This window comes from Psittacula echo (genome assembly GCF_963264785.1).
Source record: "Psittacula echo genome assembly, chromosome: 1".
Classification (NCBI taxonomy): Eukaryota; Metazoa; Chordata; class Aves; order Psittaciformes; family Psittacidae; genus Psittacula; species Psittacula echo.
The window spans coordinates 116,748,775-116,820,375 of NC_137735.1; the positions used below are offsets into that span (position 1 = coordinate 116,748,775).

Consider the following 71,601-nt stretch of genomic DNA (forward strand, 5'->3'; position numbering starts at 1 on the left):
ATCAAAGAGGTGAGCTTTCACACTATACTTTCTTTACCTTCCAGCACAGTCCCCCACTTTCAGGCACATGGCTCTAGAATATGCTACTTATATTTTTCAGGAACGTTCATAATTTTTCAAAGAAAATAATCTCCAATTAACAGAAGTCCATAGGAAAATCTTATTGTGAATGGGGGCTTTGTTCTGTGAGGCTGTTTCTGAAAATGCCTGGCTCTCTGTTAGCCATTGCACAAAAGGCTGAAACATGAATTTATTCATATGCTTTTGTTTTCAGCGTGTTCATTCCTTCAACCCTTCCACCCCCTTTCTCCAAGAAATACACAAAGCTCCTTCTGGCAGGTGGGCTATATACTTTGTGGTGGCAAACCTGCAAAGGTATACCAATTTATAGCCCCCAACAGTGTGGTCCATTGCATGTATTTTTACTAGATCCATGTTTTTCCAATTTCCTCATGTTCTTTCAATGGCTTTTTTTCCCCTTTTCTATCCATCAGGGAGTGGAATCCTGTGTCTAGGGAATGTAAATAGCAGCTGTTTCCACTCAATTTGCATTTATATACTTAACACTTCAAAATAGATTATTTCTAGAAGCTTTCACAATCTAGTCAAAATTCCTACTTAGTCAGAAGGACTGGTGAGATGTTAATGAAATCCCTTTGGACTGGCTGATGGAAAAGATGCAGCAACAACGAAATTCCCCAAACAACACATCCATTGTGCTTCTGACAGTTATACTTCCAACAGTCAACTGGAGCCTATCGTCTAATCTGCATTTTCAGGATCAGTTCCTTGGGCTGTTCTAAGGGGGCGACAGTATGCCAGGTAAGGAGATGAACTGCTAAAAAATACGTGCTGAACTGCTAGTGTATTTCTAGCAAAATTAATTTAGGAGTATACCTGGAAAAAAAACCCAAAAGCAACACCTGGCAAGCTGTTGAAAGTCAACAACTTATTTGCCAGTGTCACAGATTTTTAAATAAATGAACCCCTTCTGTCCTGAAAGTAACTGAAAAAAAACCCCAGCTCTTTGGGTTTTATACCAGTATTTTCTTTTGTTGACATTTCGTTTAGTAATGCCTAAGTGAAGATTTCAAGGATTGTGTCCAATTATTGTTTGGGGTTTTTTTCTGCAGAAGCCTTTGAAGGCCTTTCACCTCATTATTTTTCCAAATGCCGTAACTTGAACCATTTCTTGAGATTTCTTTGAACCTCTGAAGGCTGAGAATTACAGAACATTAACATTTAGTGACCTTTGGTATGGTTCATTTACTCTGATGGGGACTGCTGAAGAAGATGCTGGCTCCTAAATCTGTATTTTGTTGGAAGTTACAAAAATGCATTTTCTTCTCTGAATATTTAATTTTGTTTATCCAGAAGAAAAATACTTTATTTTTACAGGAGTGTCAACTGGGGCATCTCTGAACTGGACTGGACAATCCTGATGACTCGGGTTGCTTACAGAACAGTTGTTATGCGTGTGACTTGCTAGTTTTGCATGTATCACTAAGTCTGTACCACGCTGATTCAGACTTAGTAGTCTGAACAGACAAACAGTCTGAGCTCAGGCTGTCTGTAAAAACGATGGTCCCAACTACCTGATTTCAGGAAGCATGCTTGTATTTCTAAATAAAAAAAGTCCCTGATGCCAAGAGGCTTGGCTTATATCCACACTAGCTAGGGCTGGTTCCCTCTAGAGCAGACTCCTCTACTCATATCCCACAGTACTCCTTGGACTCTTTCTGGATCCTAGACTCAACATATAATTGGGATTTTTTTGTTTTATCTTTCAGTTTGAAGCACCTGAAGTGATGTTAAACTGTACTGCAGGCAGTGAGACTGGTGCTTTCCTAGGATGAAGTGAGGGTATGTATTTCATGTTCTGGATGTGGTAACGTTTGAAGGTGCATGATCAGCTTGAGCAGTTTAGAAGAGCACGTAGGGTAAAGTCAGGCAAGATGTGACCTTGGGAGCAGTGCTTGGTGTGAACTCTCCCCACAGGGATGTGGAGCCATTGCTTTAAAGAGGGCTAGGTGGAACAGAGGGAAGTAACAGAGGTGTGAGGATTGAAAGCCGGAGCTTGCTCCTCAGCACACAGCAGTTAAGAGCATGCTCAGAGCGATTCCGAGTATCAGTCTGCTGCTGGGGACCACTTCTGACCAACATAAAGGGTAAACCACAGGTATTTTGATTACATGATTCACTCCTAAAGAAATATAAGGCTTCTCATATATCTTTTCCACAAAATCATGAGCTAAAATCTTGGTCATTGTCCTGAGTTCAGCTGTAACAGTTATTTTTCTTCCTAGTTAGCTGGTGGTGTGCTGTGCTTCAGCTTTAGTCTGACAACAGTGCTGGTAACACACCAATATTTTAGTTGCTGCTAAGTAGCGCTTACCTTGATCAAGGACTTTTTAGTCTCTCACGCCCTAACAGTGAGGAGGGACACAGGAAGCTGAGAGGAAGCAGAGATAGGACACCTGACCCAAACTAGCCAAAGGGGTATTCCAATACCACAGCATGTCATGCACCGCATATAAAGTGGGGGGAGTTACCTGGAAGGCCCAGATTGTTGTTCGGGTTGAGCTGAATATCAGTTGCCAGGTGGTGATCACTTGCATTGTGCATCACTTGTGTTTATTGTTGGTTGTTGGTTTTTTTCTCCTTTCCCTTTTTAGTTTAATATTCTGTCCCCTTATCATTACTATTATTACTAGTACTAGTAGTTTTATATTATACTTAAGTTACTGGACTGTTCTTATTTCAACCCATGGGCTTTACATTCTTTTGATTCTCCTCCTCATCCTGCCTGCAGTGGGGGTGGGGAGTGGGGAAAAGGGGTGTGTGGTTCCAAGTTAACCAGCTGGGCTTAAACCTCAACAGTCATATTGAACCAAAACACTCATCCAGTTCTGATGAGTACAGATTTTGTCCTCAGGCTAAGCAAGGACTGGCTAAGCACTGTGTAGGTACTAATCACAGCTGCTCTCAGTCAGGACCACCACTGCTCTTCTCATATGCCGTCATGTCACCTTTCAGCCTTTCTAGTGGTCTCTTTGGGCTCATTTCAAATCTTTTTCTTCAACAACTATGGCCATATAAAGTCAATAAATTGTAACCCATGCAGCCAACATACAGCATGTTTATTTTAGAGCTGAGCATACAAATATGTGCTCTAGAAAGGGAATTTCTGTGCTGATTTTCTTATCTGTTCTTATGGTGAACTTACCATGAATTCCAATTTTTTTTTCCTCTACTCTGGATAGGAAATCCTTTTTCTCAATCCAGTTCTAAAATTTGTGGAACTTGCTGCCAGTTTCCCCATCACTAATGCCAGGATTTTAACTGTATGAAAAAACAGTGTGAGGGAAAGGCAGTTTCATAAAGATATGAGATAATCTTGGAAAATAACAAGTGAACTTAAGCCAGTCAGGATTAAAAACTACAAAATAACAAAAAAATATGAAAAGGGATGTGGAGCCTTGTGCTACTGAATACCAATTGTTAACTAATTGGGGGTCAAGGAAAAATTCTTTCTGGCATTAGCATATGACTCAGTTGAAAACCTCACTGTGTCTTAACTAAAGCAGAAAGTGAAGATGACTGCTGCAGCACAGCTCTGGTCCAGTATAACTCCTACAGATGCTGACTTCAGAAAAATGCCACTTAGCTTATTATTTGTTTAAACAAATACAATGTACTTTTGAATAATAAAGACTAGCAATATTTAAGAAACACTAATCCTTACATGAAACTATAAAGCTCTGTTAACATTAGCTAGTAGGAAATAGATGTTTGTACAGTAAAGTCATGCTTTAAGAGTTTAATCTTTTACTTCAGTTAATTTTTATTCTACATGATAATGGCTTAATGTGGTAGCTTAGTTTAAGTCACTTTTTATCACTCATTTAAATATTCTGTGATACTTACGTGGTTAAACTTCTACTAGTTTTGGCAGAGGAGAAGCTAAAAAACAGCTCTTCCAGATTTTTTTTTCTTTTTTCCTGTGATACTTATATTTTGCTGGTAGGGAGATTCTTGTGCTGGGGAATTGTAAATTTTGGTAGCGGTCAAAACTGGCCATATTTAAAGCGGTAAACTGCTTCTGGCCCAAGACTGTTTTTCATCTTGACAAGCAGTAAAGCTGGATATAAGCACAACTGTTTTCCATATTCATTACTTACTTGATTTTTCAGAAGGACTAGCTGGCAAAGTTTGTCAGTTCCATTGGTCATGCCAACCTCCTGTGGTGCTTCGAGGTAATGAAAAACTCTGTGATACCTTGACTATCATTTCTCACCTACATCAAGACACTTAATAAAGTCGTACTCAGGGCTATAAACTTTGTCCTGGTTTAGCAGTAGCAGTCATTTTTTTCTCTTTCTTAGTAGCTGGTGTGGCGCTGTGTTTTTGACGTTCAGCCTGGGAACAGAGCTGGTAACACTGATGTTTAGCCTGACCAAGGACTTTGTGAGTCTCGTGCTCTGCCAGGGAGGAGGGGAAGCCGGGAGGAAGCAGAGACAGGACACTTGACCCAGGCTAGCCAAAGAGGTATTCCATACCACAGCATGTCATGCCCAGGATGTAGAACTGAAAGTTCCCGGGAGGGCTGGAATGCTGCGGGGTGGGGTCAAGGTATTGGTCGGTGAGGTGTTGTATTCTCTTCGCTTGTTATTTCCTTTATCATTATTGTTATTGGTGGTAGCAGTAGTGATTTGTGTTATACCTTAGTTATTAAACTGTTCTTATCTCAACCCGTGGGAATTGCGTTCTTTTGATTCTCCTCCCCGTCCCTCCAAGAGTGGAGGGAAGAAAGGTGGGGAGGGGGAAGTAGACTGCATGGTTCTAATTTACGGCCTGGGCTTAAGCCATGACAACTTCTACTTCTCTAGAAGCCATGCAATGCAAAATTGTTGACCAAACATGCTGTTCGATTCATGGGGCTCCCACATAGCTCCTGCCTTCTGATGTGCAGTATTCTAACAGCTGTATTTATATACAGTAATAGGCTGTGTAAACAGTAGTTAAATTTTCAGATAATTCTGTGCACGTTGCCCAGTACATTATCATTTATTGTGTTCACTTTTCTAGAAGTGCCTAGAGGTAACAGTTGTGATCATGAGCTCGTTAGAAGAGGTGCTGTTAAACACATAACTATCTTCTCTGACTACACACTGAATGAAACAAATAACATCTTAAGTATTATCTTTCAGCATTGGAGTGTTGATTAAATATAAAGAGGTGAGATTAAAATCCTATATACAATTTATTCGAAGTTACAAATTAAATGTGTGTGAATTGCTCTATGCAGTAAAAACATGTACTCTATGGAGAGAAAACAGAGTCCCTATGTACAGACTGCATGCTATTGAAGGCTAGCAGGAGCAGCATTGTTGCCTTTATCTTAAGCTCAATATTTTTCTTTTACATACATGATAAAAAAGTCAAACTGCTTTCATTGTTCTGATGCAGGTATCTCACCCTCAACTAAGTTTCATTCCCCCTTCATAGATGAGAAGGGGAAAGCACCTCCAGAGAATAATCTGTGTGACATTCTAGGTAATAAAATCTTAAAGATCAACTGCCCTGGGTAGGTATTTTATTTTCCCGTCAATTGACTATTAAGGGAGCCTACAAAGACTAACTCAGCCTTAGAGATCTAATTAGTAGCCGTCTCAATCTTACAGATGAATCCAACTTATATCTATGGTAGGCACACAATTTGTCTGACGTTTATTCTAGTGATTGGTGAGCTTGCTTTAAGCCAGTTTTATTATATTACAGCATTAAAACAAACCTCTATTACAGAAGAGGAATGCAGTCTACAGCTGTTTGCTCTCTTCATTATATAACTTTGTACTTCTTTTGAGGGTGGAATGAGCATGTCAAGTTACAGCTGAGCAGCTGCTAAAATTTGTAAAGACTGTGATAACTGAGAAATGCAGTGTTGGCTTTAAATATCAGTCATTACTGTGACCTGTAACAGAGCTGCAGCAGCAATTTGTTCTAGTGTACGAGAATTTAGACATGGCAGCTGAAATTCGGACCCACTACAACAGTACAGGGACAAGAAGGGAACTTTCCTATAGGACTGAGTAACCAGAGGGGTGGGAAGGGATGGATGGACCACTCCTCCCTCCATTAATCATCACAAGGAGCTGAAGCATAAAGACATGAAACTTGTCACACAGGTGTATTTGGCAGTTGGGTCCTGTTACTGCCCCACTGTTGGCTCATTGTTTTTAAAACTGGCAGGGTCGCCCTTTTTTTGTTTGAACATACATCTCTGCCACATGCTGCAGACATAACAGGTAAATCTCACAAAAGAACCCTTGACCCTTTGAATCCAACGACTTTCAGACTTGCTAGGGAGTTCCTTTTTCTTAAATACTTACAAATTTAAAGAACGGCTAATGTATGTCTCTTACAGCGTTAAATTTGATGACACACCTAAATCCCGTTTGGTTTCGGACAAATCCAGTTGAGTAACTGTGCAAGATTGCCTCCTGGTGGTAGTCCCAAGCATCTGCAGAACAACATAATTTGCATGTAGGAAAAAAGGCAAAAACCTGCTTTAAAAGCATGCTTCCTTTTTTAAATTCAAGTCTAACTAAAGAAAGTGAAAGACCTTTCTTTTCATTAGGATTGAACTGCAATTTTAATCGCCTGAATCGATATTATTAAAAAAAAAAACCCAAATCAGTAAGACATACTAAACTGTGTACTATCAACAGCAATGAGCCTAGTACAGGTCTGAAACACTCGGTAACTACTAGATACAAAACAAATGGCTAAGTGCCTAAAATTGGCTACAGAGACACCAAAGCAGACTGAACATTGAAAACCTTAGTTGCCTAGAATATACAATTAACTAACAAGTGCAACAGAAAACAGTCCAAACTAATTTTCAAATGGATTATCCTTTCACATAGAAGTGGGACAAGAATTAAATGGATGAATTTCTAATTCTGAGTTTTTAAGTGAACTGAAACAGATAAAGAGTTTTACATAGTTGTTCAATATCTAGAAAAACAGGAGGACAGCTTGGAATTACTGTGAGAGCTGGATTTTTATTAGGTCATGCTTCAGATGACCCAGGAGAAGGATTAGTGGAAGAGAACATAGAAAGATTTAGAGTGGCAGCATAAGAAAGGGAAAGATTTTGAATTATCAATTTTATGAATTAATGTAGTAACAAAGTGGCAGAGGGTACATGTAGTGAAAGTGTTTTAGAATCTGTCTGCAGTAACTGGTCAGAAGAGGAAGTACTTTAAAATAGCAGCCCAGCACATCATAGGTTTTTAGCCCTCAAAATACCTGAAAAGCATCCAGAATGTTTGGGAAACACTGGGAAATCCAACATTTCTACAGTGATTGTGGATGTTTGATCATAAACAGGGTCTGACAGGCAAGAACAGACATGTGATAACAGGAGGTTTCTGTAAAGCAAAATGTCTTAATAGTATTACACAGCACTAAGTATCAGAGAGAAGATGGGGGAAAAATGATTCAAAGTTTAAATTAGTCCAAGCATATCTTTTTCTTATGCTGGAGTAAAGTCAAGTCGTGACAAATCAGGTCTCAGCTTCCCAAAAATAAAGGGGGCTTGATTTTATACAGTGGGACATAAAACAATGAGATGGAAGCTGCTCACATATGGACCAATGTCAGTACCAGGTACCAAGAACTGATCAAAATACTAAAATCTGTTGTACTACAAATTACTAAAAACTATTTTAAAAGTTATATTTTAAGCAGAAAAAAAATAAGTATTTTGACATGTCTGAACTTGCAGAGTAAGCAGTGATCCTTCTCACAGACACAACAGACATTCCTTCATGATAGCATGTTTGTTATCATGTGAGCAACACATCGTATAACACAGAGCCAAAATTGCTTGGCTGAGGGAGGCTTAAACATGGATTCGGATATCTTACAAACATAACAAAGAATATGCAAAACTATTTCATGCTTTGCCATCATAAACCCCTATCAGCTAAACTGTCACTTGGATTTAAAAATGCATTTTTAAAAATAATACCAACATAACAACTTAGACTAGCTTCACGTACAGTTTTCCAGAAGCAATTAAAGGGAGGCTTTTACACACACCCAACATTGCCTTCTCTCATCCCCCCCAGCTACAGGAAATTCAGGGAAAAAAGGTTATTCAGTAGTAACTTTAGGAAGTAAGTGTTCTTTATAGTAACAATGACCAAGATGAAAGACTATATGGTACTCAGCTTGTAGCAGAACCTGCAGACAACACATGCTGGTAAAATGACACTAGACTAAAGCAAAGAAACAAGAACCTTCCTAGATTATCCAGGGTGCTTTGGAAAGGAAATACAATAAAAATGTATGACATACATGGGATAATTATTTTCTGATTATTTATAAGCATCTTCTTATAAATAATGTTCCAAGCTGACCCATCTGAAGGCTGATGCCTAAAACTGTAGACCAGAGTAAAGAATTTCATTTTCCTGAAGAACATAAAAGGCTAGATGACAAAATATTATAATAGCAGAAGCTTTTAAGCACTACAAATTGCTAAAGCTATGAAGTAGAATAAAACAAAAATTTCTTTAATTTAAAGCATTTTATGTCATAAAAGGCAAATCCTTCCCGCTAGGTCTGCGAGAAAGAGCTGGGAGTCTTCACTGATTACCTTGCTGAGGCAAAGAACTTTTCCTCCCCTGAGCTACAGCTATTCTGATTTACATAGGAACACAGCACCGTCACTGAATGGTAAATGGGGTGGGGTATAAAACACAAACCGAGCAACTCCCTGCCCCGAACTATGAATACACACACAAGTTCTCTCAGCTATTTGGGATTGCTGGGTGATTTAGAAAGGCGAGTTGTTATGCCTTGGATGCTAAAATGTAACCAAATTGGCCAGTTTTCAGTACCTGACAATAAGCCTTAAATACAATCACTTGGCTGATATTAAATATTATATTTATGATATATTATGATATATTATGATATATTATTATATATTTAATATGATATATTAAACATGGAATCAGGTATCTTACAAGTGTAATAGAAGCAGCAAACCTATTTCACTCGTTTCATAAATACCTCATATAATATTTTTTATCAATACTCTGTAAGACCTCAGTGTTCAAGCTCACCTGCATTTCAGTTACTAGATTTCTAAAAACATAACTATCCTCCCAGAGTAACACCAAACCCTAACATGTCCAGTTCTGGACCTCCCATTCTGACACAAGGCTTCTATGCATTCACTTTACCAATGATAAGCCTCTGACCAAGTTTAATCAGAACACTCCAACACCTGCGGTATCCAGCTCTAAGACCAGGTCATTGGCTGACCATGCTCGTACAACAGCTGTCACTGAACCCTTGCTTCATTAGTGCCATTTTGTCATTTTTCTGTCAACTTGCTGAAGTAGAAGAATAAGAATCAAATTTAGCTAAGCATGTTTTTGTTATAGCACTCGCACAGAACTGCCAAACATCTCACTTTCCGTAATTTTTATTTCCAGTAAAGATTACTGGTAATGTGCTGATGAACAAGAAGTTATCCCAATTATCGGTCTTTGGGAGGATTAGGATTCCTGCGTCTTCTATGATACCTAGAAGAAAAAAAGGCTGCAGTGAATGAAAGCTTTGGACAGTCTTGGATTTACCTCATGCTTTCACCCCCAGCAAGTGATCTCAGGTTAGACAAGTAAAACACAAGTTACACAAGCACAGCCTATCCACCACTCCGATGTCATCTCTGTTGTTTGTGGAGTTACATAATGCTGATCATTTCTGTTGCTACGTCTGCTACAAGAATGCAATAATTCAGTCAGTTCTACAGCTGAGTAGGTACAAAGACTGCTGTTTATTCTTAACCCTTTGTCTGAAGTCAATTTTATTATTACATGGTGCTTTTCCTCTGGCTAAAGTGATTGCTACAGAACAAAGAGACTTGATGCTTAAAGGAGTGGTGCCAGATTGTACATTAAATAGTGTAATATTTTGCTGACAAACTAAAAAAACAAATTCTGACAACAAAAAAAATGATCCTACTTTTCCCTCTTAATTACCCACCCTAAACCAAGGAAGATCCTGTTTGATGCTCATTAAAATGACAGATGCCCTTTGGCCATAGAAAACTCCACCATTTCATTCATTTTATCTACTCCCAAAGCACAACAATTAAAGTTTCCTGGGGATTAAAAAAAAAAAAAAAAAAAAATATATATATATATATTCTGCCTGTATCAACCCCCCACAGCTATGAAATTAGCAACTACCAAAAGACGTAGTAGCAGACTGGGAAGAAGTAATACAAACCAGAATGCTGGGTATTTTCATGGGTCTACCTGAGTGTATATAGTTCCTCTTTAAGCTGTCATGCACCTGTGCAGCTCTCCTCCTCCCAGCTTTCTGAATACAAGGCACACAGAGGTGCAACCTTCACCATTCAAATGGGAAATCTCTACTATCCTTAAGTCTGAGAACTGCCCTATTGTTTTTTTTTCTCTGAAGAGTCATTAAGAAATAGACAGTGCAAGTTTCCAGGCTGTGTCTGGTCATGTCCATTGAGGGTATTTTACCTACTAGATTCTTTCATGCAACTTTGATAACCACCTGACTAACTAGATGTATGAGAAATTATGAGTAACTAACTAGATGGTATGAGAAATTTCTCCTCTGTGACATCTTTCATAGTGGCAAAGGCTACCAAAAGGGCAGCATTAAAAAACCCTAATGGAATTCAGTTTTCCATTGACACAATGCTGCATTTAAGGTTTTATGCAATAGCCCATGTACTAACAGTATCCTGTCTCACATGACTTACCCGAGGTTGAATCTGGTCATTAAGTTATTCCTCTATTTCCCTTTACCTCCAGAAGGAAGAAACATTGAAAATACTTACTGTCCCACAGGATACCAGCGATGTTTTGTTGTGTAAAACATTTTGCTGAGCTCTTCGATTGTGGGACCTTGATCATTCTTTAGCTCTTTTTCATTCAATCTGGATTTCAAAACTTGATCAAGGTTTTCTTCTTTATTATTCACTGGATCTGGTCGTGGTATGGGCTATGAAAACAGTAGTGTATATATATTTCCCTTTTCTGAGAAAAATCAAAAGCCAAGCTACACAGATAGCATTACTCTTGACAGCTGAAGCCAAAGGAATACAGAAAAATTCCTGCAATTGTAAAAGCTGTTCACCACCCCCCACCCACCCACCCAAAGCACCAACGTGGAGCAGATGTCTAGAAAACTAATTACCATGCATGCTACAGCTGATTACACTACCCCTAAAATCAGCACTGCTGTCATCGTTACTGCTAACTTCATCCTTAAAATTCACCTGCGAATCAAAAGCTTCACTTATACTAATCCAAAAGTATTCATATTATTTCTATTTAGAAATTTATTCATAGTGATAAACACTACCACTAAAAAAGCTTTTACATGATGTGTGCCTTGGAGAAGAATGTCACTTCCTAATTGTTTGTGCATCTGCTAAGACCAAGATGTTTGTTTTCAACCTGAAACCTAACTCCTAGCACCATTACAAGCATTTTTCCTTGGTTTAGTCTTTTTCTGAGACATATGCAACTGATACATTTAAAAATATTGGTATATAACTTGCAGGCAAAGAGTGAAAAAATGTTTTAAGTTTTCAATGGAGAATTTTCACATTGGGTACTTCAGCACCACGGCTACCATTTGTAGTGTTTTACTAGCATGAGAACTGGAAATTGAAACAAATAATATATACTAGAAAAGCTTTTCTAAACTTACTTTCATCTGTGTAAAGAACACACTGTAAGTACTGCTGATAGATAAAAAAATCGGTATTTATAAAGTTTTTTTGTAGTGTTTATAAGCCCAGAGTACTGAAGAGAATGCAAAGCGTGAGTTGAAAACAGCAGCACTTTGTTATATTCTCTTGCCCAGACTGCAACGTCTGTACATCAGGATGTGTGAACTATAACCTGCATTCCAAACATCCTCTTGAGGAGTACACTCATATAGACACTAGTTTTCTCTGAAGTGCACAACTATCTGAGTGCCTCATTTAATTCTATTTGAGTTACTATAGGCCGTGCTATCTGAGCATTTTTCTCTGCCACTTTCCCTCAATTCACCTAAGAACAAGGTCCTCACAGCAGCAGCTACATTCATTGTTCACTAACTTCAGACATGCTGATCACATGCTAAAAAGTATCTCAGTATTTCAAATGAAAAAAAAGATAACCTCAAGACTCAAAATTATAAACTACTTATGCCTTTACAAGAGTACAAAATATAAATGTATACATTTGGACCTACTTTTGTATGCTCATATGGAATCTCAAGCGACGGGTGGTAGCAGACAATTGTCTTCAAATCTGATGTCACTGCAAGTTCCACTTTGCTATAAAAATAGAAACTCAAATATACGCTTTACAATTTTCAGAAACGCTGAACAAATAAACAGCCCAAGTCCCAAAGAAACTAGATTTGCCCCTGCATTTACGAATTCTTAAGAATCTTCTATAAAATAAACCCATATGAATTAACAGTCACAAATACTTGATCTGAACCTCCTCTTTTCTGCCCCTTTGCCCCCTCCACCCTCCTCACCATCATCTTCATGTTTCTTTTTTGGATGAAGAGGAAGAAAGGGCTGAAAGAAAGTAGCTGGGTTAGAAAAAAAATCTCTAACGCTTCAGATAATTGCATGTAAAACTGTATCAACAAATGGGGAAAGATGATCTCTAGGACAACATGCCTTTATAAGAAGTATGGCACTTACAAAAGAAAGAATAGGAGATAAAGCTCTGTTTGGGGTTCCAATTTTTACATTTGGTACAAGATGACGAGCATGATGAACAGACACTACTGAGATGTTCCTTGAGGAAATACGACTTTTTTCATCTTCCTTCCTGTTCCCATGACACATTATCTTCCTAAAACCTTGTAGGACTTGGATGCTGGTGTTTCCCACTATACTTGTATTGTCTTTTCTGGTTTCTACACAACTTTCTCATACAGCAGCACAAAAATATCTGGATTTTGTCTTAACAACAAGCATCAATGAAAACAACTGCTTTTAGCTATTTTCATTAGCAAAACTGCAGGGGTACTGCGGTCAGCACCATGTTTAAAATGAGCCCTGCATGATTTTTCATTATGCTTACTTTTTGAAATACTGACTTCATAATTATTATGATCAGAAACAGTACATTAGTTGAAATTATTACAGATATCCAAAACTGGCAGAAGGTGTATTTGATACCATTATATGACAATTTCACAACAGAGAAAATAGCCTTGGAATAAATGTCACATGAAAAGGCCACACATGAAAGCACATTTAAGTACCAGTTGTAGTCTTCAGGGAGAACTGAATATGTAGATTTATGGCAAGCATGATACACAGCTCCATCTGCAAGAAAAAAAAGAAAAAAGAAAACCACAAAAAAAGCACAAACCCAAATAAAAACCACTAACATAAAAACAAGCAGCGCTGTGCCAAGTTTAAGAATGTTTACATTTTCATTCTAAGTCTGAATTGGGGATTATAATCATTGTCAGTTTTCAATTAACATAACCCAAATACTTTCTAAAGAGACATTCACTTTACTACACAGATTTATAGTGCAAACAAAAACTACAGTATCTAGGTAGCTATGGTCTACATTTACCTTTCCGGTTGTATTGTTTTCCTAAGGAAAACCACAGTATGAACAAAATACCTACAGATTTGACCATTAAGAGTATATTCTATATATATGCAAAGAACATTACCTCATGACTTACATGCATGATCATCATTTCATTCATAGCAATATTTATTATTAAAAAAAAAAAAAATCAAATTTTTACTTCACTGGTGACTTCTGTATGTGCTATACAAAACACAAAACTATCATGTCTTGGTTGCAGTAACCCCAGAGAACTTTACCCTTTTCCCCAGGTTCCTGCAGCTCCACTCCAGGCAAAGAAATCACTAGTAAATTACAAGTAGTAAAGAAAGCCAAAAGCATCCAGGACTGTACTAAGTGGATGGAGGGATGGGATTACCTCCCTCTACTCAGCACCTATTACACCACATCTAGGTCCTATGACCAGTTTGGGGTCCTTTTAATAAAAGATGAACTGGCGTGAGTTCAAAGGCCCACCTAGATAGTGAGGGCTGTAGCACCTGCTCTGTGAGGAGAGGTTGAGGGATGGGAGCTGGCTCAGCCTGAAGCAGAGGCAGCTTTGGGGAAACCTAAAAGCAGCCCTCAGTGACTGTTTATGACGGTTGGGGTTACTGAGGCGAGGGAGCCAGTCTGTTCAGTGGTGCACAGTGGAAGGACATGAAACACCACCCTCAATTGAAACGAGAGGCTCTGGCTGGATACACAAAGAAACATTTTCCTCCTGAGGCCAGCCAGGCAATGGGACTGGGGCCCAGCCACGCTTGTGCTCTTGGAGACTTCAAAGGTGAAGCTGGACAAGGCCTTGAGCAACCTGGTGTGACTGCAGAGCTGAGCCTGCTCTGAGTGGGAGGTTGGACCACACACCACCCAAAGTCTCTTCTAACTGAGTTTTCCCACAGTTCCATTCCTATTTTTTCATAAAATCATTTAGGTTGAAAGATACTTTTAAGATCATAAAGCTCCGTCGAGATATTGCTGCAATAGTTCATATTTCTTCCTAGGATTCTTCCTAAGATTTCTTTCTCCTCCTTGCCCACTAACCTCTAAAATGTAACATGTCCGTTATGTTTTCTCAGTTCCTGTCTTTTCTACTGCCTTTACTACCTCCGCTGCATCTACCTATTGACACCCAAAACACACATAAAAAGCTAAGAAATAACATTGCCTGTTTTCACTTCACTGTTTATATTGAGTAATGAGATCTTGCTGTAGCCTTTTTTCTCACCACTGTTTGAAAAAAATAGATTTAAATTTAATTAAAATCAAACACAGTGGTAAGAGGAGTGGTATTGACAAGCAAATTAATAAATTAGCAAAGCACCATATGTGGCCCACAGAAGCTTTAAGAGGAAAAAAAAGTCAAAACAAGATCCCCTTTAATTATCAGCAGAGAAGATGGAATATTAGACTTGATTGTACTCAAATAAAAATTGACTTCCACACTCTCATTACTTTAAGCAGCACAGGAAAGAGGCTCTCAACAAATTTTAATACAGGTTTTCTGCAGTTTCATCACTACTTACTCTGCAGCAGGGCCTGCTTACAAGCTGCTACTGAACGCATCCAGAAGAGGCTGGACCACACAGTTCTAAGGGATGTTGCCATGCTGGCAGCAGAGAAGAAACCAGTCCTGGACAAGATGGAACTCAAATGGACATCGTATCCTTTTTTCCTGCAGAATACCCTCTGAAAGAAACCAGTTTCAAAGCTGTTCAGAGTAGAAAAGACCAACATTTTAATTTCTTGAATATCATAAAGTTAAATAAAATGTGTGCAATAGGTTATTATTTATCAGTGGTTTAGAAGTCCTTTAGTTAAGATACTCGCACCTGCCTCCTTAGTAGTCAGTTGCTGAGAGGTACTCTTTGAAGGTACATCATCAATGTTATAAAAAAGGTTTCCAAGCTTTGGTCTTCTCAGTTTTTATACTAATACTTACTTAAGTTTTGCATCCTTCCTTCTGTGTACTCCACAGAATTATTCCCAAAACATGCTTTCCTTGTTTGCGATGTAAATACCATCACCCAGTATAAAAATAGAAGTACTTATCCTCAACACTTGCTGTAGTTACAAACTGGCTAGATGCTGCTGCCTTCATCCATCTCAAAAGCTATACACCTAAAATAGCAGCCTTCCAGTATCTGAAGGGGGGCTATAGGGATGCTGGGGATGGACTATTCATTAGGGACTGTAGTGACAGGACAAGGGGTAACAGGTTAAAACTTAAACAGAGGAAGTTTAGATTTGATATAAGGAAGAAATTCTTTACTGTCAGGTGGTGGGAATGGGTTGCCCAGAGAGGTTGTGAATGCTCCATTCCTGGCGGTGTTCAAGGCCAGGTTGGACAAAGCCTTGGGTGACATGGTTTAGTGTGAGGTGTCCCTGCCCATGGCAGGGGGATTGGAACTAGATGATCTTAAGGTCCTTTCCAACCCTAACTATTCTATGACTAAAAGCTACAAAATGCCATTTAGAATACCTCAAATGTTACCTGAATGTCACAGAAGCAGAAAGACACATAAACATCTTAAGTTTTCATTTGCTACAGGGGGGGGAGGGGGGGAAATGTTTTGAAGAGGAATGTATAATGATGCCTAAAACCCACATAATTGGAGACAGTTTAGACACAGTCATGAAAAAATAAACAAGAAACGAGATCTCTTTAAAACTACATTTAGTGCTTCAGAACATTACCAAAAGTGTGCACTTTACAGTTGCAGCAACTAACTGTTCATAATTTTCTTTACTGGTGACAAGTGCTGCTGAATCTAGAGAACACTAACCCAGCACTTGCAGCGGCTACTCACAACTTGCTTTTGAAGCTCATTAACAAAAAGGTGTGAGAAATAGGGTGGCTCTGGACCACCTTGTTCCAGGACGGGCTGTGACACCTGCCTGTCCTTGGCCTTGCCTCAAGGACAGTTCAAATCGGGGTGCTCCTGCCCCTGAGACAGCACACATTAAACCCTTAAAGGGCTGTCAGCAGCAAGCAACAATACAAAGCCTGACACTTCTATTAATAATTATTTAGCTTTAAAAAAGTCATTAATCTGTTAAAGCAAGCAAATGAGTGCCCATTATAAAAACAAATCTGCAAGCTATTAAATGGAACCATAGAATAGTTTGGGCTGGAAGGAACCTTAAGTATTACTGAGTTCCGACTCCCTGCCATATGCAGGGATACCTCCCACTAGACCAGGTTGTTCAAAGCCCCATCCAACCTGACCTTGAAGATCCTAGCAGACTACAAACCACAGCAATTTAACCCCTCTGAAAGCACGCGAACCTTGTTCCCCTGGCCCATTTCAGAGGCCTGCCTTGCCATGCCCCTGTATCAGCCGAGCACACATAGTCACTACCGATAAAACCCAGGGTGGGCTGCCCGGCGCCGGCCTCCGCCGAAGCGGCGCGGCCCAGCCTTGCCCCCGCCCGCCTCCTGGCTGCCTCGCCTGATCCGCAGACGGCAGCGCTTTCCCGGCGCGCAGCTCAACAGCCTGGCCCGACAATCTCAGCCAGGCGGGAACAACGACCACCCGCCTCCGCCCGCCACTACGGCCCAGCGGTTACCTTCAGCATACCTTCAACAACCCGCAACCGCCGCAGCACAGGAAACAGCGCTAAACACCATTCCGCTTCCGCCGGCAGCCCCCCCCCCCGCGGCACGCCGGGACACGTAGTGCGGACAGCCCTGTGGGCGGGGCCTACCGCGGGCGGAGTGCGCTGCGGCCTCCTTCCGTGCCCAGCGCTGTCCGGCCCCGGTGATAAGCCGTGAGGCGCTTTAGCAAGCGGCTGCGGCGGCAGTAGAGCCACCCTTTGGCTGGCGGGGTTGGCCCCTGATGGCGGCGAGGAGCAACAGGCCGAGCTGGCGGGCAGCGGGCAGACACCCACCCACCCACCCGTCCTCGCCCTCGGTGCACCCTAAAGGTCCCAGGGCGGGTTTCGGGTCAGGGCGGTGCTCAGACGCCCGGGTTGGGGGTGCTGGAGTTCTCTGGCATCGGCTGTTAGACTCGGAGAGAGGGCTGGGGTCCCGCAGCAGGCAGCAGCGCACCTGCCTCTGCTGGGGATGTGCTAGTGTTGTATTAGCTGTGGGATAGCCCCCTCAGTTCCTGTAGTCTGACCCATAGAAACATAGAGTCGTTTAGGTTGGAAAAGATCGTGGAGTCCAGCTGTTACCCTAGGACTGCCAAGTCCACCACTAAACCATGTCCCGAAGTGCCACGTCTGCATGGTTTTTGAACACTTCCAGAGACAGTGATTCCATCAATGTTCCAGTGCTTAACAACCTTTTTGGTGAAGAAACATTTCCTAATATCCAATCTAAATCTCCCCTGGTGCAGCTTGAGGCCATTACTTCTTCTCCTATTGCTTGTGACTAGGGAGAGGAGACCAGCCAGCCACCTTGCTCCATCCTGCTTTCAGGTAGCTGTAGATAGTGATAAGGTCTTTCCTGAGCCTTCTCTTCTCCAGACTAAACAACCCCAGTTCCCGCAGCTGTTCCTCACCAGACTTGTGCTCCAGACCCTTCACCAGCTCCATTGCCCTTCTCTGGACCCGCCCCAGCACCTTAATATCTCTCTTGCAATGAGGGACCCAGAACTGAACTCAAGATTTGAGGCTCAGCCTCACCAGTGCTGAAGGGACATCCCTGACATTATTGGTTATTTCACAAGCTTGTGAGCACAGTCTTCTTGCTGTCCAGGTTACATTACACAGTGGTTGCAGCAGCTCCCTCTATTCCGCCTGCCAAACTTCACAGTACCTGTAATACCTTTTCACAGGGAAGGCCTGAGCTTTATGTACACGAAATAGCACATTTCAAATATTTAGGGCATGCAGAAAACTCATATGAATGCCCCAGGCACACTGCTCTGAGGCTACTTGCTTTGCTTCTTACAGAGTCATGAAGCTGTTTGAAGACAGCATTACATTTACTGACATTGATGAAGGACAAAGGAGAGACAAAACCCAGTTACCTGACCTGCTGCTCTGGTACCTGGAACGGCTCAGGCACCATAAGCTTCCACATGCCCATGAAGCATCTCTAAGTCACATCAGCCAACTGTGTCTCAGTTCCTTTCACAGAATGACTCTTTCAGAGAGTCTTGGGTAATGCCTTCTAAAGAGGCTGCCATCTCTTCCAGAGGTCCTCAAACCATGGCATCTTTTCTGGTAATTGGCTGCAGTGCAGCAGTGTCACACAGTCGTTGCTGGAAGCCTCTTGATTTCAGCGATGTCTAACTTTGTTCTGTTCCTGCAGAGTTATAGTTACACTGATAACTTCCAGAAGTGTGGCAAAAGTATAGCTAAAAGTCATGACTAGAGAGCTGATTGTTCTCATTAGCAGTACCAAAGGTTTCTTTTTTAATTCATCGTTGTCCTGACTGTGGGAGATGGAAGACCTCCATTCTGGGTTTTCTTGCAATATTAGGCTCGGTAAGCTATAGAGACAGGGGGCAGATATGGGCCAAAATGTTTTATGTACTACTGGGAGAGATACAATTGAGGTGGGAGATCTCCTCTCCACTACGAGTCTCCGCCACGTTTGTGGAGATCAGCTGTCTCCATCATTCCCACCGAGTTTCTACACTCAGCTACAGCAAAGTCTGACCCGGGCTCAAGCACCAGACTGAAGCAACACAGTCCTATGCATCTTCTGTTGTGTACCAGCTCATTATTCCCATGAGGAAATCGTTGTAGTAGGGTGAGGGCAGCCCTTGGATGAAAAGTAGCCTTTTGAAGCTGAGTACAAGCAAGGTAGTGGTTATGCTGGTGGGCAGAGAAAACATGTTCAGGATTTTAAGCTTGTTCTCATTTCCTAGGCTATATTAAGTAAAATTAAGGCTTCCGTGACTTATCTTGAAGGTGCTCATGACTGAGTTGTCATTGCTTCTTTAAAAGGTTGCCAAAGCTCAGTGATGATGATGGCTGTGGTTGACACCTCTGATTTTTAGATGCTTTATCAAAAGGATATCGTTCATCCACACAGGAGATGAAAATCCTTTGCTGTTGAGTGAAAATGTTGAAATTAACTCCCTTCACAGCTGGAGACCACTGCAAATCACACCTGCTTCTTTCTCTCCAGTGTAAGACACATTGGTTTTGACTTATCCACTCTACATTGAGCAGCATCTATTAGAAAAAATAATATTTAAAAACCTCTCTCTAGCCACTTACTTAGAAAATTGTCCTCTCGATGTGCTTGAGTGTGTTAAGTCATCAATATAAACCTTCCGTGGTGCTGCTGCATTACTGTTTCCTATATCCTGCAAAGTCCTGCACCTGGGTCAGGGCAATCCCAAGCACAGATCCAGGCTGGGTAGAGAATGGATTGAGAACAGGCCCAAGGTGAGGGAACTGGGGGTGTTACTAGATGAGAAATTGAACATTACCCAGCAGTGGCACTCGCAGCCCAGAAAGCCAACTGTATCCTGGGCTGCATCAAAAGGAGCGTGACCAGCAGGTCAAAGGAGGTGATCCTGCCCCTCTACTCTGCTCTCGTGAGACCTCACTTGGAGTATTGTGTGCAGTTCTGGTGTCCTCAACATAAAAAGGACATGGAACTGTTGGAACAAGTCCAGAGGAGGGCCACGAGGATGATCAGGGGACTGGAGCACCTCCTGTATGAAGACAGGCTGAGAAAATTGGGGCTGTTCAGTCTGGAGAAGAGAAGGCTGCGTGGAGACCTCACAGCAGCCTTCCAGTATCTGAAGGGGGCCTACAAGGATCCTGGAGAGGGACTGTTCATCAGGGACTGTAGTGATAAGACAAGGGGGAATAGCTTTAAACTGAAAGAGGGTAGAGTTAGATTAGATATAAGGAAGAAGTTCTTTACTGTGAGGGTGGTGAGGCTCTGGCACAGGTTGCCCAGAGAAGCTGTGGCTGCGTCATCCTTGGCAGTGTTCAAGGCCAGTTTGAACAGGGCCTTAAGCACCCTGGTCTAGTGGAAGGTGTCCCTCCCCATAGCATGGGGGTTGGAACTAAATGGTCTTTAAGGTCCCTTCCAACCTAAAACATTCTATGATATCAATTTATTTGCTTTTATCAAGACTTTTTTTTTTACTCATCAGTGCCCTGTGTATGTCCAGAGGAACTGCACACACACACTCCCAGGTCTGTGAGCTCTCACCAGACACAAGTTTGGAAATAGATGATCTTAAGGTCCTTTCCAACCCTAACTATTCTATGATTCTATGAAAAAGTAGAGTTTCTGATGCTGCTGCTGAACGTGACCAATAGGTCTTCTAATGGTGGGGTTTTATAGGCTGGTGGTATTCAGTTGTTAGCAGCTAAGGAGCTAACTCATCAATGAGGTTGTAAAGAACAGCAGAAGATCTTGAATGTGAAGGGTTTTTTGTCTGTTTGTTTAATAAATGTTGCACCACACGGCAGTCTGTACTGTTTGGTTTCAATGACTGTGGGTTTTTTTCCCCACATAGCAAATGCTGCATGGTTCTCTGGAGGGAATTTCTGATTCCTCTCAGGAGAATCAGCCACCGGGAGGATTACTGGTACCTGTTGCCTACTGCTCGCACATCTTTAGTCTTCTCTTTCCTATTACTGCAACGGAATATCACTTGTAAGGTTCATCAGAAATTGCTAGCAATCTTCTGTCCCTTGTGTGAACTCACTGGGAACACTTGATAGCCCTCTGGAATCCTGATTCACAAAACAGCCTTCACTAGATTTTTTAGATCATAAAAAGGGCTTTATACCCTTATTGCATAGCTAGCTTTAAATTATAACCTGTGGGCATTTCTGTAATGATTTCATTCTGGAAATGTGTGCTTTCAAAACACCACTGTATTGGCAAGCCTTGTAACTTAAATCCTGGTTCTAAAAGTCTGCAATTGAAGGTGCTGCAGAACTTGATTTTTTGATACCTAAACTGCAATATCTGTTGAGCTTCCAGGCTATTTTTAGATTATTTCTATAAAAAGATTCTTTTAGAAGACGGTAGGTGAGGTCTGCCCCCTCCCTGATGCATAATGTTCTGTGAATCTGTTCTTAGAAGCATGTTCTGACAGATTACAACTTTCTGGTAGGGAGATGGGAATTGCTTAAGGACAGCTTAGAAGCATGACTACACACTTCTCCAGCACGTCTGGAGAGGGGGTTATTAATAACTGCCAATGGCCTTGCTTGCTTTAGCAGGTTGTAGATAGCAAAGAGGAAACTTGCTCACTCTGTACTGGCTCAGTGGAAAGGAGGTTGCTCCCTCCATTAATGGGGGGGATGCTGTGGAGGCTCTTATGGTCACCTCTGGGACTTCACGGCTTCAAAAACCTGGAAAATTTTCTTTCTAGGCTGCTGTCTCACTGAAGGAAACCCATCACCTGTTCTTACTTGAACAGTTGGTTACGAACTTCTCCAGGAAATGGTAAAACAGTTGAGCTATTTTTAGGCAACAAGTGCCATACAGTAATGAGGGCGGCACTGCGTTGGGTGGCTCTGTTGTAGAAGAACAAATCTATAAATCAGAGCTGGTGCCTGGATTAGCGTGGGTTTTGTGTAAGCAGTTGCACACACACATGCACCTCTTCTGGGAAATGGAACATTGGGACTTGGCTGTTCTAGCTCTTTTGCTGCATATGTAGGAAATTGTTTCTCAATAGAATTGTTCAGACTGTTCATTAGCAAACTGGATATAAATATTTAATTTTTCATTGAAAGCAATGTTCCAAGATCTTCCAGGAATAAGCTTTTGGTTTCCTTTGTTTCCTTTAAACCTGAAGTAGAAAAGGTACTATATAATCACACCTGCGTGTGGAATTGGATTTGTGAATGGATGGGTTTGTTTTATTGCAAACTGGGGTCTTAACAATGGATATGGATGAGCCTTCACTCCTGGAATGGCATACTTAATCTTTGTGAGGTTATTCTGTAAATTTAGGGTACAAGTTTCTAATGAGACATTGTAGTTTAGTTGTGGTATTAATTCTCAAATCTTCTCAAGTTATGCTGTAGCCAGACAGATTTCTGTAGTTTAAGTCAATCTGTAAACACCCAGAGTAAACACCAAGGCTCATATCAATAGTTTATCTTCATCCATTAGCAGATCTCACACCATCTCACCACTGGTCCATATGGTTACTGATAAGGAGTCAAGCAGCAACTGTAAATAACAGATGAAAAAACTAAAATGCCCATAGTGGTCATATGCAGCCTGAGTAATTGGTGTTCCTGTTGATTACTGTAGTTCAAGTAAGCAATATTATGCCTCCATTCAAGCAGCCACTTAATGAGAAGCAATTAACGGTTATTTGCTACAGTGAAGGCTCATACTTGTAGCATCCCATTCTGATGTTTTAAGTTTGTAAAACATATAACTGGTGGGCTTGGTGGATTTGTTTCTTCTCTCAGCACAGTTTCACCCAGCATTGCCAGTTAAGATCGTTCAAAAATAGTCCAGTGACTCTTACACTTAGTGCTGAGTGAAAAACACTGCACTTCTGTGCTTCAGTTTCACCATTTGGACATAAGGATTGTAACAACTCTTGTAAAATACTCTGTGATTTACTGAAGAACATTTAAAGATAAAATCTAAACACTACTGTAAGAATTCATTCTCTATGTGTATGTACAGACATCTGTTTTTTGCTGTTGAACAGATTTTCAACAATACTTGACAAAAATATCAGACTGCTTTTATGCAAAATAAAGAAGCTGGGGTTTGAAATAGAGCTGTGATTGCAGTAAGACTTTTATAAGATTGCAAAGGGGGGGTAGGAGTAGGAAGTAAGATCAGTCAGCCACAGGCTCAGCTGGCCTGGATGCACCCACTCAGTGAGTAACTTGATGACAGCAAAAGCTGTCATAGGAAGATGGTCAGCAGCTGTGTTGAATTGTTCTGGGAGTACTAATTGCATAATTGCAATTATTTCATTACCTTTCTGCCTACAGTGACATTATAAAGCACTTTATTGGTGAATAACAAACTGCTCTATAACACAGTTGCCTAACTTTGTTCTCAGAACCACTGTAATCCCAGTGATGATATGATCCTTGCCCAGCAGTGGTCATGGATTTGTGAGAGGAGGACTGTGCTCTCCATCCTAGCCTTTGCATCAGTGTGGTGGGATGAGATCAGCTCAGCCAACAGCACAGGTCACTGCTGCAGGAAGGAGTAAACCTACATCTGACACAACTCACTCTGCTTTCTACTGCTTCTCTTGTGTGAGCTCTGATGCTTCAGTGAGCTGGTCAGAAAAGTAACTCAGCTAAAAAATTAAACTCCATACCTTATAGCTCTGTATAAATGGAAAGAGGGAATCAGGAGCATAGGGCAGAGCACAGGGAAAGGGAGCAGGAGCCCAGTGTTGCCTGCAGCTTCTCCAAAAAGTTAAGAGACACCAAAGCTGGGTTAGCAACTCATGGATACTACAAGGAGCAATTTCATTTCCACTTGTGTTACTTATCTGTTGTTGTCTCTAGTGGTTGCCAGTCTCTGGTGCTTGCTAGGACCTCACTGTAAGCCAAATCAATTCACCAGTCCAGCAGAAGGCCAAACTAAATGTCTGGTTTTCTGATAAGTTAGTGCACTGAATCAGCTCGGCAGTCTGACATGCCCCACGAGTGAACGGTGCAGGAAACGTTGTGCATGAGAAAGGAGAGTAAAAGAGTGAGATGGGAAGGGGAAGTAAGAAGTCCTCTTTTTGCCAGATTGACTCAGCTGCCTGGTATAACTTGCCCTCAAATATGTGGTTTCTCACTGTCCCTAATGCAGTGAACTGTAGGCAGTCCTCTTCTCACACTTTAGGTATGGGTTCCTGTTCCCTTTCCTGTGCCAGCCCTGAACAGCTGCCTGACTGCCTGCTGTTCACATCAGCTCACTGCTCACCCCACAAATATTCACACTTTTGATCAGCTCATCTTCCGTGAGATCATGATGTGAGCTGAGGGAGCAGTGGTGTGTGGCAGAGGAGGGCAGGAACCATCTTTAGGAGCAATGCAAATACAAAGTGGTGTAACCCCGACAATGAAACTACACCCTAAATAATCACAGTGGAGGCAAACTTCGGTGGAGCTGGGCTGTAGGAACGAACTCTGATTTAAATGAGGACTACAGATGACATCAGTCTTACTGAACACTGTTCCTAAATTTCCTCTGGAATGCAAATATGGATGTTGCTTTATATAAGTCAATCAGCAGCAACTGTAGAGTGACAAGATGGCTTTTCTGAAACAAATCTGCACTTTCAGGTGCTCTGAACTCAGAAGCAAAGAGAATGAGGGAGCAGCAAGAGTGGCACTGCTCCCTCAGGGTGGGTGAGCTGGGAGCTGAGGGCACCCCAAGGTGAGCCAAACAATGACCCACCAAAGGGCACAGCCCCACTACACCAGAGGCAGATGAGCAGAGCAGGGGGGTTACTGCAGTCGGACCTATCGATGGTCCAGGGATCATCAGGCAGAACATGGTAACAGGCCAGGTCTGAGGCTGGTCCAGGAGCTCCTGGCAGTCATGTGGGCACAGCTGAGGTGCTGCTCAGGAAGGACTGAACACCCAATCCCACCAGAGGGTGAGGGTGGAGGCCCCGATGAGGCCAGAACAGCAATTAAGGTCTATTTGTGCAACCAGTGCCCTCACACAAAGCTGTGGAGACAAAATAACATCTAACAAAGCCTTTACTAAGTGCAATACAACCATCCAGAGTCCTTTATGATATCCTTGAACTGTTTATCAGCATATATCTGACAAAATGCAGGCATATCCCAGATCTCCTCACATCCTGCCTGAGGTGCAGGGTTCGTTTCAGGATATTAAGGGAGCAAACAGCAATTGCCAGTGCTGAGACAGCATCAGACAGAACTCCAAGCAGTGAGTCTAATGAAAACTTTCAATTGAATTTAAACAAAAGTATCAATCTAAATGACTTCCAAACACACAACATCTAAATCTTTCAGTCTAGCAAAAGAGAAATGCCATGTTGAGTCAGGGAGGGCAGCTGTCTAAATGAGGATGCATGACTTCATTACTTGCACTATTAGGTATGAAAACAGAACTTTTTTTCCCATTAAACCTTTATTTTACTAAAGCAATCAAATAAACAGGCAAAAAAGGTATTGCTGAAACACTGCAAGTTTTGATAAACTACACATGTAGCACTTTGGAAAGCTAGTTTTTGGGATCTACCTTTTCTTCTCCCCTTTTCACCTCTCTGTCTCCCCTCCCATGCCCTCCAAGAAAATGTTAAGGTGTTTTTAATGGCATTGCCATATATTTAAAGGTATACGTGGCTTTGAAAACCTGTATGGATAAAGAATCCCTGTGCCATACTGCTCAAAATGAATAAGCTGGCAGAGAGGAATAAATACATTTTAGCAACAACGCTGAACACCAGAGCAGGAGTGCTGAAGTACTGTTCTACCCAGGGAAGCAGAAAGCACAAGCATGCTAGGCTGGATCCCCTGTGGTGCTTCTCCAAGGATGTCTTCCAAGACACATGCCAAATGGAGGATATGCACACAGGGCGGTGCAGGCTGAGGTCCAGAACCCAGTTACTGTGGCACTAAGGGCTGAGTGGAAAATCCTGAAGGACAGAGGTGGACACTGGAAGGTCATTGGGTTGGGAAAGTGCCTGGAAGATGCAAGAAAGTCCAGGGAGCGTGGCTAGCTTGAGGAGACGAAGCTGCCTGGCACATAAGTGTCTTGTTCCAGCTCTCATCCAGGGGATTAATTTGCCTCCTTTGGGAATTTGAGACTGCTGTAAAATAAGGACACTTTTTTACTATAACTTCTCCTGGAAGATATCCCTTGGTAGAGAGCGAGTGCAAAGCAGCAAAATCTAAAGCCAGTATGCTGGAATAGCCAGTTTGGATGGCTTTTCCAGCACCTATATGGATACTTGGAGATCTCTGCAGCAGTCCTTGTAGGAGCTAGAATGGATAAGGGGAACAACCTAAATCTCTGTAGATATGACAACATAAAATAATGGTTTTGTTCAATGCCACTTCCTGAGCAAGTGGACTTCAAGAGCCTCTTCCTAAGAAGAGCAAGAAAGAGAGGTGTCATGGAAACTGCAGCTTCCAAGATGTGGCAGGTCACTTCTTGAGCAATAAAAACATAATAGCTTGCCAGATTGACTTGCTGCAGCCCCAGACTGAAGTAAGATTCGTGGTCTACAACACCTGAAAGAGGACACTGAAGGCAACACTAATAAATTCAACATTCATTCATTTGTTTGAGTCATGCTCCATGACTCCATGAGCTATGCTCCACTCCACTGTTGCATCTCACATACATAGGGCAAGGTTCACAGAGCACAAGTTCCAGCACTTTCAAGAAACTGTCAAGAAACATTTTACTCACTTTTAGCCTAAAGGCATCCTTTAGTCCATGTTTCCTTCCACTTACGACAGTCTTCTACAAACAATGTAACAAAATACACTCGTTTACAATTTGGTCTTGAGAACACAGCCCAGTGAAGAGTCTTTGATGTCTAATGAAGTGTTTGAGTCGTGGAGTCTTTCTCCTAGTGGGATTACCAGCAGCATTATTATTTCTTTTGTCTTCCTACTTTCTTAAAATTTGCAAGGAATTGCTGTTTTTCACAAAGAATTGCTTCAACTCTCCAGCTGTATCTTCATCTTTGTTTGATAATGGCCGTACAATGCATACAATGGTTACTAGCATGGGACAGAAGGGTGAAGAAGGGTCATTTGGCTTAGGTACAATTTCTGGTCTTGGTTCCTAAACTGCCTATTGTATTATGTGAAATTTACACAACATGGAGAGAACAATTATAAATATAACCTAGATATTTGCATTCCTTCTACATATGTCAGTATACCTGCTAACTCAAAACGAAGGCGCCTAGTTGTCACTGTGTCATAGCAACATGATTACAAATATCTTCAGTTATTCAGGAAGTTTCAAGATTATATGGATGTTCATTTCCTCTTTTCACCAACCTTCTGTCCTTGTTCTTTTTTTGATCCTGACTCCCTAAACCAAGTTCACTGGAATCCCCTCCCCAAAAGCAATTAGAGTCTCTACCCCATGCATGTGCTGCTCAGTGGTAAGCAGTTATTTATACGGAGGTCATCACTGCATTGGGGTCATCACTACATGTTGTTAATTCATTTACTCCAACCTCGTGCTCTCCCAAGTGACAAATGATTTGACAAGGCGTTACTGTATTTACAACTTGTAAAATGTACTGCAAAGTAAGCCTTCAGTTGTGAAGATCTGAGGTCTAGGAAAAGGCACTAAATACCGCTCCAAAATTCTTCTAATTGAACAAGGATCGCTCAAGAACAATTTTAGTACCTCATGGGTTCTAAACCCCTGTATGAACCCAGGCCTTGACGTTTACATTTGCCCATACAGAGAACATCTTGAATACCATACTTTCCATGTAGCCTATTTGTTCCTGGAGAGGTGGGGGAAGCTGTGCTATAGTAATTTGGAAGAGGTTTTATGTCTGTGTGTGTGTGATCTCACCTACCTGAAAAAAACCCAAACAACAAAACATAAGCCCCAGCGCAACCAAGTAGGAAATCACCAAGACTGCTGCCACCAGAATCAAACAATAAGGCACCAGGCAGGCTCAGGAGGAGAGGCCTATTAGCCCAGATTATAATTATTTATCCTAAGGCACCAGATGTACTGTAGATACTTCAAGGTCTGCAAAGCTAGGAAAAACAACAGGCTAACATTCAGCTCTTCCTTACAGCTTTATTTTTTCTTTTCCCTAGAGAACAGCATTTCACCTTTTTAGGTTAGATGGAAAGCACTGTGAAGGTGCTGAGTATACAAAAGTATCTGTTTGTTTTAATTCAGCAGTAGCAATAGGTTGTAATTAAGCAAAAAGAAAAATCCACAATTAAAGAATAGTTCTATGTGTAACTAGCAAGACCAGATTTTGCTGAAGGACCACATATAAACCGGGCCATTTCACATGCTAATGTATGCAAAAGAACTCACTCATATCCACTGCAGAACAGGGGGTGTTATCGATGAATGCTTTACACCACAATTCTGTAAATGTGTTTAATGCATTCTTGGTGTGTCCCACTTCATTGTTGACTTGACTGACTTCAGAGAAAGTTCCATCCAGAAAGCTGGGACAGCAACTGAGTGCTTAAAGAGCTAAGGATGTACACAAGAGTTCACAGAGATTATGGGTTTTCATGGTTTAAGTGAAGTTTGGAATTCCTGGTGGGTCCAATTTGAGCCGAGGATGTAAAATACTGTCAAACAGCGCTGCAGTTGTTGCCTTGTATAGTTCCAGCGGCTTGGTGAGAAGGATAGAGAGGGAAAGGTAGGTAAATTTTGAGGAAGTGTTGTGGGGAGGGTGAAGGAGGAAGGCTGTCAGGCTCTGACTGGAGAAAACCCCAAGTGTTTCAGTTCGTGATCCCAAGAGTGAAATTAAGACACAAACAAGGTCAAGTACCGGAATTGATCAGTTGGTTTATTACAAAAGGACAATTATTATACAAAAGGGAAATTATTGTAATAAAAGGGATAGCGATAGACAGATTGGAAAAAAGGTAGAAAATGAAGAAAGGATTTGGGGTGCAGAGAGAGAGAGAGAGTCACCACTGTGGATCCAGCAGTATCCTGGGGATCTGTTGTCATCATCAGTGGTGGGAGTTCTGCAGGGTTTGTAGTCAGTATCGGAGCAGAGTGTCCCCCAAGAGGCCATCGGAGATGGGTGTCCTCATGGAGGTGTCCTTCTGGAGTCCCCTTGGAGGTACCCTGTGGGGTGAGTCTTGTGGAGTTGCACTCATGGCAATGTCTCATGGAGGGTGTCCCTCAGGGTCCATAGTTGTCTGTGGAGTGTCCTCACAGAGGTGTCCCGCTGGAGTTATCCTCATGGCAATGGCTCCCTGGTGATGTTCCTCTTGGTGATTACCTTTTCCCCCTTTTATAATGAGTTGGAGGGAGTACCTCTGTTCTTCATGTCATGTATTACACAGTCCTGATGGACCAGTTTCCCTGGTCTTGCAACCAGCTCTTCAACTGCACATCTGCACACATGTGTCTGCAGCAATTCTTGGAACAATGGGCAGCAATTCCTTACACCAGTCCTCGAGGTAATGGACGGAAGAGTCTTACCTCAGCTTTTTCCCACTCATCCCTCAGGCAATGGACAGTGGAAGAATCTCAACTCCTCTCACCCGTCTCTGAGACAAAAGATAGGTGGAATCCCATCTCAGCTTCTCATACCAATCTTTGAGACCATGGACAGTGGAGTCTGATTTCAGATCAGCCTCTCAAAAAGGCACACCTCTCCTGACACATGCTTCGTGTTATTGTGACCGCTGTGTGATAAATGCTTAAATTTTAGCACACAGAACATGTCTGTGGTATCTGTGATAAGAATGTCTCAGCAATTATGTAGTCCAGATTTGACAGTGTCAGAGAACTTTCCATTCTACTGGAGTGTACAGAAATTACGTAGATCATCTTGAAGTCCTGTTTTTAAAGTGGGACAAAACACTTGACAGCAAATCATGTGTACACCAGGGTTCTGCTCCCGGCTGTGCTGCTAGCCTGCCTGGTAACCTGTGGTGAATTGCTGCATCCTTCTGTTGGGAACGATGTCCTTTCATTTCCCATCAATAATGATGCACGGTGCCTGATGTTACAATTACTGTGCAGCTGTTGTAACATCCTGTGAAGCTGGTATGACAAGGATACTCTAATTTCTACAGTACTTTTCTTCCTGCTGGAAAGCGAGGAGGTTCACTAACCAGGTATTACTGAGATAAAGATGTGCCAAGATACCTTTGTGACAGGTTTAGCAACAATCACACTGCTTAAAATCAGGAAACGGTACATATTGTACAATTACAGTGCACAGGACACCCCAACCAGGTCTTGGTACTGTCCATGCCGAGCCATGTTTCACACTTGTTTCAAACGGGTTTCTCCTGCCTTTGTAGACAGCCGGTGCTCATCACGGACCGGGTACCTCGGAGAGACCATACATAAGCAACCCTGGCAGCTCGTACCCTGTAGGACTGGGAGAGGCGGATGATTCCCCGGGCCCTCAGGTTGGCTGCCCCAGCCCACTTCAGCTTGGAGCCGTGAAGGGAGGCGGCGGGGCGCGGTATACCTCATCCTCCCGCCGCCTCACGGCCCCTCCGCCGAGTTCCCTCGGCCGCACTACTGTGGGCAGCAGGATCCCGGGGGGGCTCTTCAGGCCGAGGGGCTGCCCCGCTCCCGGAGAGCCGCAGTGCAGAAGCAGCGGCGATGCGGACGGGCGCCGCCTACATTGCCCGTCGTGCCGCGCCGAGGGCGGTACCACCGGAAGCTCGGCGCGGACCCACTTCCGATTGTGCGCGAGCCCTGAACGGAGGCGAGCCCGCGAGCCTGCACCCCGACGAGACAAGATGGCCGGGCTGCCCCGCAGGATCATCAAGGTACCGCCGCCCGCCCCGCCGCGCTCCGTGGGGGCTCGAGGGGCGCCAGAGCCCGGGCCCGCGCTGCGGGCAGGGTTGGGCCGGGTGCTGCTTCCGGTGCCCGGGAGTCGGGCCGGGCGGGGGCAGGGCCGCTCCCAGGCCTCCTCCTTCCCTTGCCGGGCGGGGCGCGACCCGTCGTCGCTGGAGCGGGGGCTGCGCCGGGCCGGGTCCCCTCACCGCTTCCCTTGGGGGCTCCCGCGCCCTGCGGCTGCGTGCACGGGCGGTGGGGAGCGGCCGGGCCCTCCTGGCGGGCCAGAGCGGGCCCGCGCCTCTCGCGCCCGAGCGGCGGCGGCGCCTCACGGCCTATGTGCGGCCGTCCGGCGGGTACCCGCGAGCCCCTAACGTGGCCTGGAGCTTGGAAGGCATCGGGGCGTCCCCGGTTCTGCCCTGTCGGCTGTGCTGCTTCTCGCCCCGGCCGCGCTCCCCAGAGCAGCGCTCGCCGTGTCTAGGCTGGGGGAGCGAGAGACTCGGGTTCCTCCTCGCTTGCGAGGAGGGGCAGAACACAGCGAGCAGCTAAACCTGGGCTGCAGCCGTATGTCGGCGGCATCGTACCGGTTCGCGCCGGGCCAGCCTCGGTATTGCTGCATGCGCTCGGAGTTGTCGGCCCGTACGGTGTTAGTGTGTTTGTGCTGGCAGTTCGGTGTCATGCTTCAACTTTCATTCATCAAGCTTTGTGAGGACTTCCAACTTCGGGGTACTTTCAGTTGACCCTCCGAGTACTGTTTCTGCCCAAGACTTGAATGATTTAAAGTCAGTCAGCGATACAGGTATCTGCATTGCAAGCTACCAAATGATAGCTTGGACTTGGAGCTAGCGTGCATGTTTGTGCAGGACTGCTGTCTCCCACTCGATTTGCAGTGATTTGAATTGCAGCCCGCAAATTGGCAATCACTCCCTTTACAAAAGTGATTCCAGTCAGATTCGTTAGCTCTCACATGAAAAAACAGCACCCTTGTTACTTGTTAAAGTGAACGAATATCACAATTTATAATGCTGTGAAGCTCTCTTGGTTGAGTGCACAGTGTTGGCAACCACTGTAAAATGCTTGAGTGTAGAGTATGTTGAAAAGTGGATGAACAATAAAACTGTTTCTTCTAAAAGCATGTTATCTAATAGGTGATAGAGGAGATGAGGTAAAAATAAAGCAGGAGTAGCGTTTATCTTGTGTGAAACAAATTAAACTATGATTCTTGCTCAGAATTGTAAGCAGTAAAAATAACAAAGACAAATCTTGCAGAATGAGTTGGACACTCATCCCGCTGATATCTCAGGTGTGAGAAGGAGCACTGATTCATAATGCAGTGGAACTGGTATTCATCGCAGAGCTGTGGTAAGAGCTCAGTCATGAGCCTGGTGCCTGTGTTAAATTTTAATAGCTCTTGACAACTCCTCTGAACGCAACCGAGGAGAGCACCCACTTGTGAGCTGGTGCATTAATTCCCTTCTTGGTGCTTTTGTTTTTTTATGCTTTTCTAGAAAAACAAAATGGAGCAATTCACACATGACTCATATCAAAGATGTGCGATGGAATGGGAATGGCCCCTTTCCAGCGGGAGAGGGGACGTGGAGTGACCTGGAAATTAAAGATTTCTTCTAGAGGACCGCCCCTTGGAGTTTTGGGGATGATTATTTGTTACAGGGTGGTGTGTATGGGAGGTTGTGTGTTTCCGCATATCCGTTATAGGTTGTCTGCAGCCAGTCCAGAGCTTTTAAGTCTTGGATTGTTTGCATTAGAGGACCAGTTCTTTAGTTCCTGTGCTGTGAATAGGTTAAGTTGCCATATGTGCACGTAGTCCAGGGCTTGAATCTGCCTAAACACTTAGAGCCTCAAAAATGTGCAAAGTCATATTTTGAAATATTGCAGCTGCAGAGGTGCAGACCTAGAAATAATGCTGCTTGAGTCTTCAGGAGTTTCGAGTGAGAATTGTTCTGACCTTTTCCATCCTGCCAGTCTTGAGTTAAATTTCCTATTGCTGGTTGCCTTGGAGGGAAGGATGTGTTTCTGCTAGTGAGAATTTGAAAGATCAGGGAAGGAAATGGAAGAGAGGAAAGAGTTATAGAAAGGTGAAGTAACTCCAGTAACAAGGTCTGATTTTCCTTATGCATAGTAACAATTTGGTGATAAATAAATGGCTTCGGTTACAGTTAGGAAAATACCTTCTCCCTTTGGCCCACATGCACCCTTTGTGTTGCCATCTGAGGGAGACTGGTGGGGCTAGGAGTGCATGTTTGGACTGTAATGAAGTTCAGAATCTAGCTAACCGCTCAAAATGCAGTTGGCGTTCCTCATCTTGACCGGCTGCTGGCAGATGGCCTGGCTCTCAGGTTGATTAGTGGCCCTGTACTCTTTAGCCTGCTTCTTTGCTATGTGCAGGCTGTCATCTAGCCCAGTGGGAGAGCAGTAGCTTTCCTTGTCTCAGCAGAGAGCTCTAGATTTCCAATGCTTTCCCCAAATTCAATTAAAAGGTGACAGTAGAGATGTTGCAAAGCAGTTTTTGCAGAAGATATAGAATTACTCCTGGTTTGCTGTCCTCAGTTTACTTGGAAACACAGACTTTAAATGAGTGTGTGTGTGTGAATCATCTGTAAGCTCAAGAGATGACTTGCTTTTGATTTATGACTTAGTGTTAGCACATCACAAATGGGAAGTAGAAAATGATGATACGGTTTTGGATCTTTAAAGATATAAACAGAATTGGAGAACCTTCTCTCTTGTGAACAGAGAAGAGGTATTTTTATTTGCTTCAGTAGTCCAAACCCAGAGGTCACCTGCGAATCACCTTGACAAGAAAATCTGCTAATGTAAGATAAAATAAAAATGTGGTATAGCACATTGACATAGATGTGTGCATTTGATGCTGTAAACGTTTTTCCTACTATTAAAAAGTATTTCCTGTATTAAAAAATAAGCCTTTGCAGTATATACAAGAAATAAGCCCAGTGGTTTTTACTTTCAAGCACTTACTACACCAGTTCTCTCCAGTGTTGCAAAGTCACGTAGCTCCAGGAATTGAATTGCATCTTATTTTTTCTTTTTTTTTTTCTCTTGGCTGACATTCAATCTACCTCATTGCTGTGTCAAGTGCAGTTGGTAGATCTGAATGGGACAGGCAATGCTGCCTCGTGTCATCTTTTCAAATGTGTTTTTCTTCTGCTGTTTTCGCTGCTGCAGTGATCTCATCATTCATGATTTGATGTCCAGGTCTACGTGTTGGCTGTGTAGCCAGTTGTTAGTAGCACTTCTGTTACAGTCACTGCAGCTGCTATTATGAAGCAACCATCTGAACCAGTATATAAGATTCCTTCAAAAACAATTTTTTCTTTATTAATGAATTTATCAATGTTAAATTACTGAGGCTTTGATTTTCTCCCCTGCATGGTAGTGTGTTGCTGTCCGAGATGTTCCTTCCTTGCTGTTTCCTGTAAGAAGCTATTTCCACAATCCTCCTAGTGAGCTCCTGATTGCTGTATTTTTTTGTTGAGAATCTGGGTAACATTTGGACTGCTGAGTTACAAAATGCTACCTCAAAATGTAAGATTCCAGGGAGAAAAGTATGGAGAGTCTCATGGTGTGTGTGATGATAGGCACCTACAGCATTCTATATTAGAGGTCAGTATAACGAGCTTTATATGTTTTTTAAAATACAAATCAGGTATTTAATCTGCAACTTCTGAAACTTTCTAGAAGTTGTTATACAGTATTACTGCAGCTGACTTGAAGATTCTTACTTTTCCTTGGAAGCTATGGACTTCCGGGGAATGGACGTCTGTCTCCACATGAGTATTAAAGTCACCATTGCTTTTTTGATTTCTCTGCCATTTCTGGCCATTTTTTTATTTCCTGAATAAAAAATAAAATAGACTGGAGGTAAACTTAATACCTTTTTGTGCTATGTTACGTTTGTTTGAATGGTGGTTACGTGTGGAAAGTGTTCCTTCTGGACAGTGCTGTTCCTTGGTATTTGTCAGAGAAGCTGTGTATTTATAATGGCTTTTTGTCCCTTGCATGCTGTTTGAATCTTGTGGATAACTTCGAATTTGACAGATGGGTGAAAATTTAATGAATTTTCAGAGGATTTTTTGTACTCTTCTTCTAAAAAACACCTTCCCCCTGTCTCCCCAACAATGTAGGAAGGTGGCAAGATAATACGTATGCTACTTTGTGACCCCCTTTGAGTCTTTTTGCGGAGCAACTAGTACAGCATAGGCTGGCTGTGGTAGTGGAAGGGGTATATCGGCAGGTGCTGGAAGCCTGAAGTTTCGTAGGACACATCTTTTGTGGAGGTGTGAGAGGGAGGCAGAGAAGAAGGCCTAGGCCCAGAGGATAAGAAAACTTCCAAGTTGGGTCAAGGTATCAGTTTTAAAAGGAAAAACATAGAGCCTTAATAAAATATCTTAAAGAGGACACTGATAACTAACTTTCTACAGCCTTTTCCTTAAAGAAGCTTCAGTAGACACTAGAGAATCAAAACTGGGGAAAAACAAGGAAATAATCCAACCAAACACAAAAGTTCCTGTTGCTGGACCACCTTCTGGTACCATACTTGAGTAACGTTGAGGTAGTACAAATCTGTAGTACCCCAAGCTTTCTGAAACTGATGCTAGCAGTTTTTTATTGCTTTGCATGCAGTTGTTTTACACTGGAAGCCATGGAAGTGTAACAGACAAGTATGGTATATCATAGAAGTTTGTTTTGTGTAACAGCACAAAACAAACCGACAGTTTCATAGTTACGTGTGACTGGTGGGTTAACAGAAGAGAGTGGCAAAATTTGCTGTAGATGATATGGTGAGTTGACCCTGGCAGGACACCAGGTGCTCACCAAAGCTGCTGTCCTTCTGCCCCTCAGCTGCAAAGGGGGAAGAGCATACAATGAAAGGCTCCTGGGTCAACACAAGGGCACAGACAGAGACCTGTTACCACCATGGGCAAACCAGACTAGACTTGGGGAAATTAGTTTAATTTATTGAAAATCAAATCAGAGTAGGATAATGAGAAAATAAAAACTAAATCTTAAAACACCTTCCCACCCCTCCCTTGTTCCTGGGCTCAACTATACTCCTGAATTCTCTTCTTCTCCCTTCCCCCTGTGCTTAATGAGAGATGCTGGGAATAGGGGTTGCAGTTCATCACATGCTGTCTCTGCTGCTCCTTCCTCCTTAGGAGGACTCCTCACACTCTTCCCCTTCCCCAGTGTGGGGTCTCTCATGGGAGACAGTCCCCATAAACTTCTCCAGCATGAGTCCTTCCCATGAGCTGCAGTTCTTCACAGACTGCTCCAGTGTGGGCCCCTTCCATGGGGTGCAGTCCTTCAGGAGCAGACTGTTCCAGCCTGGGTCCCTTGTGGGGTCACCAGTCCTGCAGCAAACCTGCCAGTGTGTGCTCTTCTCTCCATGTGGCCACAGGTCCTGCCAAGATCCTGCTCCAACACGGGCTTCCCACAGGGTCACAACCTCCTTCAGGCATCCCCCTGCTCTGGTGTGGGGTCCTTCAGGGTCTGCAGGTGGAGATCTGCTCCACCAGGGACCTCGATGTGCTGCAGGGGCACACACAGCCTGCCTCACCATGGGCTGCAGGGGAATCTCTGCTCTGCCTGGAGCACCTTCTCTCCTTCTGCACTGACCTTGGTGTCTGCAGAGCTGTTGCTCTCACATGTCTCACTCCTCTCCAGCTGCTGCCACCCAGTTCTACCTCCTCCTCCCTTAACTATGTTATCCCAGAGGCGCTACTACCATCACTGATGGGCTCAGCCTTGGCCCGTTGTGGATCTGTCTTGGAGCCACTGGCATTGGCTCTCTTGGGATGGGGGAAGCTTCTGACAGGTTCTCACAGAATCCACCCCTGTAGACTCCTGCTACCAAAACCTTGCCACACAAATCCAATGCAGATGGTATTTGGACATTTGGAAGCTTTGTATGAAATACTGTTTGCTTTAACCAGACTTTGGTAGTTGACACTGCACTGTATGACTAATGCAAATGTGCTCCATCAGTGTGACTACAGGAATGGTTTACACTGTTAGCTTAGTGAATTTAGTTATGCCTCACTTTAGTATAGCTGCAGATGCACCATGAAAAGCTGGATCTGTGCTAGTACATAGATAATCCTCTAGGAATTCGCATAGGATCTCAGCTTCACAGTTCCAAAATCCTGTAATCTGCTATGGAAAATTTGAGATCAAGGTCATTCTCGGGGGAGAGTGATGCTGACCTTAAAAATGCCTCTCTTCATGTTACTGTTGTTTGACAACAGGATTGTCTTCCAAGAGTGGGTAGAATCTGGTTTTGTTTATTTATTATATATTTATTTTCTGGGAAGGTGCAGTTACCTGGAATACATTTGTCTTTATCTTGCTCTGAGTGACTTCGCAGTGGTGATGGCAACTGGGGAACCAGAAGTGTGTGAGGGAAGATTGTGAGAGATTCAGAGTTCACAGTGATTGCTTAGCAGAGCTGTAGTTTCAGGTTGCTGGATAGTTGTTCATAGATGGAGTGCTAGTTAGTGGTTTCTAAATCTAATGTATTGCTGTTGTATTCTTGCTTTTTTACAGCTGATACCTTTGAGACATTGACACTCGGAGCATGAAATTGCTTTGTGGGGTGAGTGGGGGTAGATGCAGTCAGGGCCAATAATGGGGTCTGGAATCTGCAGGGTGAAGAAAGCATTAGTGCACAGAGATGTTAATCCAGTAACAAGTCCAGGAAGTGGAGCCATGTGGGATGCTGACACTCAGGGATTATATGGCAAGGAAGGCAAGAATTCTTGTGAAGGCCAGCTACTGGAAGCCACAAGTGCAGCCTTCTATTTATGATGTTTGACCTTTGCTGTACAGTTTAATGGGCTTTATTGCTAATTCTTTTTTTTTTTTTTTTTTTCCGAAAAGGCAGACATTCTTTTGAGAAGATTTTCCCCAATGTAGTTGTTTTAAAGCGGTATAATTTTAACCTAAACATGCCGAAATCTCTCTGACAATATACATCTGCTTAGGTAACCAATTTATTTTCAGTAATGCTGGTTATAGTCAGTTCTTTACATAACTGTAGCTAATGAATTGGTAGACCCTGAAAGAATTTGTGCCAGAATGTGATGCACTGTTGTAAAAAGTTTTTGAATTAAGTCTTTGTGGTTTTCTGAGGCAGCTTTATCCCTATATGTAGGAGACAGTTTTGACTGATATATTTCACTTTCTCCTACTGCCTCCCCCTCAAAAATCAAAGTGAAAACATACATGCGCTTACCTTCTTGTGTGCAACTTACCAGTTCTTGGTGAAGGAGATCAGTGTGTTTTTTTATTCCTTATCCCACTCTGACAGAACAGCAGAGAGTTGCCATTTGGCAAGTAATTATAATTTGTCTGTGTGCCAGTATGCAGCTAAACCCTTCAGTTTCTATTTCTTACCCCCAAATTAATCCAAACTATTAGCTGTAGTTGGAAGATAAGCGCCAGCAGCTGGCAAGGGTTTCCTGCAATCAGAACAAGAATATAAATCAAATGTATGCTGTATATAGTCTGAATTGAAATGTTGAAGTTGATATTGTACGTCTGTGTTTTTTGCAGGGAGCCAGCACAAGGTGGAAAAGTTACTGTCTGGTTAAGTTAGATTAACCACAATTTTTTTCTCAAGGTGATTGGCCTGTAGTTCATGGTGAGCAGCCTTACTCTATTAAAAGGTTTTGTGCCTCTGTGGTAAACTTGCTCTGAGGGGCTGATTTGACTCGGAACCCTGCAGTAAAGGTTATTTCTTAAGCCAGATCAGTTCTGTGATCTTGTTTGTTATTTGACTTAGCAGACACTTGGGCTGATGGAAGGGGTGCATAGGATTGTGACTTACAAATTAGCACTGCTGCTGGGAAGTCAGAGCTTCCCATTCTGGCAAACCCTTGCCTTCTGTGACGAAAAGGAGAGGTGGAGGTAGTTACAGATGTGAGTGAAATTAAGAAGGGCTCAGAACCAGGCTGAAGTAGCGGAAGCAAAAGCATTTGGCTCAATTGTGAACTCAATAGCTGAAGCCAGTGAAGAATTAGATAAAGTACTTCCACTCTCAGTGACTAAAACTTAGTGCAAATTAGGTTTAACTTTTTTGTTGTTTTTTAAATATCTTCACTTTTTGCTACTGGTAGTGACTTTTGATCTGCTTTAGAAGTCTTCCTGGAGGACTTGGCAGCAAATGCCTGCTCTCCCTAGGAAGCAAATATTGAAGAGACTGATGAACAGTCAGTTAAACTGAAAGATACCACTTTTCTCATCTCATCTCCCACATAAATTGGTATGTGTGGTACCCTCCAATGATAAGTGTTATCATTTCAACTGTAGCAGAAAATGGAGCTAGTGCCTTTCATTTTAAACCTGTCATCTCTTTTTGAAAAACTCTAATTTGCAGTATCATCTGTGGAGTTTGTCTATGCCATCCTCTATAAAAGTGCTTCTGGGTACAACAGTTCAAACACATTTCAGATTAAAAGTTACCTTGTGAATTATGCTGTAGTGGCTTGATCTTGGCCAAATGCCCATCCAGCCATGCTCTCACTCTCTGTACCTCAACCAAGCATGGGGAGAAAATAAGATGGAAAAAATCATGGGTCAAGACAAAGATAGGGGGAACACTTACTGATTACCGTCATGGGCAAAACAGACTGGACATGGGGAAAATGAATTCAGTTATTGCCAAGTAAAATAGAGTTGGATGGTGAGAAACAAACAAAGTTAGAACATCTTTTCACCCTTTTTCCAGTGCTCAACTTTAGTCCATCACCCCCAACTCTATACTTCCTCTGTCCCTGATGATTTCAGGGGGATGGAAAATAGGGGTTTGTGGTCAGTCCATTACAGCTTCTGCCTCATGTTCCCTCATCCTCACGCTTTTCTCATGCTCCGGCATGGCCTTCTCCATGGGCTACAGGGAATCTCCTGTGGTGCCTGTAGCACTTACCCTCCTTCTCTGACCATGCTAGTTTTGCTCATAGTGTCCTCCCTCACACTCCCCATTCTCTGTGTGATATTTTCTATCTTTTCTTAAATGCATTTTCCTAGATGAGCCACCAGCTTGGCTGATGGGTTCAGTTGTGCTCTGTGGCAGGTCTGTTGGACCTGTTTTTTTCTGTCCTCTGCTAGATGACAGTGGACATCAGTCAACCTTTTGGGGGTTAAAGATCTAGTTAAGAGTGCCCAACTCACTTTTCCTAAGTTGAATTGGGAACGCTGACAGGGTTCACTTTCTCAGGAGATTTGCAGGGTGGTGATTTGTGGCAAGGGGGCAACAGTAAGCACTGGGAGATGAGCTGTAATTCCTGTTGCAGTTTAAGTTCTTGTTGAGACAAAGATACTCATCCATCATCTGTCTTCCCTGATCAGTTCAGAGTAAAGGCACCTAGGGTTAGCTGAACCTAGAGGTAAAGGTGGATATTACCTGCATTCTTTCACTGTCTGGAGTAGGTTAGAGAGGGCTTGTACCTTGTCTTGGCCTGACAATGTTGTAGGAGGGTAACCTCCATCTTATTGGATATTGTTGAAGGTAAATAATTTGACTACTGCATAGAGAATTAAGCTAGTAAATGTGCTGCTGAAAATGGCAAGGAAGGAATCATTCCCCTGAGACGTTGCATAAAGATATGGTACTGTGCCATTTAAAATATTTAACAGCTCTAAGGCCTGCAATATTTTCTCCTTGTGTAAGAGGCCTTCTTAATGTTTTCTGTTTTCAAGTTTCAGAATAATTTTATCACAGCTATGTTGACCTCAGAAAGTCTTACTGATATCTTTTTTTTAAGGTACTAGCATAAAGCTGCTAGTCAAGGATGTTTTTCTGTAGTCTAAACACGATAAAAAGTTGCTAGATAACTGTTTGTAACAAGTGTTCAAGAATTTTGTAGCTGGATGAAGACTAATTTAGCAGTTTACCATCTGTTACTGAAATTAGCCCTGTTGGTAGTTAAGCTTCTTCCTTTGGAATGAGGCGGTAGCCTCTGAGTTTCCTTTTTAGGTTGGTTACAAAACAGTAATCTGTTACGCTAGTATCTCACTGTGATTAACGCTGCAGGCTCAACTCTTCAAAACAGCCCTTTCACCCAAACAAGCAGTCTGTTCCCCCATTCTTCTGACAACATGTGTTTGCACCCTCCTTTCTGCTGGCACAGCTGTTTGCGTGGACATGTGGTGAACTGCATTAGTACTCTTCTCTTTTGCATGATTTTTTTCTTTTCTTCTTCCAAATCAGCTGCATGCTGTGTTTCACCATGAGGTTGAGACACAGGTATGGAGGCAAAAGTGAAGGTGCATAATAGGTTGAAGTGGAAAGACAGCACGGCTTTTTTCTTCCTTTCCCTAGGGGCTGTTAATTTACTGGATTGAAATGCTGAGGGTTTGTTCTAAGGTCTTTCCTGAGCCTTCTCTTCTCCAGGCTGAACAAGCCCAACTTTTTCTGGCTTTCTTCACAGGAGAGGTGCTCCAGCCCCCTGATCGTCCTCATGGCCTCCTCTGGGCTCGCTCCAACAGTCCAACACATCCTTCTTGTGCTGGGGACCCCATAACTGCACACAGGACTTCAGATGGGGCCTCATGAGAGCAGAGTAGAAGGGTCAGAATCACCTCCCTTGGCCTGCTGGTCACACTCCTTTGGATGCAGCCCAGTGTATGGATGGCTTTCTGGGCTGGTAGTGCCACTGCTGGGTCATGCTGAGCTTCTCATCACTAATCATATCACTGAAGGCTACTGTATTTAACTTGTGGATTAATATGCAGGTTTTTTTACTTATTGAAGCTAACTATATAGCAGTAATATTGAATGCGAAATAAGAAAACAGGGTTTTAAGGAAATTAAGCAGGCAGACAGCTGAATTACTAAGGAAAACAAATTTGGCTGAGCACATGGAGCTTGGATTTCTTTTTTGAGCTAGTTTGTGCTGACTTTGAAGGCAAACTTCTTTCTCAAATTCTGGTGGTCTCCATACAGTAGTCTTAAAGCTCCTGTATTTTGTAGGTAATAGATACTGATTTGTTCCTGCCTTTTTTTAGCTGCATCCCTTGGAAGGCGTTGTGAAATCTGTGGTGATTAACTGTTACCATAGTACGGGGAATGGGCTTGCAATTATTTTTCCAAGCAAAGAATATCCTTTCTAAAAAGCAATGAAGAAGCTTTTAAAATTGTCTAATCCCATGCAACAATTTCCCTTACTGCTGCAGTGATTTCTGTCAGGCAGGTGAAGCTTTAGACAGTTCAGCTGCAGTGGCTCTGCTATATAAGAAATGATGTTTGAGGGGTCTTTTTGCAAGCACTTGCATACCTGAATTTTCTAATTGTAGTTATTTGCCAGTATGCCGGTGTTTAATACTGTCTTAGTCTGTTGATAGCAAGGAAGACTTCTGACGTATCTTTTTTCAGGCTTTCAGAAACACTTCTGCAAGACTGAAGGTGGTTAAAATAGTAGTGTTATTTCTAATGAGTTCATTCTTTGTATGCTTGTTCATATCTTTGCGTGCACTAGCAGTTGGTTTTTGTGCATGTCTATATGGAAGCATCTTCTGGGTTGTTCAGCTCACTTAAAGAAGGGCTCTGTCCTGTATATGGACCAGGAGAATCCTGGTGGTTATGTCTGCTCTTCAGTAACTTCTTTTCCCCTTCCACTGAAAGCAGGATAACCGAACAAAAGCTCAAAGAATGAAACACATCCTCCTGCAAATTCTTCTCTTGTGTTTGTGTAGCTTCCCTCAGTCTTGGCAACCTGAAAAACACTCACTCCCACCGTCTGCTCTGTTGGCCTCTTCTAAAGATCATGGCACTCTCTCTTCCTGAGCCTTCTTGTCTTCACAGGTTACTGTAAAAGCAGGTTGAGGGTTTCTCCCCCCCAAGGTACAATTAGTTTTCAATTTAATATCTTCATAGAGCATAGCTATGCAGAATGTCAGCTACACCATCTGTCCCATCCATATCATCTGTCACTTTACTTCGAGCCACCTGTGTTAATAGGGAAAGCTTTGCTTTGCTTGTCAAAACACCTTCAACACTTCTGTGTTTTTTAACCACTTAAATAAAAATAAGAAAAATAAAATTGTGGGGGGCATAACCAGTTGTGAATGACAGTGTGTTGTTTTGGTTTTAAGTACTGACTGTATCTTTTGGGTTATTTCGGGTTTATTAATTTTCTTTAGTCAATAGAAATCATGGAAAAAGTGAAGAAAAGCAGGAGCAAGAAGAGATCTCAATCTAAAACCACTGCAGAGTCTGACAGGTAGAATTAACTGCCTACAGCACCATGGGATACTTCATTAAATGCTTTAGAGCTCAAAATATGTCCTGAAATCTCTTCTGTGAACCCTGAGTATGCTAAAGGAGAGCTAGCAAGAAACACTGTGAAGTGCTGTTCTGGAGCACTTATTTGATGGAAGTTTGTATTCCCATGAAGACAAAACTAACTGCTCTATTGTAAAAATATTTACTGTGAGCAGCAGAACTTGAAAACCTGTTTTTCTGTGAACCTTTTTCCTTTATAACATGTTAATATCTGGGTGTCCCAGCTCTTTTTATCTTTATTGGCAGTTTTTTGGGTTTTGTTGCCAGGCAGGAATAGAACATACTTAGGTAGAAAAAACCGGCCAAACAGCATGGAATGTGAGAGTTCAGGTGTTTCTCTTCAGTGGCACTGAGCTTGGTTTCTGTCTTAGCCACTGACAGCTTACAAACGTACAGAAAAGTTGAAATTGGACAAAGGGTTCAAAGGCAGTTTTGGGGAGGAGAGGGGCAAGTAACAGTTCTCACAAAACTCACTCAGCTAAAAAACTGTGGAAAGTAATATAAAATTACAGCAGAAGATCAACATATAGTTGAACTTTTCCTTGTCTGTAGATTGAGTCCACATCTTGTGAGTGACTTTTACAAGGTTTTTTTTTGATGTGTTTGTGTGTGTGTATGTGAATGTACACTTAAAAAGTCATCATCACAGACTGGTTTGGGTTGGAAGAGATGTTAAAGGTCATAGAGTTCCAACCCCCTGCCATGGGCAGGGACACCTTCCACAAGACCAGGTTGCTGACAGCCCCATCCCTGCATACTGACAACTCTTTCTCTCAAATATGGCGTACGTCTCCAAGTCTTACGGCAAATCAAATTGATTGTCTTTAACTGGCCATCTTACTGTAAAATGTGAAAGTCAAGGACCTGATATTACCTTAGAACTGGACTTACTTGTATGTTTAAGCATTTTATATGCTTAGACCTTAAAATGTAACTTTTTGATTAATTTTTCCCTTCCTGTTCCTTTTCCATTGTTTCCCCCCAAATGTATTGAAGAGGTAGTTATAAATATCTTCATAATTGAAGGGCGAAAGCCTTATTTGCTGTCAGAATTTAGCAGGTGGTGTTGATGTATTTAAGTACAAACATTTCGTGTTCTTTTAATAAATGGCATCTTTCTTGTGCATTTTTCTTGTAGTCTAACGAGCTTGTCAGTGTTCTGAAAAGGTGCCTTTTCTGAACCTAAGATGCTTCTCAGCTTTTGTGTAAAGCAGTAGTGATGTATGTTCACAGGAGTCACGACCTGTCATTTTGTGTGTGTCAGAAGTTTAGCCTGATGCTTGCTCTCTCGGCATGGTGGCTTCATCAGAGCTTGGTGGGTATGAGAGATGAGAGTCGACCAGTTACCTCACATTTCTTGCAAGTATTCGTCCTCATCTCTGCCTAAAAACAGCTTCAGTTATGCTTATAGTGGTGGAGCTCCATGCACAGTGCAGGAAGTGAGGCATGATTGCTTAAAGCGTTTTTAATCTAATATTGATGTTCCACAGGGGACTTTTATGAGCAGTCTCGGTGCTAGTGTAGCTGCGTGCAGCAGAAATGCTTTTCTTTGCTCTCCCCTTTTCTGTGGTGTTTTATAGCAAGATTACCACGTCCACATAATGTAGAGGCATAAAGGGCTGTGTGAACATGATGACATACTAGCAGCGGTATAGCCCCTTCAGTATAACGCAGTACCTCAATTAAAAGGATCGTTTTTCTCATACGTGGGCTCTCCCATTGTTTACTGGGAAATGGTCATTAGTGGCAGAATGTGCAGCTTGCAGCCAGGCATTGCTCCGTCAGTTATGCTGGCAGGTAGAAGTGCTGATGCTGCTGCCAGACAACTGCTGATTCCAGGTTATTTTAAGCCAGGATTGGCTGCCCACTATGGTTACAGTCAGCATACTGTATGCATACTGGTATAACTAGAGGGGCAGTCTGGAGACCAGAGTGACTGAGTGGAGGCTAGGGACTGCTGAGATCAGCCCAGCTATTAAAATGTGTTACCCTTAATATTGAAAAATAATAATAGTCTTAAATCTGAGCAGGCCCGTAAGGCCCAAAACCACACAAGTAGACAAATTGTGGATCTGGCAAAGTACAAGTGGTAGCAGCTGTGAAGAAGTTTAAGAATTGGATCTTTTCATGAAGTTCGTTCATTTCAAATTTGAAGTTGGCTGCCTGTATTAGTTTTTCTTTTCCATAAGGCACTGTTTTTGTCTGCCAAACTGTCAAATTGCTTCAGAGGTGGAAACCCAAATTGTCACATTTACCTGTGGCAGCACCCACACTGAAAACTGACTGGAAGAAATAGAGGATGTTTTATGCACGTACAGGCATCATCTGTAGTTTTACTTTCATGCTACTGAACTAAAGCTTTAAGCATTCATTGTAGCTGCTTTTCTAGAGAGTTACTGTACAGGTAAACAGCTAGCAGAATAGAAGTTCTGAGTACATTATAAATTTGTGTATCATTTAAAATAAACTTGCAGAAGTGAGTGTAGACAGCTCTAAGAAGCTTGGATGGCCTTCCAATAAGGTGTGTAAGTGGCATTGACAGCTAATGCCTGTGCAGATAAGCGGGCAATACGTAGTCATAGCAAGGAATTAGACCAGATAAATGTGGTTTTATGTTTGTGTGTGTACATAGTAATAACTTCAGTATTATGATTTGTAGGACCTAGATTTTGAGACAAATAACTGGATTTTGGCATTAATTAACTGTGACTTCACTTCGTTGGTTTTTTTTGCTAAAGCGATGCGTTACTTACGTGATACAGCTGTCTGAATGCAGTTAAATGCTGTGTAAATTTATTTCTGCAAAATGTCGGTATTGTAACACTCCTGTTATGTTTGAATAAATGTATTAAGCCAAGTAGAGGTAGTCAGTCCACTTGGTTTTGTGTTAATGCTATTTATAGACAACAAATGTGATAAAACTAGAATAATAATATTATACCTACCAGTTACTATTTTCTGTCAATAGAACTGGGATAATATTTCGTTGTGAAAGCCAACAGAGAGATGGTGAAAATATTAACTGTATGTAGTAAAAACAAGCTAGAGGAAGGGGAGGAAATGGGGCTAAAATTACCTGAGGAAATGAGGCTTCGGCAGGATTTCTTGTCCCTGCCTAATGTGCTCTTGCCCATTTTGGCCTCACATTCCTTTTTCTTAAGGAGAAGCAGAATGGTGCCTAGAATACTTGTGAAGGCTGGCAGCAGAGGAGAAGGAAGGTGCACAGGACTTGGTCAGTCTGTCTGCTTAGTGCATTAGCGGTCAGAACGTGGGCAGCTCTTTACTATGGTCATAGTGTGGTGTCTGAGGCAGGGTTTGTGCTGTAGGCAAAAGAAAGGAGCACAAAGAATACAGATCTTGATAGGAAACCAGACTTCACTAAGCTTGTGGCTGGCAGAGCAACTTGCCTGTCTCCTACTGCATGTTAGGGTGACTTTAAAAGTAGTTATATGTAGGCTGAAGGTGCTCACACCAAGGCTATTTATGCGTACATATGTGTAAATATATAACACATCCTTAAAAACACCGTTAAGTGTTGCAGCAGAGTAGTACTTTAAATTCCTCAAAGCCTGGATCTAATTCCAGTACAAATGTTCATCTTAATAAACTCTTGTTAGAGTAAACCTTGAACACTTTCAATGAGTGATTAACCCCTTCTTTGACTTCTCACATAATGAGATTTTCTCTTTAAGGTAAAATGGGAAATGCTTTTGGTATTTTCATTGTGGTGTATTGATAACAAATAGCAGCTTGGTAGTAATTTAATCAAAAGTTATGAAATTTGAGGACGCTTTGTTACCTGTTAGCTTGTACTATAGAAGCACGTGCTGTGAGGGGTCTGAAAGGAGTTGCGTACCAGTTTACCACATTCTTATCTTTCTGCAGATGTTCTTTGACTTTAAGGTGTCTATCTAACATTGTTTCTGTGGATGTAGGTAAATAGCTCATAATGAATAGTTGTTGTTTTGAAAATAGTTTGTACAGGTTGCATTTATTTTAAATCGGTTGTATTTGTTACATTGCCTCCTCTTTTTCTTCTAGGAAACCCAGCGCTTGCTGGCAGAGCCAGTCCCTGGGATAAAAGCAGAGCCAGATGAAAGCAACGCACGTTATTTCCATGTGGTCATTGCAGGTCCACAGGATTCCCCCTTTGAGGGTGGGACATTTAAACTTGAACTATTCCTTCCAGAAGAATATCCAATGGCAGCTCCTAAAGTACGTTTCATGACCAAAATTTATCATCCTAATGTAGACAAGCTGGGAAGAATATGTTTAGATATTTTGAAAGGTAAGTGCTACCTTGTTTTCTTTCTTCTTATTTTATTAAGTACAGAAACCTATAAATGGACCCTGAAAAGAGATTTCATTTGTTAAAAGAATACCTTGCTTATTCTTTAATCTGGGAGAGGAAAGCTTGCTTTTGCTGTAGACTGTGGTGAGTACGATGTTTCACACTGCTGTAAATGTCTCTTCAGATAAATGGTCCCCAGCTTTGCAGATTCGTACAGTCCTGCTATCAATCCAGGCTTTGTTAAGTGCTCCCAATCCAGATGATCCACTAGCAAATGATGTAGCTGAGCAATGGAAGACCAATGAAGCCCAAGCCATAGAAACAGGTGATGTATCTTACATTTTTTTCTATCTAGTTTTAGGAAGTAGCTGATTACTCATTGGTTGGGGGATGTAAATCCCAACCTGTTGTTTTATGTTTGCAGCTTGCAAGAATAATTACTGCATACAGTCATAGTCCAGCTGTCTTGAATGTGTCTACAGTGGTCTGTTTTCAAGTCTGTGATGCTTGCTAGAAGAAAAGCTCCCTTGATCTGTTTCACCTTGAGTGTTCATGTTGCTAAACTTGCAGGCGTGTCTAATTTGGAGTTGTGGTAAAACAAAAATATACACTACTACTTTTCTTCTAAAGCTTAAGGCCCAGGTATCTGGTTTCAGAAAGTACATCTCTTCCATACCTGCTTCTGTTGCAGGCTGTTATGGACTGAAAGATTTACTACATTATACCTTTCCACCTCTGGATCCAGTGCAATCAGGCCGCTTCTGTAATATGAGGAATTGTCAGCTGCTGGAGTTCAAAATTGCACTTAAATCTCAGAACTGATATATTTTGCATACTTGCAACAGTGGCATAAAGCTATCTTTCAAAAGAAGTATTTAAAGTTACTCTAATAGAGCCCTAAAAATACGTATTTTCTTAAATGTGTTTCCTTTTCTTTACAGCCAGAGCATGGACTAGGCTATATGCCATGAATAATATTTAAATGCGCTTTGAACATCAAGTGTGCATCACTTCTCCTGTTCTGCCAAGACCTCTTCCTTTTTTGTTTGCATTTAATGGACACAGTCTTAGAAACATTACAGAATAAAAGCCCAGACATCTTCAGTCCTTTGGTGATTAAATGCACATTAGCAAATCTGTGTCTTGTCCTGATTCACTGTTGTACCGCATGAGCAGAGGCTAGAAGTTGTCATCTGGATTGTTGTGAAATTGTTTGAAAGCAGCAACACATCTCTGCTTTTAATCATTTTTCCCATCATGGTTTAAGTATAAGCACTGTGAATGAAGGTAGGCAGGGTTAGCTGCAGGGCTTTTCGTCTTAATTTTATGGGCTCCTCCTCCCTTTTTATGGTGATGCTAATTGCATTGGTAAAAGCAGCTAACCAGTTATACTTTAGAATATACCCTCTAGCCCAGTCTAACTTAGAGGCTGTAGGTGGACAAGCTTCATTGTTTGAACAAAAAAAAAAATGGGAACATTAAACATCCATCACCTTCACTAATAATATTGTGATTCTGCTGTCAAGTGTAGAAAAATCCCCCCAAGAAAAAGCTTGTGACCATTTTGTATGGCTTGTCTGGAAAATCTCCTGTAAATCTTATGTTTTAGTAAAATATTTTTTGTTATTCTACTTGGCCGTTGTACAGTTTATTTTGCTGTGTTTTCATTTCTCTAATGTGACAATCGTATTTAAAGAAAGATGGAAACCAGAACTACGATTTGTCTTCAGCAGTCTGACAGATTAAACAGAGAAGAGAGAGAATTCACAAGGTTTTTTCCTTTTTTGCTTCTGTTTGCTGGCTGATTTTTATTAGCTTGTGTTATGTGGCTGGCCTTACCTGGCCAATTTAATATGAAATTGAATTTGGAGTGACTTTTAGAAACAAGTCTCTGATGTAACCATTATAACCATAATGATAGCAGTGCGTTGATATGCGTTTTCATGGAAATAACCATAATCAAGCAGGAGGTTGAGAGCAGATGACAGCGCTAATTGTGAGTATCTGCATAACTTCTCTTTGCTGGTTGTCATCAGATGTTAGGCTACACAGTTTTCTAACTTCTTGAATTCTGCCCTCTATTAACATGTAATAGCGTGTAGAACCACGTTATGGCCAGCTTGTGTAGTGACTGATGTTTGCTTAACCACTTCCAGCTAGCGCCTCATACCACTGGTTTTCTCTACAAGCCTTATTAAGCTACTTGCTTGAGCAACCAATCTGCTTAAATAGTAGCAAAGCTTCCCTATTGGAGGGAAGGAAAGTTATGAAAAACTTCCTTCTTGTCCTTGTTTTTGGTGTATGCATCTTGTCTGAGAGTCCAGCATTTTTCTTGGACTTCATCCATCTTCCTGCTTCCCGTAATTTCTTGTATCCATATTCTCTTTCCTGTCCCCAAACCTTCTCCCTCACAAAAAAAGGGGGGAAAAAATGCTTAAAAGCTTTTGGCAAGGCCAGCCTGAAGTGTATAAATGACAGCTTGTAGTGTTTGCATAGGGAGTGTTTTGTCATGCAATTCAGGGGTACGGTTATGTAGTCTGTTGGTATTCTCCCTCTTTCACCTCTTGTTGCTCCAGTGTCATCTGAAATTTCTATAGAATGTGGTGTATTTATTGTGCTCTTCTGTAAGATGAAGAATATCTATTAAAACTACATTTTCCAACAGACAGTGCTTTCAGTGGTTAGTAACTGGTGTTGTCCCTCGAAGTATTCTTTGTAACATGGTTGAAGCTTGATTCAGAATTCAGCATGATCACCAGACTGAGCTATACAAAAACTGTTCTAAACCAGCTAGTTTCTGTGTGAAATGTAAGCTAAAGTTGCATTCAGGGTTTGTAATAGATTTGTTTGTTCTTCAGAGTGGGTAAGCACTGTTAACCCTCCCCTCTTGTTACAAGTAAGCATGTGTTTGGGTTTAGTGGGCATATATCCTATGTGTACTATTAACATGGGCAGCTTTCATGGCAGGCAGCTGGGTGAGCTGTCTACACCCTGGATTCACCTCACCTACTTCTTAATGCTTTACTTTACACTACATGTACAGCTTTCCCTAGCTCTGCCTCTACTCCAGTGAGGAGCAGCACCCCAGAGGACAGTCAGACCCACCTAAACACCCCCTTTGAACATGGCTTTCAATAAACAGGACCTGACCTGGCACTCAGGCAATTGAACTTCAGATGAGGTGAGATGAATCCAGACCCAAGGTCACTTGGCAAATGGCTAGGTATGTGTGTGTTCAGGGCTTAAAACTCAGCTAGAGTTGGCAGCTAATCAGACGCCATAATTAAAGCTAAGTTCTTGATGGACTATAGTTAATGTATTAATGAAAAACATCCTATGCCTCCATGTGCTAGTGGCTGAATACTGTAGCTCATAGAACTGTTTGAGTACGCAGCAGCCAGTACGTGTGATTTAAAACCCTTTAGAGTATTTTCAAATGATAGCTATAACGAAGGAAATTTTAAATGGGCTTCCTAAAAACTAAAATCTGTTTGTTGTGGGTCTCTTCAGGCATATTTGAATCCTGTTGAAGTTGATTATATATATTAAAAAGTAATATGTATTTAACTTTTAAACCCAATTTAAGAACTCTGCATAAAGCAGAGTTGGGAATTTCATTGTCTTACACTGAGGAAGCTTTTTGGCTAAATTGTTTGAAGGCAGTCACAATCTAACCTTTTTTCCTCAGTTAAGTAAATGAATTTTCACAGCCATTATCTGGAACTCAGTTACTTCTGTTACATCTGCTTTCACAGCTCGTTTGCAAATGCAGCCATCTTTTACAGAGCACTAGTTTTAGCTGGTTTTAATGCCTCTCCACTGGACAGATTTACAGTAAATTTAAAATAAATGGATTTCCTTCAGCGTTACCGGTGCTGTGTGCCAAATGTCCTGAAATCCTGAGTAAGAGCGGTGACACTGCATGTAATATGGTGGAGCCTGGATGGTAGCTGTTGGGCCTGGGTTAACACATGGGCTCTGAAACCTCACATGCAGAACACTTCTGCAGTAGTTACAGTACTTCTCTTTTAGATGGAGAGGAGGATTTGAATGGCTTTATTTTTGCATAACCATCCGGTAGTGGTGTCCTAATGTGTAGCCATGTTCTGGCATGGATGTGAGGTATGTTGTCACTGGGATCTGATGGGACAGGTTGTTTGTATCTTAGATGACTTTAGACTAAACCAAGTGAAACGTTGTTTCTGTAGCTTTCAAGAAAGTGTATTTCCACACATTGAGTTGTTGTGAAGCATCGGAATGGACTAGTAACATCAGCCATTGTGACATCTCGAACTAGTAACATCAAAACCTGTGACATCTCAGTTTGTGTACAGTCCTTGATGGGATTTTTTTTCTTTTCTGAGGGTTACACTTAAAGTGAAATGTCTGGTAGGTTTTGTCAATAACATGTCTTGACTGTAATGTAATATGACACTGAAATAAAAGGAAGAGTGATTATTCATTGCATAGACACTGAGCTTCATTTGACTACAGTGGGCTGCTATCAGTGTGCAGTAGATTTTCCTGACAGTTCTTGGCATCTGTTAAAATAAGGAAGATGAACACTGAGAACTTCTCCTATAACTCGCTTCCCAGCTGCTGTGGCTTTTCTTTTTTGCCTTTTGGGTAGGGTGAAAAGAGCAATTCCTCTGTCCTAAAGCATCAGAGAGGGCTGCTCTGGTACACAAGATCAGAAGATGCTTTTTTGTTCTTTTTTGCCTGACTGTGTTTAAATCTGATTGTTTTAGTACAAGTCTTTCCTGTTTAACTGCATGGTTCAGATAGTTTCTAGTGCAGTCAAATTGATAGATGTATTAAGCTTTGGTAAACCATGTTATGTTATGAGCATGGCACAATGTTAATTACATGTCTGCTATGATGGGTTTTGTACTGTGTGTTGCAGCATTTCCTGTCTAAGTCTGCAGGAAGATTTTAAAGCAAATATCTAATTGTTGCACTGAAGTTCATTAGAAGGGTGGTGTCAAGCAACATGAACGCTTTATCTGTGGTGTCTGCTTTTGTAAACTCCACTCAAGGCTTACTATAAGGGGTAAGGTGTGAGCAAGTTTTCTCTTTGTCTGCAGGGCAGAAAACTAAGTATGAAAACTGCTCTGTTTTGGAGGGTTATGTTGGTGGACACTACCCGATGGATGACCTGTTAGGAAGGGGAATTATACCCTACCTTTTTGATAGGGAGTTGTCACCCTGGACCAGTCCATCACTGGTTTGAGATCCTCCTCGAGGTAAAGAGCACTGGGGAGTGCAGCACCTGCGGTTCCTGTGTATCACAGTGTGAGCCTTCCTAGGTAAAGAGGTGGACAGCAGTGTGCTGTGTAACAAAGATTTTTGTTCAGCCTGAAGGAGGCTCCAGGGAGACCTTAGAGCGGCTTTCCATTACCTAAAGGGGGGCTTGTAAGTAAGCTGGAGGTACTTCTTACAAGGGCATGTAGTGACAACACAAGGAGGAATGGTTTTAAACTGAAAGAGGGGAGATTTAGATTAGACATTAGGAAGAAATTCTTTATGTGAGGCACTGGCACAGGTTGCCCAGAGAAGCTGGGACTGCCCCATCCGTGGCAGTGTTCAAAGCCAGGCTGGACGAGGCTTTGAGCAACCTCATCTAGCGGAAGGTGTCCCTGCCTGTGGCAGGGGATTGGAACTGGATGAGCTTTATGGTCCCTTCCAGCCCAAACCATTCTGTGATTATTACCAAATTGAGAAATATAAATTACTTCACACGAGCACTGGTCTCTGACAGAAGTGCTCGTTGCAAAATCGTGTTTCAGATGCTCAGGTGTACGCTGGGCTCATCTTCAGAGCTGCTGTGAGGGAGTATTTTTGGTTCAGGCCTAATCTGTACCTCCCTGCCTGCCAGGTACCCAAGCTCACACGTCCCTGGTTTCTGTAGACATGCTTGCAAGGTCAGTTATAAATATGAAGGATTTCACATGTGGTGGTCAGTTGTTGCTTGCTGTAGCAGGCATGCTCACCTCCACTTGAATACCTGCTGTGCCTTCAGAAGTACTGCTTCTGTGGTTTTCCCATCAGCTCCTCACTATTGCTACAGGTAACACTGAAGGCTTAGGATGGGTACTGATAAATATATGGAGGGGTGTCTCTGGTCTTATGCCCCATGCTGAGTTACTGAAGGCAGGCTAGTAACAGTTCTTGGCATCTGTTAATCTCAGAAGAGTAAGACACAGTAAGGTGATTGTGATGGTGTTCTTCAGTTGCTGTGGATGTTTGCCGGCCTTGTGCAAGGACAGGTTGTGCTGGTGGTGTACCCAGAACACAAGGAAGAAGGAAGTATTTAGGGGCATTAAGCAGGTGAGTGGCAGCAGAAAATATCTTAGAGCAAGGGCCTTGTTACAGTCGGCGTAACAGGTGCCAGGCCACAGGTAAGCCGCTGCCACCAGCGGAAGTGGTAAAGGAATGGTCTTTGGCCCATAGCAGGTATTGCTGTGTGTGCTGTTTCACACTGTCCATTGGAATTGGTGGGAACAAATGAGGGAAAGCTGTTGGAAACCAGCACTGCCACTCAGAGCTGTTGAAAGCTCAGTGTGGGCCATCAGGTGATCACTGGTCACACAGCAGGCTCAGTCAGTGGTCTCTAGCTTTCCTCAACAGGCTCTTTGAACAGCATTTCCTGCTGATTCAGGGACAGAAAATCACGAGAGCATTATGTTATGGGTGGTACGTTGCCCATTGCACTCTGATCACCATAAGCTGGGACATGCCTGCAGGGGCTGAGCTTCCAGGTGAAGAGGCAATGCCATTCCTTAGGTGGAGCATTGTCCTCCCACTGTCCACACAGAGCGTGTAGCTTCATCGCTTGGGCTGAGCGTGCAGTGCCTAGCTCAATGCCACAGCAGTACTGAGGTAAGAACAGCGTTGAAAGCAAGGGGGTAAGCTTAAAAGAAAAAACCAGGTGCATTCAACTTTAAGAAGCTTCAAGCTTTGTGAAGCCTTGACTCTTCGAAAAGCTGATCATGACTTTCCATCTGCGTGTTGTGGTTTAGACACACATTCAACCCTTGCTTGTGTGCTTCAGCTTCATATAATGCATGGGAGATTGATTGATAGGTGCCAGACACAACAGTAAAACTCTTTAAATGGGGAGGAGGAGGTGTGGTAACTGTCCACTTGTCAGAAGTTGTTCTGGGAGGGGGAACAGAGTAACTTCTCACTGTCAAAGGAAGGCGGAAGGAACCAGGTTCAAACAGCAAGGCAAGAGGGAAGTGGGTCTGCAGGAGCAGCGCTCTCAAAGCTGGGATGAACGCTGGAGACCTCAGTGTTCGAAGGGGAGCTGTGTGATACCAAGTTCAAGGAAGAGAAATCCATTCCCATAACAGCACCGTGAAACAATGGCTTGAACTGTTCTGAGCCACAAATGGAGACAGACAGAGGGAGCACTTGAGGCAAATACTATCCTGTTGTTACCAGTTCCTCCTGGCAGTGCTGGAAATGAGGCAGCAGTTACATGGGAGCAGCTCTTCAGAGGGCTCTTCCATAGCACTAGATGAAGCTAAGGTGCAAGGGTGAGGCAAGCAGTAGGAAACATTAGATGAAACTAAGTGTATTTTTGATGGGATTGAAGTCTCTGGCTCCAATGCTTCTTTTGCAGTGCTTGCAATGGAATGACCACATAATCCACAGGACTAATTTAAATTTTATTCTGGTATTTCTCAAATATAAAAAGTCAAAATTCTTACATCAATCTTTAAAGAAAATCCATGCAAGCAGGTCAAAATGTTTACAACTCAGTTTGCCCCCACCCTCCCCCCACCCTTTCCCTCCTCACTTCACAAACCATGTTGGTAAGTAAAACAAGTGTTGTCCTCAGGGGTTTTTCACAGCACACTGTTAACAGACCAATGCTAGGCTAAGTCAGGGGTGCAGTAAGCACCAAAATAAGATTTTGCACTTTAACAGCCTCTCTGCAATACCTCAGCATCTCCTGCGGTGGTTAAAGCTGCCTCCGTTTTGCTCGATTCTGGTTCCACACCATGTTAAATGTTAAGGCTCTTTCTGTTTGATACCACCATAATCTAACTCCTGATAGTCTCAAAACGTCACAGCCAGGAAAAGCAGCAGTACAGACCAGCCTTCTTGAGAACTGCAGTTCATGACCCATCTCTTCCCTTTCGCTTGGGGGTTGATTTTCGCTTGACAGATGATTTCTGTCAAGAGACAAGTCCCAAATCTGTTCTGTATGAAATAGGTGCATCTCTATTCAGATGGACCAAACCTAAAACCAAAATGCTGCTACATTTAAATTGGTAGGCAGCAGAAACAAATAACTTCAGACTACCTCTGCTGATTCTTACACAGGCCCTTCTGGTTGAAGTTCAGTGTCAAGATTCCATTAGGGCTGCAGCTGTACCACTGCCTGGTTACTACAGTTGTTCCCTGCAGCATGATTGAAGTGTTTTCAATTTACCTTTTCAATTCACAAAACGTTTTTCTTTGAAAGGGAATAGAAGTCAAACTAAGCAATAGAGCTTCATTCTGAAGGTTGCATAGAGACTGAAGAGATTTATACAACAAATGCTGTTAAAAAAGAAAGATGTCTGGCACTATTGAACAGCTCAAATGTGTATGACCAAAAAATAACCAAAATATTTATAGGCAATCAACTCAGTTTGTTAGCAACAACAGTACTGTACATTTTTACATTATTATCAAATACATAATTCAAGAGTTACAAAATAAGATCATGCATTACCACTAAATCTCATACAAGCTTGGACTGGTTTCATTCCAAGAATCTGAAATGGAGACAGAAGCATTTTATAAGAACTCAAACTCTGGATTCTTGTTTTAGCTTTCACAGATTCTATATAATCTTGTTACAAGAAAGCCTGTACAAGTTTGCTCAATTTAAAGTGTTAAAATGACTACTGAACGAAAAAGTGAGCAAAGTGATCAAAAAAGGGAGCTAAATGATTCACTCTTTTAAAGGCAGCTTCAGAGCCAGAGGTACCCTTACACACTGGGGGCATGATTTTAACAACAGATGTTCTTCAATATGCTCAACTCCACCTTCTTTTTTCACCTGGCAAAACAGTGCTTTTGATCAACCATTTTGTTTAAAGAAGTGAGCTGAGCACACGGTGCCCCAAGTCTGAATGTGTAAGGTACACACGTGCTTGCATGCACTACTGAAATGTCAACGCTCCTTCCCCAGCCCCACCTCATACCCCAGAGGATGGATAAGCTGTTGGCAATACTTCAACCCTTAGGTGCACCTGAAGAGAGCTGTGTGTTCTCCTCAGTGCTAGAAGTGACCTGGAATCGGACCTACAGGGATGGAAAGCCGCACCCTGTGTGACATTTCAGAAGGCTTCAGCTTTGTGGCTCATGCCTCTTGTCAGTAGTATTTACGCCTCTTCAAAGAGAGCAGCGTTAAGAGATCAGATCATCTGTCTCCCTGGTTTCACTGCATTTACATATGGCACAAGATCGGTTTTCTAAGGAGGAAGTTGTGGCAACAACATTTTTTTCCTAAAAAAGTGTAACAGCACAAAAAAATTCATAGCAGCATTTTACACAATTTGTGTTAAAAAAGTAGAAGTTAACCATTTGTGTATTGAGTAACAAAAGGTTTAAATTACATTTATTTTCCATTTTACACTCACTATTTACTAGTTGGACTATTTACAAAGGTTCAAATGTTCTGTAAGAGTATGAGCTTTACCCAGAATAAACTTCACATGTGAGGTAATGGTCTACCTCAACCTCTGTTTTGGCTGGCTATAGAGGAGGTACAGTCAGGTTTAGATCCTAGAAAAATTCAGAATTAGGATGTTCATATGAATTAGATTGTGTTCTCGTAGAAGAAACCACACACACACGTACACAGAGTAATCCTATGGTAAAAACATTAAGACCAACAGTGGATAAACTTTTCATCTTTTTGGCTGAAAAAGAGGGGGGAAATATGTTATCAGCTGTACATCATTTAGTCCAACTGACTTTTCTATCAAGAGGCCAGCTTTTAATTCAAGGCGCTAAAGTGGTGTTAAACCACTAAAACTTAAATACTTAAAAAAATAACTCAAAATAGGGGTTTTCAGCTATTTTCCAATTAAGACAAAGGAATATTATTTCTGCATTGGTGTATCAACCCACCTATCTCCAAGCCCAGGAGGCATCACTGCTAGCTTGGGCAAGACACCTCCACACATGCTTGCTAATAGCCATTAACCTTACCTCTGTAACATAAGGGTGCCCAACCCCTTGGGCAAGTCTTACTTTCCCCTCATCATTTTTAGATGGCAACCAACTGCAGGAACACCATGCAAGATGCTTCTCATTGAAGATTAGGAGGTTTTGGAACCTGCAGGGTAATTATACTGTGAACAAAACATGTATCACAATGCTAGAAGGAAAATAATGGGGAAGAAGGATCTACAATGATTCTCATTTAAGTCTTCTGACAGGTCATCAGCTGATCAAGTGATGAAACAGAATTGCAGTGGATAGTTCTGGTAGTTGCAAGACAAAATTACTGTTCTTGCTCTAATTACACATTACATGAAGATTGCATAGGACAAGGCAACCTTTTCGATAACTGAGGCAAGCAGCGCTTAGTGTCGGTATCCTTTGCTCTCAGCAGGCTTAACGTGATTTAGTGCTTCATTGTCTCACTTACGCATCTCTGCCTCTAACACACCCATTTCCACAAATACTGCCACCTTAAGATCTTAGTACTTCAGCCAAGGATACCAAATCAGAGTTTAGTATAAGTCTGTTTGCTCAAGCTTTTTTGTAAGCAAGTACTCTTGCTTAGAACTACTAAAACTGAGAAGTCTTAAATAAGCTGAACACCGCTGAGATGCACATTTTATTTTAGAAGATACGGAAACTTATATATTCAAATTTCCTTAAAAAGAAAAGAAAAAATGGCCTATTAAGGCATCTTAAAAAAAAAAAAAAAAAATCCTTGTATGGCTTTGGTTTGCTGAGATACTCTTTTACATTGTTAAAAAGGAAAACCATGTTCAAATAGATTTGACATTATGACACATTCACATATTTCACTTGGAACTGACAGTTATACAGATGCCTACATGTGATCACAGATGTCTCCCCTTGTGATGACATGAATAAAAAGGTAATCCAAATGTTTATCTCACAGTAGAGGGCAACCCAGAAGTCTGTGCAGAAGTGACGTATAAGGAGTTGTTATCTGGAAGAGGGGGAACCACAGAGTTTCCGTTAGTGGGTGAACAGCTCAGTTTCAGTTTTTCCAAGTACTCTGCATGAACAGGCTTGTGACACTGGAGGACCTTGATGGCATCTTCTACTTTAAACCATTCTCTTTTCCTTCCTGAATGAGTATAATGCACAAAGAAAAACAATGTTACAAATCTGTAACAGCACCATTTGTTGCTATCTGATTATTCACTTTCTCTCATTTCTCCTACTTCAGAAGTTCAAGTTGTCAGGCAAAAGATAAGCGTGAAAAGACCTTGAAGGAACACAAACGATTCACTCAAGCTTACTGAGATGTAGTTAATATTAAAGCCTTTCAGATCTGTCTTATACAAGTCAGTCTTCTAAAATTAGAGGCCTTTGAAAACACTTAAGACAAGGTAAAGGATAATATTGTTGAAAGTAGGATTAACTATTTTTCATTTTATTTTACACTGTTATAGATACTATGCTTGATATTAAGACACCTATAAACCACTTGTTTAAGACCAAGGTATGTGGCCCCACCAGGGCCGTTCATCCACTGCCAGTGGCAACTCCCCAGAAGGAAGCCAGCAGTAGCAGGAACAGATCAGAACTGGCCTCACAGGCCCAGTACAGTTCCAGGTACAAAACCCCCTTAAAACAATTCCATTGCTGCCGATACTGATCCTTTTAAATAATGGACTGATCATCAGTGTTGCTATATGGGGAAACTGACATGCAAATAAGAGGGTGCGCTCCCACAGCTTGATAGTATTGTAACCAAACCATTCGCTCTCCACCTGAAACTGGGCAGTTCTGAAGCTACCCTTAGTTCGATGCCAGTCACTGACAGACCAATGGTGCTAGGCTTATGAATGTAAACACCTCCTGAAGAGGCCAAAGCATAACTAGTCAAGGTAGCATGTCATTTTTTGATACCAATTCTTGGCTAACTAAAACTTCAGCTGGACCAATACACTGAATGAACCAAGCTTCTAGTATCTTTACCTTCAACGTGGAGGAGCTATACATCACAAAGGATGTTAATCTAACTAAACTGTGTGACAGTGGTATCTGTATGACATATACATATTATATATATGTATATACATATATAGTACATATACATATATATAGAGGAACAGATGCCTCAAGGTCAGCACGATCTTTACTGTAAAGTTAGTCTATGGTGAAAGTGAGTACTAGTGTTCTCCCCCTCTGCCCCAAGGACTCAGGGGAAGAAGAACTTCACCAAAAATTTCCAAAGATTTTTTCTTTCATTTTTCCAAAGACATTTTAAAAACCACCCGGGAGGATGTGGCAGCAAAATATTCTATTTTATGAGGAAAAAATAATTAGTATAATATTTGGCCTTAAAAAAATAATTAAGAGCTGTATCAGCAACTAATAATGAAGTTTACTCCATCATGATACTTATAATACCCTAATTAATATAAGAGTAACACTATGTAGGAAGCAGCCCTAGCTATATGTGTACCAAAGTGTGGAGGAACAGCATCACGATTTGCAGTAATTTCAGTTTATAGAACAGAATTAGTATTGCCCCAGAATGATATGAATTGCTTCAGAAAATGAAAAACGAAGGCTGCTTAATACATTTGAAGCATATCACATGAGGACAGAGAATGGGTTTACCTATATTAACTGAATCCTCCCAGTCTTCCAGTATTTCCGTCACCGTAAGAACATAAACGTATGTCCTGTGCTTCCGATCCTGGTTCTGCTTGAATGTTAGAAGTAGATGTTTTAATTCTCAGTAAAAAAAAATAACTTTCAGACTTACCGCAACTGTAAGATCAGCAGTTACTCACCTCTGAAGGATACTTGCCAGTGAAACCTGATTCTTATTTTCACTAGAAGAACATCTGTACTGAGTAGGCCGAGAAGGATGGAAAACCCCAAGTCTTATTTGAAACAACTATTTTATTTTACTAACCTAACCACCACCCAGAAACCAACAAACCTAAACCAGCCCAAGCAAATTTGAAGATCGTAAAGTTGTGACCAAACTATGTTCTTGGTCATCCAGTTTAATATTAGCAGTTGTCCATTAGTACTGCCCATTACTTATCTTTTAGGTATGTTGTATATTACCCCCAGTTTAGTGCATTTGCTAAAACAGTTTCCACAACTCATGTTCCTAAATGACAGGTTATGAAAAAACCTTTGCAGGATGGAATGCTGCATCATGTGGCTAGATCATCTACACAGTGCTGGCTATAAAGTTTCACTCAGCAAGCAAGGCAAATTGAATAGCCTATGTTTGCAGTCATGACAAACGCACAAATCATTACCATCTGTTCACTCATCAGATTTGCCACGTTTGCAGCACTAACCAACTATTTAGAAAGCACACTGTTTTGAACAAGGCAAGTCAAATAAAGAGCCTGACAGGCAGCCTGCTCAGGGCAGGGTCACTGCACCACAGCCAGCCCACCCAAGGTCTGCATAGACATTACTCCCTGTTTGCTCCAAGGCGGGCTAGCATTGCACTGTGAAAGGTGCAACCCAACTAACCAAACCACACTGCCCCTTGGAAAAGGGTTGAGCTCCTAGAAAACTCTGGATCATCTACGATTACAACTATATTAAGAACCAAGAGATGTTATGCCCTAGCTCCCCTTACAAATGGTTTTATCCTTGTGCCAATAACCATTCCTACTTAACTCTGTTCCACTACACTTAATGTAGTTTTAAACTGTTGCTCTTTACTAGGAAATAAAAAAAATACTCCAAGACAGTTCCATTGTCAGTGTCACTATTAATTAAATGGAGTAAATACATCTATAACATGTATCCTTTCCGGCTGTACTTCTAGAATATGAGGACTCAGCAGCAATGTAATTTCCATCTTTCTCTTAGTTCCATCCCCAGGTTGCAATATGTGGCCCCTTCAATGGTACTATTAACTACTTGTGGGGCTGTGTTGTGAAACTGAAGTAAGGCCTTGATTTAGGTTAGAAGTAACCTAGAAAAATGCCACTCAGATTTTTCTCTCCTCTGGTCTAGACAGCAGTAGATAGCTTCAGAAGAACATACAGCTTAATTATCAAAGCATCATCATCAACAGCAGCCTGTTTTAAGGTAACAAGATGATAGGTATTCCTATCTCATTTTGATCTGAGCTAGGAAATACAGAATACTTCTGCAGACTAACCAGCAGAGTTAACACAGACATATTTTTAATGTATAGGACCATCCAGGTGAACTCATAAACCCAAAACAAATCAGAAAAAGGGCAAGTACTACTAACTACAAACACGGTCTCCATACTTCACAATGGGAACCTTTAGCACTGTATTGAATAGTCAGTCATACATGACTAAGTCATTTTTCACATAGGAAATCCCTATTGGGAATACACTGCCTCTGAAAGTTGGTTTTATAATTGAACTGTCAAGATTCATACCTAATTGCTGGACTAAGGGACTTTCACCCATCATACAGCACAACACAACTGATCTGAAGACTCATACCTACATTTCTATCAGCTACTCTTGTTTAGAACCTGAGCAGAAGGTGGCAACACCAATACTGAAAGAGAAGTATATCTAACACACATCCTCATACTGTCAGTAGCTCAGCATCTGATGTTTATACTTCAGAACACAAGCTTTGAAGCACATACCATTGCTAAAGGTCAGATGTATGTTATCCAAAACCTTAGCTTTTTTAGTGAATCAAAGCCATAACAAAATACTTCATACACAGCATAATGACTCCATCAATTTAGGTGCGTGAAAGCTGACAAGTAGCTTCAGCAAATCTAATCAGAGAGGAAAAGTCAAAACAGTGCCCCCAAAATGCATGTGTGCTATTTCAGACATCCTACACCTTTTAACATTGGTTTCATTTTCTTTTAAGCTTCTAGAAGTTGTCTCAGTACTAATTCAATCTTTCCAGGGAAGTTCAAAGTACTTTGAAATCTTCCTATTCAAATCTTTGCACATCACCTAACAGCTACAGGAGAACACTTGTCTAATGTAGCATTTCCAGCAGCATGGCAAAATTATAAGCAGGTAATACTTAAGAACCCAAGTCTGATGTTGTAGTTTACCAAAGCTCACAAAAACCACCCTCCAAACGAACCACAAAAGCATTGTTTTTAATAGATAAAAGAAATAGCTCACCTCAAATATCCCAAGCAGTCTGCCCAGCTTTCCCTTTACTCCAGCCTACAAAACAAGAAAAGGTGTTAATATGTGCTTTTCATTTCAAAGCCTAAAATATCAGTTCCAGCCTCCTACATCAGCATACTCCTCCTTGTTAGGGTTATTTAACATAAGTTTTAATTAGGCAGGGTGCATTGCTTCTGGAGTTTCATGTTTTACAGTACTTAAAAGCACAAAAGCTTGTCCTAATGAATGGATCAAAGAATGCATAAATCTTTAAAGTTTTCCATCCAGACCAAAACACTGTTTTACTTACCATGTTTTTTGTGTACTACATTTTATTAAAGAGATAAATGACACCCAATACTGAAATAATCCAGGGAAGTAGATAGGACAAGATAGAATTTAAAGTCGTACACTAACAAATCTAGAGAAGGAATCATTAAAGCCCCATTGCTATTTTATACAGAAACTGAAGTCCAGTCTTCAAAAGACAGTAATAAATTAAACTGTAGGTTACTGGGTGGATCTTGCAGCATAATGACTTCATGTACCCTAGTTTTCATACAAAAGTGGAGCTTTTGGTATATAACCTTAAACCCTCATTTTCATCCCTGATTCTCTACCAACAGTTTGAATTATTTTTCTAGTTAGTAACATCACAAAAGGCTCTAAATTCAGAGTTTTACACCAACTTTTTAAAACAACCCTTACGTGTATCAGCCTGTGCTTAATGATTTTTATCAGCACAGTAAAGGTGGTTGTTATATTCTACTAAGACTCTAGGGGTTCACCCCCCCTCCACTCCCCAAAATAATATTTAATGCCTGTTCCAATAGAATCAGTTTTGGATCATCCATTTATTCTAAACCAAGCTTGGTCCATGTGCTTGAAACCTGAACGCATAGGTAGTCTACTGGTAGAGAAAGCCATATTTAGATTTTATTTGTCCTGTTGTATAACCCATATTTAAAACAGGGCTTAGCACCAAGATGACATTTTCTATCTTTCAGTCTTTGTTTCCATCATTAACCAAAGAAGGTTACTGATGTCTTTATATAAAGGACCATATGGATCAATTACATTTTAATGAATAACTCTGACAGACAACTGGGCAGGCTTTAGCAATAACTCTAATCAAAGAACTTACAACTGAATGCTTTCTGTGTCTTTTTGAAGAAAGCAGATGGCTGGGGTTATTTATTAGGCAGTTTTGATGAAGGAAGTCTGATCACAGCCCGTGCAACTCAACAAGCATTTTGCTTATCCAGAACAAGAGCTAGACCTAAAGTTACTGCAAAACTACATACAATATTCTTCTGGTTGTTTGCTGTAATGACAGAGATACCTGTCAGAGCTCATGAAGTTGAAACACATAACTGGATGGGCTGGATAAGTGATTAGGCAGTGCATTAATTATGAAAGAGGCAGATCCTTATTTTGGTCTGAAAAGGTCAACTATGCCATAAAAGGCACTCAATAAATATGTGGCTTTTCAGCATGACAGAGCCCATTACAGGCTCTGTAGGTTTCTCAAACCTTAAGAAAAGCTTTTCCAAGTACCAAGGAATTGCTCTAAAGGGGACTGTGCTACACCAGAGGGAGAGAAAAAACTTACTTCCCCCAACTCAAAAAGCTTTCAAGATTTTGTAACTCTAAGCAATCCTAGACAATGCCTTACTTACATTACAAAGATATCTTAAAGGCAGGTCTATGGGCAACAGGACTGTTGAAGGACAAAATCTCACCATCAATAGATGCAGGAGGGCTTGTCTGAACGGCTAAGTGGGAGTCTGACATTCAACTGATACCTAACACATGGCACAAACACCACAGCCAGGTATGTTTACTAATACTGAATAGCTTTCATAGAGAAGTTTCTTTTAACTTACTGGTACTCCACAGTTACGATGTGTGATGTTGCTCGAAGTGGAATTTACTTAAAAGTGTCTCTATTCTCTCTCCAAGCAAATCAGTGGTTTAAACAAATACTCTTATAGCTGAGTAATTCTGAATGAAACAATTAGAAGCACTCCATTACATTAAGTGTAAAAATTCCCCCACGCTTATGATGAAGCTTTTATGCACCAGATGTTGCTACGTAAATGTGATTACTGTCTCTGATGACTTGTTACTCTCTAGGCAAAGATATGTGCTTCCAAAATGTAGCAGAGTAGCATCTTTTGAAAACCACCATACCCCAAAAAGCACAAAACAGTGGTAATTAGTGTCATGAATTTCCTCTGAAAGTAATATATTCAACTGAATCATCTTCATAGTTTAAAAAGTATCATCAACTTGACAGTGATTTTTTTAAAGTGCCTTTGCTTAACAAAAATATTTCCTCCAAGTTCTTTATCTTCCTTTAAAATGTGTCAAAATTAAGTGCTAGAGGACCAAGAAATGATTTGGCTTTTTCCCTAGAAGGTCACCTAGAAAGTTCCTGCTTTCCCAGTTGTAAGCTTCTACAGACATTCAATACACTGACTATGTTCTGGACTTAGAACCACTTTGTCTCTAATAGCTTTCTTTCATTGGCCTTTATGTACCCATGGCTGTTAAAACATGATTTTTTTAAACAGAATCGTATAGGCTACCACAAGTGTGTAAGTCTAAACTGTGGGAGAAAAGCCTGAAAAATCCCAGGCATTTCTTTTGACATACAAGCTGTTGAATTAAGTGCTACACCTCCAAGAATGATTCCCTAAGGAAATCTATGAGTACTATGTAGATGAAGTCTCAAGTCTTAATTTATGCATATATTTTAGTATTAGTCTAAATCCAATCAAAAGAGGGAAAACCTTCCACTTCATCCCATTCTGGCCTGGAAGTCATTCACTGCTGGCAGCTACAGGCGTACTGCAGTCTCAGATGTGCAGTCACACTTGCCTTTTGCTTCCTGTAGATGGAGCAAGAGTCATGCTGCAGTTTAACTCAGGCTAACAGTCTACCAGGGCAGAAAGTTGCTTAAAATCTGAGAGATTTGTGTTATTTTTAACTGTGGAATCTGTTGGACAGTACTTCAATGGCTATGCTTCTGAAGGCACAAGGCAAGGGTATTCCTGCCCTTTCTTTCAAACTCTTCTAAACCCCAAAGGGTTTCACTGTACCTGCCACAATCTTTCAGCTGAAATGGTGTTTTCTTTACTTCCTGAAGTATCTACCTAGTCCTAGTCTGTAACACCCTATCATTTTTCAAATACTAGACGCTTACTGGAGCAGATTCCTCTATTTCCTGTGGGAGGTCTTAGAAAGTATTACTGCCATTTCTACTGTTGTTGTGGGTTACCCTTCAGGATCGGCCTCTTCTTCTCAGAAGCCGTATTTATGCAGGTCTGGGAGGAATTGCATATTTTTTGGTAGGCATTTCAGTACATTAGTAAGTTCAAAGCAACAGTCTCAGGTTTTTTGTAAGATGGAGAAAGGAAAGGGAGTGGGAGGGTGCTCCTTCCATTTAAGAGGCTGGACATCATCAGCTTGCCACCCTTATTATTTGTATCATATTTCTCTTTGAACACCACATGTACAAACAACTTTTATTTCCATCTTTCACACTATGCAATTAAAGACTAAGCTCCAAATTCATTAACAGAGCAGCTCCTCATTTAGATGAGGTTTAATGCCTTTCTGGGATTGCTTTACACTGTAACTTCATTTTGGAATTCTACTTTCAGGTTCGTAAAAACTTATTGTACCTGAGGAGCTTGACAGGTTATCTGAATTGCTATAGCCTGTGAAATTGCAGACATATTTACATGGAACATACTAAACATTTAGTAGAGGCTAAAACCCAAATCACTAGCATGAGCAAAACTAAAAATTATATTGTGGTGTCACACAGGCAAACTATGGAGCAACTGCAGTGCAGATAGATTTCACTACAAAGATGTTTGTTTGGGTTTTAAAACGAAGACTTTAAATACACTACTGTTGGTGGGAAAGTGAGGGATATTTAGAGCCAGAGGGCTACACATTGTGAGTTGTTAGCACTCCTACCATTAATAAATGCCATTATAACTCTATCAATTCTTCCATTTTAATAGACTAATTACTAATTAGTCTAATAGACTAATACTAATAATAATAATACTAATAATACTAATAATACTAATACTACTAATAGACTAACCAATGCTTAGTTTGTGCATGACCCAATACTGAGGAAACACAGTTCAAACCAGTGCCACAGTATGCCTCCTTTGAAGTTTACTCATTCACAAAACTCTTAACAATTCACTGTACTGTAACCAGCTTGCCAGGTGACATTGACCTTAGTTTAAAAATAGAAAGGACATCCATCTCTATAAAGGTTAGTATGAATTTCCATGACTCAAGTCAAACCCCTGAATACTGCTCTGGCTTTTCTTTAAAAGTGGTGCTTTGCAATCTTGTGGCAGCACACAATATTCAGCCCATCACTTAGGAGTATTTTACTTTAAAGCATAAGCTTTTAACACTTATCAGCTACACAAGTTATCAAACCCTAGAAACTCTGAAGCTGTAGAACAAGTGCCACCAAATGGCTTTTCCTTATTAAAGCCCCACTCTTCATGTATTTGCAAGCACAGCTCAGAACTGAACATGGCTGGCAGTCTGTTTCTTACTCCAGAACATCATAAAAATTATACCCAAAAAGCACAGCTACTGTAGTGTAAATGAATAAAAACTGGTTTACCTTCTGAGCAAAACACCCCTGTGCTAGCACCACTCAAGAACTCTGTTTGCTGGGTTCTCTTCTACCTTTAGAAACAGTTTCTCTTGTGGTATCTAAGCACTAACTATGTTGGCATTTTGAGACATTCACAACATGCAGCCTCTTACTGAAATCCTGAAATCCTGATGACAACACATATAATTCTAAGCAGCCACAGAACAACTTAACATACAACGCACTGAAAGGTATTAAAAGCATTTGCCTAAACCACGTGTTTATATGTAACTGATTTTAAGATTAATTTTGGGTGATAACAAATAAAAACATGGATCAAAAGAGCTTTGTACGAGTGAAGGAGGCTGGCCTGCGTCTTCAGGACTCAAAACAGCCTAGGGCTGCTGAATAATGCAGTTCTTGACCAGAACCACCATGATGTGTGAGAAAATCTTGCTCTGCCCTGAGATAAAAAGTGAGGGCCAGAACAAAACTGAGCCATGGAAGAACTGCTTCACATCATCACAGCAGGTACTCACTCCTATTTTGCTTTTTCTGATTTGCCTTTTTTTTTTGCCTGCTGATGTGAAAGCACACACCCAAAGGGAAAAAGATCATTCAGAAGTAACCAACATTTTGGTATGTGTATGAACTAGAGAAGCTCACAGTGTCTGGGCAGTGTGTGCACTCCAATTGGGCTTCTACATTAACAAGAGAAATTTGTACTAAGTTTATACTACATGATGTATCATCTAGTAATATTCTGTACCGATTTCTTAGCTTAACCTTCTCCAGCACTCATGACCCATGCACTGCAGAAATCTGCAAGCAGAGCTACAGCAAAGCCAGGACTTGGCAGTGTTCCTCAGGATATTCCGAGGGAATAACCATGTTAAGTAGAAAACTAGCTACTGGCCCCCAGATCACAACTCTCACTGGTATACTATTTTGCTATGAGGTCAGGCAGAGCTTTGTGTGTAGCACTGCATTCTCTGCAAGCTGAGAAGCTAGATCACTCGGGTAACTTCCAATAGTCAAACACCCAGCAGCTTTTGTGACATACTAACTGCAGACAGCTCCCTTTGAGATCATTATTCTTCACCATGAAAGAAAAAAAACCCCAAACATGACTACAGTTCAGTCAGCTCTAGCTTGACATGGAGATCAGATTTTACAATCCCTCATCTTGGACCGTGCCTTAGGTTAGATCAACAATTAAAACTACCAGTGTTCACAAGAACACTGAGCCAATGACTGTGCTTTTTAATCCCACCCATCAACAAGTGACAATGGGAAATACCAGGACTCTCCCCAGAGGTGCTACTATCACCTAAAAGCCTAAATCTTTGCTGACTCATTCCTAGAAACCTGTACCTTTGCTCCTTAGACTACCTTGTGGCTGCCTGCCTCCTTTACAAATACACAAGCACTTATTTGAGTATGTCTTGCGCAGCTTGAAATTGGCTCCTCCAGCAAAACTGGACAGTCAGAAAGTCTGGAATAACTTTGTATCAGTACGGCTTATTTATACTTAAACCTTGCTGCACAAAGGCTGCCAAGAGCATTGAATACTGAACTAATCCATTCCCTGTGTCAGAGGGGAGGAAGGTTATAAACAGTTCACAGAAGATCTCATTTTGACACCAAATAGGAGGCAGCATTTGGTACAAGTTGATCTATATCAAGTTCCAAGCCTCTACAACCCAGCAGAACCAGTCTTAAGGCTAAGCAAGCTAAACTACTACTAGATAGCACAGCTAATTAAAAAAACCCCAGAACACATTATACATACTAATTAGCAACAATATTAATGTGTTTTGCGAATAGTAGTGGTCAAACTGGGACAAGAAAACTGTTTAAAACTGTTTACAGCAGCAATCCTGTAGCTCACTCACTTGCCAGGATGCATCCACTTTCTTCAAAACCTTATACCTTCTGTTTAAGAAGTATGCTATAGAGTATGAAGAGTTAATCAGTGGTTGCTTATGCACTGCATAATTTCTAGCTAAATCAAGCAACTGATTTCTCTTGAAGTTTTGTTTGGCTTACAGTCCTGGCTGTTAGATACTGAAGTAACATTTAACAGTTTGCCCAGGAAAAATAAATAGCAAGTTAAACCCCAAATTTCTGAATTTGCAAATTTAAGCGCAATACTAGAGTGGGAAACTGCACTAACTCATTAAGACTTAAAGCTCTGTTTTGCCTACAGGTAGCGGCAGAGATACAAAGGCAGACTATACCTATCGTGCTTTCTTGATAGACAAACAGCCTTAAATATACTTAACAAGGTGTTTTTATTGTTGAGTTCTCAACTGCTCAGATAGATCAGTTTCAAATCCATTTAGTTTGGAATCTTCTCAAAGGTCTGTTTATTTCTCTTTCTTATGTAGCTACACATTAATGGTTAGTTCACCTTCAGTCTGTTCCAGAAGAGCTGCGAGTCAAACATTTTCTGCACAAACACAGAAATGCTACACTACTATAATATGTCATCTGGCATAAAGTCACAGTTCCAGTAAGTGTTTATAAAGGCAGACAGAAATTTAGCTATGAAATGAAAGTGTGCTGGGAAGCAAGCTAATTAGTCCACCTCACCACATTACACCCCAATTCCAACACACACTGCAGCTCTTTGAATTTCAAAACCATAGAAGTCTCAGTCAAATCCTAGACAAAGGAGGCAGAATCCTCTCTTTCATCTATGAAGATAGCAGCAGCAGCAAGAAGCTGGATTTCAGTTTTATTGTTACCTCTTCATACACCTCTCTGACGGCTGCTCCCCCTGGTTCTTCTTCTGGTTCCATTCCTCCACCTGGTACAATCCACTGATCTGGGTATCGGCTACTGCTTACCAACAGCACCTATAAATAATTGCAAATGACCATTAAATATAGCTCATGTCAGGAATACTGGTACTATCTATTTTTTCAGCAATGCACTTATTCACCTAGCCAGATGGATTATAGACTTTAGAAATCAGACAAAACAGGCAACCAGGAGCTGCAAGAAGTGGAAAAAAAAAAGTGAAATTATTAAAACCCAGTCTTTATAATACAATTAAGTCAAGATGATGTCATTGTACTCTCCTTACACAAACACTTTCATCAGATGCTTAGACACTGAAAAGCACACAATACAACACACTCAGGAATGAAGATATACAACAGAAATCTAATAGCATTATTCTCCATTACTGAGTCTTAGGGTCATATAGACCGTGAAGCATGAAAATTCAGACATTTTCATCATGCAGAAGTTAAACAAACTTCTTTTCAGTTACTGAAGTGTTATGTTAGTATGGTACACTTCCAGTATTGCATAACTACATTATAAGGAGAGTACTTAATTGGCCCTTGTCTAATATGGTTTCTTCTAACATTTCTGTAAGAGGAAAAGCCACCATGCACTGAATTTTAAATTATTTCTAAATTTAGTAACTTTCTTCCCCAAGACACTTTAATTTCACTTAATTTGACTCTGTAATCTGGACATATCATTGATATATATCAATTTAAAACCCACTGTCTATAGGGTCTGTCCCTCATAATATTCAGAGCTGAGAAGATTTTAGCCTCCAGTCCAACAAACTAGGATGCCTCATATTTGGAGTAATTTGCTGCAGAAGTTGACGAAATTATTTCCATGTGGTCCTGAATCAAGGTCTAAACAGTGTAAATTGTATCAGAGAGCCATCCTGGTAAGTAAGACATAATCATCTGTGTAGTAACATGCTTCATATTCTGGGCAATACTTACATAAGCCCTACTCTGAAGTCAAATGACAACTGTGGGGAGCAAAGGCCAGGGTCAGTGCTCAAATCTCTAATAGCAGTTAAAGACTAGCAACAAGAACCTCAGTCTAAAGGTTAAAGTATTGACTGGTGTCAAATGGCTGAAGCGACAGGCTAGTCTTCGCAAAACTTCATGGCCTTTAAACTCATCCTCTGTTGGATTAAGCAGGAAAACAATTCCCTGATGAGAGCAACAGA

General features: G+C 41.5%; 3 protein-coding genes across 8 annotated transcripts in view; 1 reads left to right on the forward strand and 2 right to left on the reverse strand.

Moving 5' to 3' along the window:
• Positions 1–8,766: 8,766 nt before the first annotated feature.
• Positions 8,767–17,327, reverse strand: MRPL42 (mitochondrial ribosomal protein L42). Of its 5 annotated transcripts, none has more exons than XM_080623265.1 (6): positions 17,246–17,327; positions 15,191–15,353; positions 13,345–13,408; positions 12,310–12,421; positions 10,901–11,064; positions 8,767–9,605 (listed from the first exon to the last, which is right to left on the reverse strand). In XM_080623265.1, the coding sequence occupies exons 2-6, from the start codon at positions 15,270–15,272 to the stop codon at positions 9,560–9,562; spliced, it is 468 nt and encodes a 155-aa protein (XP_080479391.1). In that variant the 5' UTR covers positions 15,273–15,353; positions 17,246–17,327; the 3' UTR covers positions 8,767–9,559. The 5 variants fall into 5 exon arrangements, with proteins under 5 accessions (XP_080479391.1, XP_080479393.1, XP_080479392.1 ...); XM_080623267.1 differs by having other exon boundaries at positions 15,191–15,375; positions 17,235–17,310; XM_080623266.1 differs by having other exon boundaries at positions 15,191–15,375; positions 17,246–17,307.
• A 13,615-nt stretch (positions 17,328–30,942) lies between these two features.
• UBE2N (ubiquitin conjugating enzyme E2 N) lies at positions 30,943–49,282 on the forward strand. The gene is made up of 4 exons (XM_080623723.1): positions 30,943–31,034; positions 47,402–47,648; positions 47,836–47,976; positions 48,593–49,282. Exons 1-4 carry the CDS (start codon positions 31,005–31,007, stop codon positions 48,631–48,633), a joined length of 459 nt encoding a protein of 152 aa, XP_080479849.1. The 5' UTR covers positions 30,943–31,004; the 3' UTR covers positions 48,634–49,282.
• Positions 49,283–58,177: 8,895 nt separating this feature from the next.
• NUDT4 (nudix hydrolase 4) overlaps positions 58,178–71,601 on the reverse strand; it is a gene marked incomplete at its 5' end in the record, with an annotated part of 25,723 nt that continues 12,299 nt past the window's right edge. Inside the window, 4 exons of one of the 2 annotated variants that reach the window (XM_080632316.1) lie at positions 58,178–58,983; positions 60,489–60,573; positions 62,984–63,028; positions 70,364–70,474. In XM_080632316.1, coding sequence (XP_080488442.1) covers positions 58,781–58,983; positions 60,489–60,573; positions 62,984–63,028; positions 70,364–70,474 — 444 coding nt within the window. In that variant the 3' untranslated portion in view covers positions 58,178–58,780. Of the gene's footprint in view, positions 58,984–60,488; positions 60,577–62,983; positions 63,029–70,363; positions 70,475–71,601 lie in introns of both variants that reach the window. The other variant, XM_080632315.1, reaches the window with a different exon arrangement.

Bases quoted from the DNA above. Each gene is read 5' to 3' on its own strand.
- UBE2N (XM_080623723.1), top strand. From the start codon at position 31,005: ATGGCCGGGCTGCCCCGCAGGATCATCAAG. The intron at 47,649-47,835 runs GTAAGTGCTACC...ATGTCTCTTCAG, and splicing joins ATGTTTAGATATTTTGAAAG to ATAAATGGTCCCCAGCTTTG. The intron at 47,977-48,592 runs GTGATGTATCTT...TTTTCTTTACAG, and splicing joins AGCCCAAGCCATAGAAACAG to CCAGAGCATGGACTAGGCTA.
- MRPL42 (XM_080623263.1), bottom strand. From the start codon at position 15,401: ATGTTGGTCTTTTCTACTCTGAACAGCTTTGAAACTGGTTTCTTTCAG. The intron at 13,409-15,190 runs GTAAGTAGTGAT...TTTTTCTTGCAG, and splicing joins TAAGCAGGCCCTGCTGCAGA to ATGGAGCTGTGTATCATGCT. The intron at 11,065-12,309 runs GTAGGTCCAAAT...CTGTTTTCATAG, and splicing joins TTCCATATGAGCATACAAAA to CCCATACCACGACCAGATCC.